Source organism: Amborella trichopoda, chromosome 3, assembly GCF_054954075.1.
Source record: "Amborella trichopoda isolate Santa Cruz 75 chromosome 3, AtrichopodaSantaCruz75HAP2 v2.0, whole genome shotgun sequence".
NCBI lineage: Eukaryota > Viridiplantae > Streptophyta > Magnoliopsida > Amborellales > Amborellaceae > Amborella > Amborella trichopoda.
The window spans coordinates 42,670,771-42,742,859 of NC_142338.1; the positions used below are offsets into that span (position 1 = coordinate 42,670,771).

General features: G+C 35.8%; 1 protein-coding gene across 2 annotated transcripts; it reads right to left on the reverse strand.

The window, feature by feature from the left end:
• Positions 1-8,150: 8,150 nt before the first annotated feature.
• XEG113 (xyloglucanase 113) lies at positions 8,151-59,119 on the reverse strand. 2 transcript variants are annotated; one of them, XM_006878562.4, is made up of 13 exons: positions 58,429-59,119; positions 57,211-57,537; positions 56,924-57,129; positions 49,082-49,187; positions 45,803-46,059; positions 45,401-45,536; positions 30,400-30,494; positions 30,232-30,285; positions 10,755-10,868; positions 10,034-10,132; positions 9,752-9,868; positions 8,709-8,795; positions 8,151-8,564 (listed from the first exon to the last, which is right to left on the reverse strand). In XM_006878562.4, exons 1-13 carry the CDS (start codon positions 58,577-58,579, stop codon positions 8,397-8,399), a joined length of 1,917 nt encoding a protein of 638 aa, XP_006878624.2. In that variant the 5' UTR covers positions 58,580-59,119; the 3' UTR covers positions 8,151-8,396. The 2 variants fall into 2 exon arrangements, with proteins under 2 accessions (XP_006878624.2, XP_011623933.2); XM_011625631.3 differs by having other exon boundaries at positions 49,082-49,190.
• Between the last annotated feature and the right edge of the window lie 12,970 nt (positions 59,120-72,089).

The following is a 72,089-nucleotide window of genomic DNA, read 5'->3' on the forward strand; positions in this document are numbered from 1 at the left end:
AATCTGGGTCATTATTGTATCATTGAAGGGGATTCTCTAAACGTCATCAACTGGTGCAACAAGAAGCAGAAGTCTCCTTGGGAGTTGAGATCGGTGTTGCTACAAATTTGGGACATTGCTAGTTCCTTTGTGTTCTCCTTTGTGCATGTTTATAGGGAAGCTAATGGGCTGGCAGATTTTCTTGCAAAAGGGGGTACGTTTTTATCTGAGAATTTGATCTCTAACTCCGTAATCTCTGTTTAGATCTTTAATATAATCTCTGATTTCTGTCAAAAAAAAAATAAAAAATAAAATAAAAAATAAAAAATAAAATATATATATATATATATATATATATAGAAAACTTTTCCCAACGCCTATATATGAAAATGAATAATGATTTCGCTTACCCTCATCACCATCAAAACTTCATCGCACGGTCACAGTTGTCAGGTAGTGTTTCAATTTTTTATTTTTTTTTTACAAATCCAAATTACTTGAAATTTTTACAAATCCAAATTACTTGAAAATTTACAGGGACATTTTGGCCAATTTATATTTTTCAAATTATTTTTTCATATTTTTTTTAGGTGTGCATCACTAAGATGTACACACGCTCCAAGGGGCTTTCCCATCCAAGACTATGATAACCCCTCTCAATGCATGCACGGCCCACTGTCTCTCTCTCTTTCTTTCTCTCTCTCTCTCTCTCTCTATTTCTCTCTCTCATTTGTTAGGGTTCTGGTATTATAGAAGCTAGAAAACCCTAAAGGGGGCATGCTTAAGCCATTTGCTCATATAAACTATTTTGGCTCCTACCTATCGTTTGTTGTCTTTTCTCTATCTTTGTTGCATAGGTCTTGCTTACTCTTGCTCGGGTTCGTGTCATATGTTTTTTCCATGGTATTAATATGTAGAAATTTAGTTATTAGTGTTTTCTCCATATCACACGATGCATTAGTTTTAGTGTGATTCTCTATTATATTTTTGTTGCATGGGATGTTTACAAAAATATAAAAATAAGTACTTCTGGCCAAAATATTTTTTAATCTTTGCCAAAATGATGAAAAAAAGAAAAAAATTACAACTAGATTTTTTATTTTTGGGATTTTTTAAATATTTTTTAAATATACCCAAATTCAGCCAAAATATTTTTCAATCTTTGCCAAAATGACAAAAAAAATAAAAAAACACATTATAAATAGATTTCTTTTTTTTTTTGGGTTTTTTTTTTTATATTTTTTAAATTTTGTTTAATATCCTTGAATAGCTTCTCGAACACATGAACCAAAATTGATAATTTCTTTGCTCTCTAAAGGTATGAGGCAATAATAATATAATAAAATAATTTTTTTGTTTTTTTTTCATTGTTTTCCATAATATTTAATAAAATTGTTGATAAAATTACTGACCAATTACTTAATTTATAATGGTCCATGCATGCACCCATAAAGCCACCAAAAATCAATGGAATTGGGCTCATGCATGCATACTAATTTTTTTCTTTTTTTTTTTTGTTGTTATCATGCATGTTGTGTTTCCATGAAATCCAATAACATATGTTCATTTTTATGTCGTAATATTTTTATACATCAATGGAAATTTCCCCATGAATGCATGCTATGTTTTTTTTTTTTCATCAAGCATGTTGCACTTTCATGAAATCAAATAATATATGTTCATTGTTATGCAGTGCAATATTTATCTGTGATAATAATTTTTTGATCTATGGTAAAAAAATGTACAAAGATTGCCTTCATGTAGAAAATCACTATTTTGAGAATTATATTTATATTCATGTAAATACCTGGCAAAATACAATAGGCCTCAAGCCACGTCATATTTGTCGCATACAATCAGCATATGTTCAAAAGTTGTAATGGTATATTGTAATAGGAAATAGATTATAACTCTAAAAGTTACTCATATCTTATTTGTTGTATGATTTACTGAATTAGTGTTCGACGCATATTCAAAATTTGCAGTGACTATGTAATAACACGAAAGGGTCATAGCCCTATAAACCACTCAATATCTCTCTCTCTCTCTCTGTTCTAGGCATAACACACGTAAAGTATATATATATATATATATATATATATATATATATCTTACAATAGTTGGGTAGCAATAATAAATAATAGCTATAATAAATAGTAATATAGGCAGAATGAGAGTCGTCAAATCTTCATCAAGTGGTTCAGAATGCATATCACTATATGAATTTTAATAGTTTTTCTAAAAATTGGATCATAATGAAATTTTAGACGTATGTACTAAAAAATACGGCACACCATTAATCAATAATTCCCAAAATATAAAATGATAAAAATACCCTTAAAAATGACATGGGTAATTTTTTTATTTTAAATTATTGAAAATAAATTTTTTATATTTTTGTATGATGCGCAATAGTGTTAGGTATATACACCCATTCATCTTAATTGGATTTATAGAAAAAAAACTTAAAATTCTACCTATATTACTATTCATTATAGCTACTCAGCTATTGTTAGCTTTTAAACACACACACACACACACACACACACACACACACACACACACATATATATATATATATATATATATATATATATATATATATATATATATATATATATATATATATATATATAGAGAGAGAGAGAGAGAGAGAGAGATATATATATATATATAGAGAGAGAGAGAGAGAGAGAGATATATATATATATATATATATATATATATATATATATATATATATATATATATATATATATATATATATATATATATATATTTTGATAGGGCTGCAACCATATCAAAATAAGTAAAGCCTCACCTCAAAAATTCACTAAAAATTGTAGTTCTAACAATCTGGAAACCTTCAAATCAATCATCTTTACCTTGACCATTATGGTTGTGAAAAAATCAAATTAGGATTTAAAGCCTAAACAAGATTACATATCATAATATATTATCTAGACCATCTATTTCTTCCTAAAAATAAGTGTTCATAGTATTGGGTGAGTGTGGCCATTAAAGGCCTTATGAGTGCTTGTAATAAACATTTTGATACGATGAAAAATGAACTTAGTGGGAGTGTGGTCATGTGTGGACCATACCAAGCAAACAATGTTTGCTGATACCAGACTGAGCATGACAAGCTATGCTAGTCGGTTGGAAAAAACCTATATTATCTGGGCATATAAAACTATCTGATAAGCGTTTTAATAGGTCATCCCTTGATGAAGTCAGAGTATGTTTGTATGAGTGGGCTGAGGGACTGTGTGACCCTTGTGTGTGATAGTGGCCTTCAGAGATGAAGGCCAAAGCCTCATCCGCGAGCCATTACACGGCGTGCATATATGATAGTTGTTTTGAAAAAGCAAACCACTTTTCAATGTGAAGGTTATACATGTACGAGAGATACCCCTATGCGTCATAGGAGCTGTGGTCTCATTAAGTCTAGGTGACTTTGGTACATCTCTAAGGGAGAACTTGAAATCCACAAACTGAGATTACGATGCCTTGGTTTATCGGTTAGACTTTGGTGACCCACTAATGAAGCCCTGCATAGATTGTGGGTCACGGAAAATGTTGAGCATGTTTAATAAAGCAAGTGTGGACCGTAGTCCACAGTTGAAGGTGGAGTGCCTCAACGTTTATTTATTTAATTACTAGACCATATGGATTTTTTTCCCATCTAATGAATTTAATTATGTTTGTTTTAATGATATATGATTTTTAGAATTATTATTTGAATTTTTCTAGATATCTGGATAATTTATTTATCCAATTTGGATTTATAAAAGCAGAGATATTGATTTTAGATTGATTTAATTATTCATATTGGATTTTATGAATTTTCAAAAATTATATAATTTTTAATTAATTTATTTTTACATGGGAGGCCGAATAAGCATATGAACCCACCATTGCAATGTGGGTTGGGCCCATGAGTGCCACCTAGGGTGGCACGCCCCACTCTAAGGAACTTTCCAATTTTGTTGGATCAAGCTTTAGCTTGAAGAAAAAGATTTGTGATGTTTTGGAAAGCTTTTGCTTTGAGGAAGCTTTGAATGGATTTTTTAGAAAGCATGATAAGGCTTATGCATAATTTTGGTAAGCACAATATTATGAATGAAATTATTTAATTTAATTTCTATTGATGGTTTAAGAATAAGGGATAAAAGTTCTAGCACCTTCCATGATGTTGATGATCCATCTATGGAACGGAAGACTCAAATCTCCCACCCCACAAGTCACTTAAGATCAATTGTTCACATTCAATCTCACAAGAAGAGGCAAGTCAAAGAAAATACTAAGAAATCTTAATTTTGTTCAAGCAGTATAAAAAAAAATTGATCTCTACCCAAATCTCTATACTTTATCTCTTACACCTAATTCTCTCTCACATCTCACAAAAGAAGCATGCCACACTCTCTCATCTTTGATGTCTCTCTCATAGTGGTTTTCTCAACTCTCTCATGATCTCTTATCTCTCATTGGCGTTTTAAACTATAGGGTTGTTGTAGAAAAGAGAAGTATCTCTTTTAAACTAGGTTGCTAAGGGATTCATCTAAGGGTTTGAGATTTGTGATAAGGGAGTTCATTGTGCCATTAGAAGGTGTGGTCTAAACTTGCTTTCCCTATTGAAATTGAAGGTTGATCGTTGATCCCACGCCATCGAATGGTGATGACTAGAAAACTAGGATGCTAAGGGGATTCACCTACGAGTTTGAGATTTGTGATAAGGGAGTTCATTGTGCCATTAGAGGGTTTGGCCTAAACTTGCTTTCCCAATTGAAATTAAATGTTGATTGTTGATCCCGCGCCATTGGATGGTGGTGACTCAATGTGGGGTATAATAAGCCCAGTTGAGATAATCGTTGTCACTATTTTTTTTGTTTCTTGTTATATTTAATTATATTGTCTTTATATTCCCAAGCATAATAATTGTGAATATTTTCTTTGTTCAAAGAATATTAGTTTAGTGGCATTAAAGTTTTTTGAAATCTTGGATGTGTTAGTTTTATTTTCTTTGAAGCAAATAAAACTACATGTAAGTGATATTTGCCAAAAGAAAAGAATCATTTTCTATTACATACTTCAGTAATATTATGTGTTTTTTAGAGTAGGATTAACCTACAAATTTTCAGTAAGAGATCCTAAGGGAATTTAGAGTTGTGGACTCATTAGTGAAGGGTATCAATTCCCCTGCAAAATCCAGGAACTATCTATTGAGTTCCGTGATTTTTCCTACTAACCACATGATTTTATTTCTAACTAAAATTATAATGTAACTCATCAAATTAAATCTACTTTCAAACAAAAATAGTTTCATCAAGAAATTACATGTGGTTTGAAAGATATGGTCTATTTTTGCAAATGCTATTTCTGCAATGGAAACTATTTTAATGACTTGAAAGTCATGATTTTATTTTTATTCTTAAGAGAATGTTTTATGGTCCACACTAAGTTTTTATAATTTTATTATGAGTCTAGTTTTTAATAAAATTTATTTGAAAAAGAACTATATATGAGAAAAGAGGAATAAAAATTTTGGATTGAAGCGAGGTCATCTAGAATTTTCTGCAATTTGGTGAATTCTTCATTTAGACATGAATAACTATATTTATCAAAGCCTACTTAACAAAGTGATATGAGGCTTGTGAAAACATATGTATTACCCTTCTGTGTCTACTTTAAAAAACAATTGGTTTAAAAGGGAAACTCCATGAGAGTAGAGAGAAAAGACAATTTTACTAAATAGTATTCATTCTAAAATTCTACAGTATGATTATTTTGTAACGTGAATGTTACTTATTTATTTCTCAAAAGTATTATTTGGGATTCATATGATTTGGTTTTGAGTCTAGTTTTCAATACACACGATTTTAGGAAGAAAGTCTTTGAGGATTGAGAAAAACAATTTTTTTATTGAGATGTGCTCAACTTGATTTTCTGCTGAGAAAATTGCATTGTGACGTAAATGTAACTAAAACGTGGACTCACTAAATCGTGTGATAGAGGGATGAAACTTAGCACTATTTTATATTTTTTAGCCTGTTTCAATACTCAAAAGGATTAGGAGATAAACTCTTTATGAGTTGAGGGATATCATATTTTTATCATGGGATGCTAATGTTTTTTCTGCAGTAAATTAAAGATGTGGCATGTTAAGACACATCTTTAGATTCCTAATTATGGAGACCTTTTTAGGGCTCATTTAAAAAAGTTTTTATAGTGTGTCATGAGTATAGTTCATTATAGTAAAACTTCAAAGAGAGGTAATACAAAGTTGGTAAGACATGACACTCTATATGAAGAGTGTTCGATCTAGGAATAGCAGAAAGAAGAAGAAACATAATACATATAAAAACATATTGGTTTCTTCGAAATGAATGAATAAAAGAGACTTGATGATAGCAAAGAAACGCTAAAGATCAGTGGACGAATCAAATTTGTGATATTTGAAATGATGGGATGAAGAAAAGTATTTCTTCACAGTATGAGAAAGAGAGACTCCAAGTACGGAAGAGATGGACACTTCGTGACATGTGAAGCCGATGACTAATATATTCTCCATCAGTTACGTGCTCTTCTAATATCACAAAAGCTTGTCAAATAAGTAAAAACAATGAATCAAGAAAGCCCAGCTACCACACTACATGGTTTTGAGGTATGAAATATATCTCACATTACATTGTAAGGTCATATAGGGAAAAATGATCCAGTAACTTATTACTTTATGTTTAAAATTTTTTGGTTATATTTTGGCTAATTGTTTTATGAATGTATGAAGTATATGAACATTAAGTGATATGTGCTAACAAATTTGAAAGAACGGATTTGTGAATGCCCTGTGCTTTAGTGCATCCTTGTGCTAGAGTGTGAACTACTTAAGGTAGTGATACACATGGATATATGATTTGTTCGAGGGCTTTGAGGCCTAAGGATGAAACACGAGAGATGGGTGTGGCTCATTCAATTATATAAGCACGAAAGGAGTGTTCTGATGGAACTTGATCTTAGTGACAATCCTCCCAACAATGTCCAGCAATATAATATATTGTATGTGAGGATGATCTATTGATAAAATCTCCATATTTGTCAAAAAGAAGTATTTTGTCAATCTTTTTATAATCATGTTTTAGTCAAGCTTTATTTTGGATAAAATTATAATATGGTCTTTATGATTTGTTTTTGTGGTCATAAACTTCAACTCGGTAAAAAATTAAAGGTGAATGTGGTAAAGTGATTTATGAAGGCTAAACATGTATTTTAAAATTAAATTAGATGATTTGAGAAAAACATAAGTCTATGAATATGGTTTTGAGAAAATCACACAATCTTACAAGGTCAACTAAGTCTTTATGGAAAATCATTCTAAACCGTCATACAATTATCTAACTATTGCTTATGTATGCATATATACCTGGTCAAATAGCTTTTTGATTAAAGAGAAAAAAATTGTCCTGAAAGTATTTATAAAATTGGGAGAAAAACTATCATGCCCTGGTTTTTAAATACCCATATGCCTTGAACTATGTTTTTAGTTATTTAGAATCCTCGATTACTTAAAATCTTGAACTATAGAGAATGTTGTAGGAATGCCATCTTGTTAGGCTTCCTTGATACATATTGTGTTGATTACATAACTTTGTTTGTATGGATTTACTACCAAGATGACTAGTCTGATTGGACCTTTGTAGTTCAGGAAGGTTTTGTGTATTATGAAACCAACGGGCATTGAATTACTTATTGTATAAGACTTGCTCATGATAGAAGCATAAGAATGCATATATTGTATGCGCAATAATTGAGTAGAAGCTGCTATAGTCCCACAGTTTTTCTTTTAACTAATTGAGTAGAAGCTGCTATAGTCCCACAGTTTTTCTTTTAACTACTTGGATATTCAGATATACAAATGCAAGGTATTTCACGGATCCAGATGATACGAAATCTACATCTAGATATGTATTCATGCTTGGAGGGGGTACAATTTCTTGGAAATAAAAAAAAACAGGATGCGATGGTAATACCCACCATGCAAGCAGAATACATGACGTGCTGTTTGACAACCAAGGACGCCGTATGGATTAATAAATTTTTTAATCGACTTAACTTTCACCCCGTGCGTTGTGAGACAGTAAGGATTTTTTACGACAATATGGTGGCAATATGTATGTCAAAAGAGCCACGATTCCATAAGAGCTTCAAGCATATAAAATTATCTATCACCTGAAGAATGATGTGAGATTGAGAGAGATCAAGATTAGCTATATATCCACAACTATATCTCAGATGGGGGCTACACCTGATCAGCGTATCCCTATCTATCTCCCTTTGACCAAGTTACATAGCTCTTGACAGGTGCGCATGGGAGAGAGAGAGAGAGAGAGAGAGAGAGAGAGAGAATTGTCCTGATAGCTCTACCAATTTGGATGGTCCTCATGTTCTGTTTCAGGGAGAACTGGTTTCCAATTGGGTTTTTCATCCCAGTACATGTCATAGTATATGTGGCCGATCCGTTTCTGATCAACACAGCACCAGATCCCCACATAGCGCTTCACACGATGCCTGAATTTCTCCTCTCTTCCCTGGCTCACAAAAACACACACCAAAAAAATGAATAGAAAGCAAAAGAAAAAGGAAATGGAAAAGAAATAAAACAATAACAAAGAATGTAGAAACCAACAATTTAGAAGAACTTGAGCGACAACAAAAGGGAAGAGCGAACATGCCTCGTCACTGAAGCCTTGAAACGCATCTTGCATGGAAGAGAACCGTATTACTTTTACATGCTTGTAGGAAGAGAATACAGCTTTGAACTGTAAAGACATAGCGATCGATCATTATGTTCCATTTGAACTTACTGATCATACATGGTTTAGGAGAAAGTTGATTTTACTAACCTTAAAGTGCAATATTTTTAAAGGGTGTGGTTTGTATAGAGCCAAGGTTCTAAACAATCAAATTAGAACCCACCTTCAAATAGTGTCGAGAAATGTGGTTTCAATATAAGAAATCTTTGACTAGCCTTAAAATATATTTTCATCGTTAATTATAAAATTTAAAGCTTAAAAAATAGTGTAGAACGAGCAGATCTATGAAAACTTGAATAACTTAAAAAATTGATGGTCCAAAAATGCATTACAAGATTCACTATTTCCAAAACTTGAAATCCATTTTTTTAATCAAGTCACATCCATATTGATGTGGAGATGATCAATTTGAGGATATTTGGGTATCAAAACAACCTCTTCTAGTGAAATTTTAGAAGTAGGCTCTAATTTGATTGTTTAGAGCCTAGGCTCTATATAAACTTTTCCCATTTTTAAATTGCTTGACATTCCATACTTTCCAAACAGATATTTTGTCCATTATTTATGTGAAAATTGATTATGATATCTCCTATAGGAGAATTTCCACTATTCAATTCGTTCAACAACTAGGTTACATAGACACAAAAGTGCATGTCAGATGTTTGGAACGAATACAAGCACAAGAAACATACTAATATCAAAATTGGTCTTTCGGACATGACAAATCTGTAAGCTATTTAAAGGAAGGGGGAGGTGGGAATTTTTTGTGATATCAAGTACTTCTATGGTGAGCTTTCAGGAAGAAATGTTAAGAACACGTCCAGGTTTATAAAGTGTCAGGCTTCTCGTCCTTGGTGTATGGACGTGCACAAAAACCAGAGATGCGTGGCCATGTAACATGTTCCATAAATAAAGATCAGTTCTCTCCTTGTAATGAAAAAGGACTCTCAAAATATAATTACCATCTCTTCATTGCTGTGCTTAGGAAATCTGAGCACACCATGTTGCTCCTTCTCATTGGCATGACAGTTGAAGGATCCCTCATCACAGAGCTCAACATCAAGCATCGACTCTTTTACCTGGTAACATTAATGGTGTAAATGACTAAGTTAAAATTGATAAACCTATATGGAACCATATATGGACACCTCTCTCTCTCTCTCTCTCTCTCTCTCTGTCTCACAGATTACAAGCCAACGATGTGTTTCCATTAATTTAGCATACAGGTGGGTCTAGGTTCGTACCTGTTTGGGCAATAAGGGATTGTCGAGGAAAGAGTACTCTCTGAAATCAATCACCGGACCAAATTCATCTTCTGGTAGTCCATGTAACATTACATTAACCTGCATAGAGACGGGATGTTTAGATCATGAGTTGGTAGACCCTTTTGAGCATTAGAAATTGATACCACCAGTACTCGGCAAAGAAGAGTAACTATATGACTTTCTGCTTAAATGGACTGAGTAATCTCTGTTTCCTTTGGGGACCCTTACTTTCTATTACCTCTTCTGACAAATTTAGCATGCATTTATCAGAAGAACAATTAATGCAGAGAAACAAGGAAAGACATGATACAGCAAGATGCATCCGGAAAGGATTGTAAAATCAAGCAAAGTTTCTAGTGCTTGTAGTTTATTACAAGGATGGGGCTAATATAATCCAGAAAAAAATAATAACTTTGAATACATAACTAGATATCTTAAAGAAACACAGTTTAAAATCCTGAAGATGGTTCTAAAGCACAAGAGGAATGAGAGATGAAAAATACCCATCCTAAACAAAGGACAACATTTTCAGTTTTCCATTGTCTAGGCATGCGAAGCATGCATAGTTGAGTAGCTGTCTTAGGTTACCAATTTTCATTTCATAACTCAAAGGTGAGCAGTGAAGTGAAAATAAGTGTCATGAGAATCACATGAATGTTGATTTCAGATCACCATTGACCAGCTCCTTGGAAAGTAATACCTCCAATACATGGTCCATGGGGCAAACAAATGGTGTTCTTGTCATTGTTCCTGGCAATATGCCAGGATGTCCAAACCAGAGCCTGTCCAATCTACACCATAATGGAGGCATGACCTGAAACCCAGGAAACATACGTTATTACAGAGACAGAAATGGATGGTGGCAAACTAAAGTGTATATGAATTATGAAATGAAGGAAACAAATGGCATCAGGGATGAGGAAAACTAACTATGAATTTGTCACAACAATTATTTACCCGTTCCTTCAATAACAAACAATTATGAAGTTAACTTTCAAGAATTTTAAACATACTTGAAAAGAAGGTTTATATAAACAATTACTATCGAGTATTGACCAACAATTAGATCCAATGTGGAGTCAGCCATATCCACTAAAGTACCTGCAAAAAGATGACTATGCCCTTCTGATTACAGAAGATTGAAGAATAGGCACGTAATAATTTATATAGGCTAAATATATCACCACTCTTCTTGAAGCTCATGAAATGCTGATAATAATTCTCAACTCCCAAGTAAATATCTGTGATTATTCTTTTTCTTACACATTGATGATTACACAGACAAGTAATTCTTAACAAAGAACATGTAGCATCATTGCTATTAATGTTGTCACATCATCCCACAAAGTGAAGGTGTGGTTCAATATGTTTTTTCATTAAAACTACAAAGGTATTCTTGGATTGTTCTGGGACTCAGCTTGATCTTGAGCTGTGTTGACTTGCCAAGCCTGGAGTTGACTATCTGCCCAGGCTAATATGTTCTTCAGATTTCACTCTTTCTTTTGACATGGAAAAGAATCAGGTTAGACCTATGAAAATCTCAGCAAATCCTTGATAGGACTCAAATTTTTCAACCCTGGGATGTATACTGCCTTTAGTATTAAGCAGTCGCTCAAGCCAAGTGGGACTTGGACGAATTCCTCAACTTAAACTCAAAAATATATATAGACAAAAAACATTAAAGGTTAATTCCCTATTATCCCAATCACCATAAAGAAAACTATACAGGTTCAAGAAATTGAGCACTAAAAACTTCTGAAAAACGTTTTAGTGATTCTTGCGCCAGTGCAATTGAGAGATCTTGATACCACTTGTTTCTTGCATTTCCATGATACCAGCCACCAATTAAAGTACAAGATAAAAAGCTGAACCTTCCATCAAAACAAGATCAGGTCACCCACCTAACGTATGTGCGTCTTATCTTCTCCAAATAAATATTATCAGCAACAATAGATTGACACGACCGAAGGTGGATGTAGATGTCGTACCCAAGGGAATCCAGCCTTTTGAGAGTCTTGGTGCCTGTTCAGCGAAAGAGATCTCACTGGAAATTGGGGGCTTGTAACTTGTTGCACCATGACAATGTGAACATTGCATTTAAAATGTTTGAAAATTGGAGCCATTAATCACATGTGATGCTTGGCTACCTCATTTATGACTCCATTGTCATTTTGCTAATAACGTTTTCTAATACATTTAATGTTTTCTTATACCTTTAAGACGCATAAAACACGTTAACTGCTTACTAACACAACGACCTCAATGTTTCTTCAGTTTCTCTCATTATTTTGTTGTCAGTTGACAGAATATCTTAAATCCTTTGCCAGATTTATCCAGAATCTGATGAAAGTGATCAAAATCAGCACCAACAGAGGGAGAGAAGCTTTCTACTTTTTGCATGACAAACATCCACATTCCGCTCATTTATGTAATGTATACTAAATTCACACAAGCATGACTAGTAATTATTCAAGGCTGTGTGGCATTGGAAAATTCAATACATTCCTGGTTCTCATCATTAGCACAAGTACAGACTTGGTCTACTCCATTTTTCACAAAACGAACGGAATGGTCTTTATTTCATGGTTTCATTTTCCATGGTTGCAATAAGCATCATAGAACATGACATGATTTTTTTGACTAGTAACAAATAAGCCATTGTAGCATTCCACAACTAAGAAGCCCGTTGGTACCATGCATATATTTTACTCTATAATAGTAGTTTGAGTATGACCTAGGCTGACAACGGGCTGAGTGGCCTGTCTTGACAAGATTAAATAGGACCCAGGTCCTTATATGTGGCCAATGTGCCAGTACTAGATTCTTATCTGGCCTGGCCGGACCTGGCAGAAAACTGCCTATAGGCAGGCCCAAGCCCAGGCTCTATGATGCTGGAATAGGCCCTGGCCAACCCTGGCCCGGCCTATTGCCGGCCCTATGACTATCACATACAGCATGTTGAATACCGTGCTTCTACAATATGCTGAGAGAAGTACACGGGGAAGAAACATATCTTGGTTCACAGCAACCATAAACTTAATCATTGAAGACAAACCAGAAAGTACCATAGTAGTGCATTTCCTGAAAAAGGATGGAGAGGTTCATCAGAACCCATCACAATTCCTAGCTTCTAGTCACAAGAGCTTTTAACAAAGTTCTGCATGTATTCCCTGGTGATATCAGGGTTGCTTCTGAAAATGTCATTCATCATTCTTACACAGTCCCTAACAGAGTGTGTTGGATCTTTTAAGAGAATGCATAGACTCGAGCCATAGCAAGGACAATGTACTTCCCAATTTGCTTGGAGTCAGAACTGATGTGATAATGTTGATATTCTTCATTGTTGGGCCATGATTTCAAAGAACATTATCCACGGATTCCATTATATTATTTTTACAATGTATGGTGTCACCTTTATCTTTACGTTATCTTTACTCCTCCATACGCATCGGTTTTGGAGTTTCCAATCAGGCCAACGAAAATGAGCTTGTCGAAGCTCTCAAGAGAATCTGAGTAGTGGGAAACACTTACACAGAGGCTGACTTTCGAAACATTGTACCATGGGAAAAAGGCACTTCACAACCTCCTTGGCGACTAAACTATACTTTTTGTTAGTGTGTTAAGCCAAGTACAAGTGACATGTTTTAAAAAAATCATCTTTATAAAACAACGAAGCTCCAAATACATAAAATTTTCATACAAATTGACAATAGTACATAAGTTCCATTCGCCAAACCTGGATTTACACTCATTTTAAAATCAAAATACAACCTTAATTGGTCCCTTGTTAAAGCCCAAATTTAAGATGCAATAAGAAGATTGAATAAATAGAAGACTATACTCAATTACTCATGTTTACAACACTATACATGTTACATTCTCAAATTTCTCATCACTTTTGAATTATATCAAACACTTCAAGACCAATGTCCTTCTCCATCAAATCACAAACTTACATATGCCTAATTGACTTGATCATGGTAGCCAATATTCGAATTCAATTTGCATAGTCTATGGCCAAGGATTTAACATGGCATTAAGGAATAGGCTGAAAGACATAAAGATAAACATGTTCCAAATATGATATGCTCAATTCCTCATAGCTCAACGTATTAAATAACTCTAAGTTACAGCAAATAAAATTACGATCAACCAATGGGAATCAATGATCGAACCCTTTGTGCCTGGGTCACATAGGAAGACCTTTAGGGGACTTAATTTTGTCTCATAATGATAGCACGGATGACTCTAATCAAAAGGGTTTTCTCACTCACACAAATGGGAAGCTAATGGTCACTGATCTACCACTTGATCATGATCAAAAAGAGAGAGAGAGAGAGAGAGAGAGAGAGAGAGAGAAAGAGAGAGGGAAACTTTTAATTCACAAAATAGTTTGGTGAAGCTAAATTAATACAGCTCACATAGATCATAAGATTATGACCAAATAATGATGTATAGTGTGGCAATTTATCAAACACTTTTGTCCAAGTCCACACTCCAATAAATGAGTCTCAAAAGGACACTAAATGGTCATTGAGTTTCATGAAAAGTATGCGCAAAATCCCAAAGAAAATTAGGTGCTCAAATCTTGAAGAAAATGGTGTCTAGTGTGGGAATTCAAAGACTACAAAATGCAGTATACATGCATAGTTCAAAAGTTCAAAAGAGTAATAAAAGATCAATGAAACTCAAGGTAATGAGGTAAAAATGTTGCTGTAATGAAAGAATTACAGCACATCAACAAAAATGGAAAGGCTAAAAAATGGAAAGAAGATGGTAGAGATGTTACCTACGAAGATATGGACTAGACACCTTGAGATTTTGTATATACCATCACCATGATCAAGGAGCTTCACCAAAGGAGAAGGGAAGAGGCTCAAGGGAGAAAGTGAATGCTGGAAAATGAGGGGCATGGAAGACAATTCTCTCTTTATTGCTCTCTCTCTACAATGGCTCACAAGTGTGCAGACAAGGGTTTATATAGACTTGTTGGGGTGTGACATTGTGAGTGAGTAAATCCTAGCCCTTGATGCTATTTATCTATGGCATATGAGAAGGCTATGATCCTAACCACACATCTATGCCTAGCCATCAATATCAATGGATGTGATTTGCACACCATTATCACTCTACAAAACCCTAGATTAGCCATTTTACAAAATTGTCCTTGTCCCATAGAAAGTTTCTTCATATGCCCTTTAATTATACCATAATTGTCCATAAAACTTTACGAAAATAAACATCATAAGGGTAGGGGGGCATGCCCTTATAGTAATTTGGAAAAACAATTCCAATTAGGATAATATCTCATGGATGAGCCAATCAAAATGCGTCATTCAATAAACTTCACATGAGCCTAGCCAATAGAATCAATCCACATCAAAAGGTGAATCAAGGGACAACTAACCTAAGGCATATACCATGAATACAAATCCATGTTATATTGCCAACTTCAAACAACAAATACTCTTCAACAACTTGCGTGTATATTCAACAATGTAATGATTACTCCATCAGTTCACAGATTTAGATTTTACCAAATACAACAAATGAAAATGCTCATTTGCAGCTCTATGCAGGTAGGCCTATACATTTGTAACGCAACACACTAAGATATTCTGGTGTTCTGGATCATTCTTGGGCAGTGTGGTTTATGTTGGGGAGAACATCATTTAAAGGGTCAAACGCCTTACACAATTATTCAGGGGGTCAAAAGATTACAAATAACATTGGAGGGTTTACTTCATAACTTTCATTCAGTGTTGAAAAAAGCGCAGGCCGGCGCCTAGGCGTTTTGGTGGCTTGGCCACTGCATGCCGATTAAGGACCCCCCACGCCCCTCTCCTCAAAAAAAAAAAAACAATATGGACTAGGGAGTTCTTAGGCAGGGTTTTAGGCCCTAAGGACTTTTAAGGCAATTCTAGAGCCCCAAACCCCCTCATGATAAAGAAAAATCAATTATTGCAGAACAAATTTAGAGATACAAAGCCTCAAAGCGATTGTAAGACACCAAATTGCTTGAAATCCCAAATGTCATTGTAGAACACTAGAAATAATACATACACAAAGTCACAAAGGGGCTACTCAGCCATGCATCAAAAGTCAACAGGCAAAAGCAAATAACAAATACATTGACGATCTTTTAATAAATCGCAAAATCGAGGTTTTTAGGGAGTTTTTCTTTATCTAGACAACACGGATTTGGTTTTTGGGGTTTCGAATGTCCCCCCAAACCCATTTCGCCCATTTTTTGGGGAAAAAAATGAAGGTTTATAGATACCAAGTTCAATTGACAACATAAAATTTCGCTTCATTTCAATACAACATAACTCAATTACATCAAATTTTATATCATATACAATTCCAGTCGCTAAACTTGGCCTCAAATACACTTCAAAATAAAATAAGACTCTAATTGGCTCCTTGCCTTAGTCCATGACACAATATACATCAAGTAGATTGATTAAGAAATTGATCGTACACATGATCTCAAAAAATACAACAATATACAAATACATTGCCAAATTACGCATAACCTTGGAATTACATCATACACTTTAAATTCAAACTCTTTTCTCCACCAAATACAAGTATTGTGTGTGCATAGAATTTGAACATGGGAAGCTGATCATAGAGCTCATTTTACCTGCTATATGGCCTTGGGGTCTTAGCTATGTAACATGGGAGGACTTCCAATGGCATAATCACGTAGGCCAATTCAAAATTGTAATTTTACTATTTTTTGAGATTTTTTAGGAAGTGCCCAGATAAAATGGGGCATGAGTTTTAGTAGGATTTTGTGCGTGACTAGTTTTGGGGATATGGTTGATTTTAATATTGGGCAAAGGATTTAGGTCTCCTATTTTGACGGATTTGGGAGATTTACATACAGATTTATAGGAGATTTAGATAGAGATGGATTTAAATATGAAAAATAGGGATGGCGTGAGCTTAACAGAGAAAAGATAAGGATAGAGGTGGGTTATCTTTTGGATGCGTATCTTTAAGACATAGAGAGAGAGAGAGAGAGAGAGAAAATAGGGAGATGAAGAGAGAAAAAATAGGGAGCTTGGAATAAAAAAATGGAAAAATAGGGCAAGACTTTTATGGATTTTATTTGTTATTTTGTATTTAAGGGAAGGAAGTCCCTCATTGTAAAGAGATTAGAGAATAAGAATTGAGTAAATTGATCTTGTGAAAAGACCACTTTTGGGTGGATTCCCTTGCAGTTTTTGGGGTGGATTCCCTTGCAGACCCTAAGAGAAGATATAATCTCTCATTGGGGGTGGATTCTCTTGCAAACCTTGAGATAGGGTATAATCTCTCCCCCATTATTTTATTTTTTCTTATAAGTATTTTTTTTCTCCCTGCATCAATTGATATCACAGCCCTAAGATCCATGCCCAGATCCGTGCTGATATGGGGAGCCTTGAAATCCGTGATCTAATCATGGAAGTTGTTTGAAACGAAGTTCATGACATCAATCAGTGGTTGCAACGATTGGATCAAAGATGTGAGAGACTCAAAGAAGACCTTGTAGAGTGCAGTACCAAAGTAGTAGAACAACGTCTACGAGATTTCTTTCATAAATTACAATCGAAACAAGAGGAAGAAAAATATGAGGAGGTAAATCTTGATACAAAAGGCGACGCCGATATGCAAGAAATTTTGAATATCAATTGTAAAGAAAAATAAGAAATTTTGAAAATTGAATATGAAGAAGAAGATATGTGTGATGCAGTATTCGAAATCCAACCAAGTGAGTCTGAAGGAGAAATCAAAATTGAGCACGAAATCACTATGTTCTACTACAAGATAAGCACGAAGCATTCGATGAATCGGCTTAATGAAGAAATTGAAGAAAAGGTGTCGAGGCGCATGGTGGCATTACATCACCAATTATTAGATGGTGATTCACTTCAAGCTCGAGGTCGAGCTTCTTCCAACCCAGGGAGAATGATGTAGATAAAATTTAGGGAAAAATTCAAAATTTTAATTTTATTATATTTTGAGATTTTTTAGGAAGTGTACATAGATAAAGTGGGGTGTGAGTTTTAGTGGGGTGTGAGTTTTAGTAAGATTTTGTGTGTAACTTGTTTTGGGGATATGGTTGATTTTAATATTGGGCAAAGAATTTAGGTCTCCTATTTTGATGGATTTGGGAGATTTACTTAGAGATTTATAGGAGATTTAGATAAAGATGGATTTAACTATGAAAAATAGGGATGGCATGAGCTTAACAAAGATAAGTTAGGCATAGAGATGGGTTATCTTTTGGAAGCATATCTTTTAAAACGTAGAGAGAGAGAAAATAACGAGATGAAGACAGAAAAAATAGGGAGCTTGGAATAAAAAAATGTGGAAAAATAGGGAGAGACTTTTATGGCTTTTATTTTTTATTTTGTATTTAAGGGAAGGAAGTCCCTCATTGTAAAGAGATCAAAGAATGATCCGAGAATGAGAATTGAGTAAATTGATATCGTGAAAAGATCGCTTTTGGGTGATTCTCTTGCAGTTTTTGGAGCGGATTCCCTTGCAGACCCTGAGAGAGGGCATGGGCATATTCTCTCATTGGGGATGGATTCTCTTGTAGACCCTTAGAGAGGGTATAATCTCTCACCCATTGTTTTATTTTTTCTTATAAGTATTTTTTCTCCCTGCATCAGGAAGTCTTTTAAGCATCATATCATCTATACTTTCATGACACATTTTAAAATGAGAAAGGGTTTAATAAATTGAATACAAAATTGAGGAAAAAGTGAGAGAAAAGAAGGTACAAATCAATCTCAATTTGGTGATAAATTCAATAGCATGAGCATGAATATTAGGACTTAAATTTTTCTTTCAAAATATTACCAAATCGATCAATTAGAGACTGAATCAATTGGCTGATTTAGATCAAATATGCACGAAAAAATTATCTAATGAAATTTCAAGAAAACACTAAAAATAATCTCTCATAACTTGGATCAATCAATTGGCAATTAAATCATCAACCTCAAGGGGCTATTTAAGCTCAAAATCTCATGAATCGAAATGAAATTAGATCATCACACCTTGCAGTAATTGTAGATTTACAGCCATCAAGAGGCTTCAAGAAAAGGCTTGATGATGACCTCTTCAAGAAATTAAACATCCATGGAGCTAGGGTCTCATCTAGGCTTGAGATCAAGCTCCAATGGAGCTTCAATGGAGGACTCTCTCACTAGATCTTCACATCTCTCTTACTTTCTCTCACAAAGTTGTTTCTTTCATGAAGAAGATGAAGATACAAAAGATAGGGTGTGCAACTCATGGGAGGAGTTTCTCTCTCTAAAACAAGGATGTAGAGAGAGAAAAAGAGAGATATGAGGGGTGTACCTCACTATGTAAGAGAGAGAGAGAGGAAAGGATGGATGAGGACATGCCACATTTATGAGGTCTTTTCTCTCTCTTGAAACTCTAATATGGAAGAGAGAGAATAAAAAAACACTAGGAGGGGCGTGCCCCTGAGAGGGAGAAAGAGGAACTTTCAATTGAATTGTAATAAGAGATTAAAGGGGTATTTATAGTATCAAGTGTAGAGATGCTTTAGATGTACTTTAATCTTGGCCATTGTAGTTCAATATCCATAGCTACAAAAAGAGGCTTGATCCTAGCCCACCATCCACCATGATGCCATCTTGAAGTGTGGTATGGATTTAAACACATTTATCCTCCTTTTTTTAATAACCATAATTCACTCCAATTTCCCTTGTATTAAAATACCCATACTCTTTTCATTTAATAAAACTAAAAACCAAGTTGGAGGGTATACCCTCTAGGTAATTTGACAAAAATTCCAGCAAAAATCAATTTTGAAACTTCCCTCTATTATATAAGAGCATGTGGAGCTAATCAAATCATGCCACACAAACTAGTTGGTGAACTGCACAATTATTGCATACCATTAGGGTTTCAATCCTAGTTTCAAACCTTATGCCCCTTCTAAAAAGGCTCACACACATGTACAAACCACTTCCTTTGAACATCTAACATGTGCCAAAACTAATTTTCTCAATATCCAAAATTGCACAAAATCCAATATTACAAAATGCCCCCATCATAATAAATTACATAATGACCAAAAAGGTCACCATGGGGAATGACACCACCCCCACATCATCACCATGTGGGGCGGATATAAAGGCCCCCATGGCCCCAAGTGGACACCCATTGGCCATTTGGCCCCCTTAATCATCTTTGAACAAAATAATTCCGAAAAAACATGTTTCCTTGCTCAAACAAATATGAAAAAATTCTCAAAAATCCACAAAAATCATTTTAATCATTTTCTATCAAAATAAATCATTTTAACACTGTCTAAAAATATTTTCAGGGGAAAATAGGATCTTATGGAGTTGAATTAGGAATCCGAGTACTCCACTGGGCTAGACAAGGAATCCAAGTCTACCTTATCGGTATGACCCAACAAACTCAAAACCTGTAATGTATAATCAGAGGCTCATGATATAGCTTATCAAAGTCAAACCAATAAGTGACCTAGAATTCTCAAGTACTAGTGGATTTCAGGTGCACCACGTAGAGGACATGCACACGCAAAATGCGGGGGTTCCACTCTTGACACATGTGCATACCTCTTCTCAGTGGATCATTGGAAGAGTCACTTTCCTACTATTTATGCATATGTTATGAGAAAGTTCTAAGAGTCAAGAATTTAGACCAATGCCCTATCTTGGCCCTAACCTTCCCATCTAGGGCTAATTATCAAGCTCATATCATCATACATATAAATCACATCGCCCTTGTCCAATCATCCAGACATTGTTGGGGTTATGTGGCCATTAAAAGGCCTTATGAGAGCATGTAAAACTATGACTATAGTGACGTGATAGCTCCAATGGGAGCGTGGTCCAGATGGACTGTGTGGCATGGTCCAAGGTGGACTGTGAGGCATCGCTAATGTCGTGACTCACCTGAGTTTTAACAGGCTATAGCTCAGACTGATGTCTAAAAACCCGTAGCCCTAGGCATTTGAGAGCATCGCCCTTGTCCAATCATCCAGACATTGTTGGGGTTATGTGGCCATTAAAAGGCCTTATGAGAGCATGTAAAACTATGACTATAGTGACGTGATAGCTCCAATGGGAGCGTGGTCCAGATGGACTGTGTGGCATGGTCCAAGGTGGACTGTGAGGCATCGCTAATGTCGTGACTCACCTGAGTTTTAACAGGCTATAGCTCAGACTGATGTCTAAAAACCCGTAGCCCTAGGCATTTGTGCACAACCAATAAAGGTTTCGATATGGGGTCATACCTTGATGAGGTCGGAGTTGTGCTCAAGGTGGTTGGCGAGGGGTTTGGGTGTGACCCCAGTGCACGATGGTTCGCTAGCGAGGACAAGGGTCAAATCCTCATCAATACCATCGCACGACATGTACACTAGATAGTCATCTCGGAAGCAGCCTTTTGGGTGAGGGTGTGTCGTGTATATGTGCCAAAGAGATCTCCTTGCAACACTGGACTGTGTTGGAAGGACCCATGAGGTATTGTACTAGAATGGGATAAGGACTTGTCCTCAGAGAGGAACCTATAATCCATGAGCTAGGATCGTGTCTCTTTCATTAATTGGCTGACTTTGATAGTCCAAGCATGAACCCCTGCGAAGGGCTGTGGGTCATGGGAACTGTTGGATTAGTTTGAGAGGATGACAATGCAATGCGGTTCCCAGAAGGGATGGAGTCCTCAGTATATTTGTGACATTCCTAACTCTTTACATCTAATTCCCATTAAATCTTCTTAATTATATTTTAATTATATTTTAGATAATTAAAATAAAATTTTTAGATCTCTCTGGATATTTTAGTTTAGTGAAAAAGGATTTTTAAATAAGAAAAAATTAATTTTCTAGATTTATTTATTTCAAAGAGAGAGAAAAATATTTATTGGTTTTCTAAATTTTTTTATTTATCCAAAATTCTTTTTGGGGTGTGGGGGCCCATTGGTAACTTGGGCCAACCACATTTGAGCCCATTAGGTGGGGAATGGGGCCCACATAGCTCACTATGTGTGGGACGCCCCACATGTTGCATTCTTTCTTTTTAATGTGTGGCTTGTGAAGGAAACCACCTACTTGTTTTGAAAATAAAAGGAAAGTTTGATGGAATAAGGTTGATTGATTTATAATAGCCAGGCATAAAGATTAATCGAAATTAGATTTGTAAATACATGGTATTTTCTCTACACAAATATTTGATGGGAATAGAATTATGAAAACTGAAGAATAATGGTTCTAGCTTATTCATTTAATCATGAAGACCGATCTAAGGAATAAAGGGTTAAGATCTCTTTACCCCACAGGTCTCCAAGATCTACGGACGATGGCAGAAACCCTAAACCCCAAAAACCTTGCCTCCTCTCTATAAATATTCTCTACACGGTGTATTTTCTACACTTGCAAAATTGGATTGACCTCTATCTGTATGAATTGTATTGTGTTGTAAATGTCACTAGTTCATGGACTCATTGAATGGTGTGATTTGGGGCCGGTACTGACTATAATTTTGTATTTTTTAGTCTATTTTTATACTAAAAAATTTGGAGAGAAACTCTTTGTGAGTTGGGAGATATTATATTTTCATAAGAGATGCTCATCTTCTGTTCTGTAGTAATAAAAAGGTGTGACATGTTAAGTCACTCTTTTGAATGGAATCCTTTTAAGCCTCATTCTAAGCGTTATAGTGTGCCATGGGTATAATTTATGACAATAGAAGGCTCAGAGACAGGTCATGAAAAGTTGGGAGATATGACACCCTATGTAAAGGGTGCTCAATCTGGGAATTGCAAAAAAGTATAAGTTACACAATACATGTTATACTTATAAAAGACATCTTCATTTCTCTTCATTTTGGGCAATGAAAGGATATGTAGAGATACTTATAGAAGCCTAGAAATCCCAAGATCAGTGGCAAAATCATAGGAGTCACCTTTGGAGTGATGACATGGAGAACAAAATTTCCTTGTTGTGGAGTGAGGAAGAATCCGAAGGGCGGACAATTAGAAGCTTCTCTGACATGTGCAGATGATGACCAAGTGATCCTCCATTCCATTGTGTGCTCTTCCAAGAACAAAAAAGCTTGTCAGCAAGCAAAAGCAAGGATCAAGGAAGGCCAGATACCAAGCTATACGGCTGGAGGTATGAAATCTATCCCGCGTTACATGGTTAGGTCATATAAGGAAAGAGAATTCAATAACTTATAGCCTTTTGAGTCTAACCTGACCTTTATACTTCCTTTTGATTATATCTTGGTCGGTTTTGTGTATAAGTATGGAAAGCAAGGACATTAGTTGATAGGTGCAAACAAGTTAGAAAGAGCCAATTTTGAATACCCTTACATACAAGTGCCTTCTTGTACTTGTGTGAACTACTTAAGGTCGTAAAACACAAGGGTTGTGGTTTTGGTGTTTTGAACAAGGTCTCAAAAAAAAAAGAACAAGGTCTATGGCCTAAGTATTAAACACTAGAGCTGGGTATGGGGTATTTAAATGTGTAGCGCAAAGGAAGTGTTTCACCCATTTTGTATGTTCCGACAGAACCCGGTTTTGTTGTTTGTCCTCCCGATAAAATGGGTTTTGATGCCAAGAAAATATATATTTTACATATTTGTCGGGTTTTGATGACCATCTTTTGTTTTGGATAAAATCACTGACGGATTTTACGACTCCTTTTGTGATTATAACATGACGTGGTAAGAATTAAAGGTGAATGCGGTAAAATCAATTTCAAAGACTAAATATGTCTTTTGAAAATTGAATTGGACCATTTTGTATGTTTTGGGAAGACCCCCTTAGTCTTGCAAGGTCCACCAAGTTTTTATGAAAATCATACCAATCCGCCGTGCAATTGTATATGTCGCTTGTGAAAATATACCGAGTCAAGAGACTTGATAAAAAGGAAAAACATTGAGTCTTGAAATTATTTTTATAAACATGGGTGAAGAGTCTTTAAACTTTGCACCGGTTTTAAATACCCATAATTCTTGATTCATGTTTTTCATAGTACTGTTTGGAATCCTCAACTACCTAAGACCTTGAACCATAGGGAATGTCTTGGGGTACAGATCTTGTCAGGCTCCCATGGCATATGTTGTGTGGATTCGCATTGATAAAAGGTCACAGTTATATGAGAAGACCAAGAATGTCAACACAGACTACTATAATGACGGGAACGAGATCTGAGCACCAGAGAAAGAGGCTTTATGTCTCCTACAGAGGCTACATTAGTGAATCCTTAATGAAAGGATGGATGGTGAAGGAGTTTGCCAAGTTATGTGTAATGTAATGGACATAAGAGAGAGCATGTGAGATATGCTTGAGAGATTATAATGGGGGATGAGAGTGTGTAAGGGAGAGTTTGCAAGGCCTTCAAAGGCCAAGTGGGAGATGTCGGGGTTATGTGGCCATTTAAAGGCTTTATGAAAGCATGTAAAACTATGGCTATAGTGATGTGATAGCTCCAGTCGGAGCGTGGTCCGGATGGACTGTGTGGCATAATCCAGGGTGGACTGTGAGCATCATCGATGCCATGACTCGCTTGAGTTTTAACAGGCCATGGCTCATGTTGATGTCTAAAAACCCGTAGCCCTGGGCATTTGTGCACAACTGATACGGATTTCAATGTGGGGTCATCCGTTGATAAGCTTGGAGTTGTGCCCAGGATGGTTGGCCAGGGGATTGGTATGACACGTGTGCAGCGGTTGGCCAGAGAGGACAAATGTCAAATCCTCATCATTACCATCGCACGACATGTACACTAAATAACCGTCTGAGAAACAGCCTTCTAGGTGAGGACGTTTCATGTACATATGCCAAAGAGATATCTCCCTGCAACATTGGATTGTGTTGGAAGGACCCATGAGGTATTGTGCTAAAAGGGAGCCTAGATTTGTCCTCAAGAAAGAACCTATAATTCATGGGCTAGAATTGTCTCCTTTATTTATTAGTTGACTTTAATAGTCCAAGCATAACTCTTGCGAAGGGTTGTGGGTCATGGGAACTTGGATCAATTTACGATGATTACAGTGAGATGCAGTTCCTAGAAGGGATGGAGTCCTCAGCATATGTGTGATATTCCTAACTCTTTGGATCTAATTCCCATCAAATATGTTAAATTATGTTTTAATTATATTTTAGATAATTAGAATGAATTTTTTAGATCCTTCTGGGTATTTTATTTTAGTAGAAAAGAATTTTTAAATAAGGAAAAATTAATTTTTTAGATTTATTTAATTCAGAGAGAAAATATATTTACTGATTTTTTAAATTCTTTTTATTTATCTAAAATTCTTTTTGGGGTGTGAGGGTCCATTCGGACTTTGGGCCCACCACATTTGAGCCCATTCGGTGGGGATGTGGGGCGTATGGGATGATGCCCCACATATTCCATTCTTTCTTTTGTGTGACTTGTCATGGAAGCTAACTACTTGTTTTGAAATTAAACAGAAGGCTTTATATATTAAAGTTAATTGATTTAAAATAAGAAGGTGTAGAGATTGATTGAAATTATATTTATAAATATATAGTATTTTCTCTACACAAATATTTAATGGGAATAGAGTTATGGAAATTGAGGGATAATGATTTTAGCTCATTCTTTTAATCATGATGGCTGATCTAAGGAATGATGGGTTAAGATCTATTCACCCCACAGGTCTCCAAGAACTACGGTCAAGATTAAATCTCATAATGATGGTAAAAACCCTAGCCTCCTCTCCATAACTGTTCTCTATGAGGGTGTATTCTCTACACTTGTGAAATTGGATTGGCCTCTGTCTCTCCCCATTGGTGTGGGGCGTACGAAGTTCTTGGGGGTTACCTGAGGTAAGGTATTAGGTAATTCTAATGACTCCATGCTTCACTATTCTTCATGCATTGTATTTTTGTTTGATTGGAAAGAATTGTAGTAGTATGCAAGAGAAGATCCTAGATTGTATTAAAGTATATTTTATGAATAAAGTTGTAATTTTGGAGCCATGTAGGTGTTCTAGCCGGTATGAATAAAAAAAATAAAAAAAAATAAAAAAATTAACTGTATATACTTGGCTAGATCACATTGTCCTACTTTCAGTCATGAGGCCTAATCGAGCTCAGTAACAATAACAATAATAATAACCGACCTGGACTAGAGGGAACTCTGAAACCTCTCGATCCTCATATATTCACCAATCCTCCCGAGTTTTTCATGACACTTGGTCCCAGTCTGCCAAGATCCTAGAGTCATATGCCACTCTTTTCACTCCCACTGTAGTCATGAGCTATAACATGTCGGTGTTACAAGGCCTTGAAAGGCCTCTAATAAAAAATGACCATTTTCACCCTAGCCGCGTTTTTCTGCCTCGGTAACTTGCATCTAGGCGGGCGCTTAGATGCAAGCCGCCTAGGAAGTTGGGCAGCGAATTTTTGAATATTGCTTTCATATCATTTAGTTACCTCAAAATATTTTAAAAAATACCTGCATTCCCCTATTCAAGATTAGGAACCCTGAAGCAGCTGACATTTTAGTAATTTTCAAAGTATTTTGATATTCGCACCATTTGCTTAGGGCCTCTTAGATGGGTCAGATTACTGAAATGCTATTGCGTGTTCAGGGTTCTCAGCTATAAACAAGAGCAATTTGGGCATTTGTTAAGACACTTTCTGAGGAGGTAAATGAGTAAAATGAAACTTAAACAATAACCCTCTCATATTAATTAGGACCTTTTGACCCCCTTGATGATTTTGTAAAAAGTTTAACTAATTATCGTCATCAGAGCCTTTTTTCAACAATTTGGGGTTGGCTGCACAAATCCTGATCTAGTATTCTGCTCTATCAAGGGCCATACACTTAGTGAGGCCATAAGTCCCCATATTTTTTGTCACTACTTCGGCGCCTTAATTGATATCTTCCCATTATGTTAATATTTAATATTACAAAACTAAGTCAAGTTTTTCTATTAAAAAATGTCATTGAGTTCACATATATCAATAACAATTTCCATTTCTCATCTTTCAAGTCCTTAGATAGTCACATGGCGGCAAGGCACTAATGAATTGCTTTTGACAAAAAGTTTAAATAGCCATTGTGCTTAAGTTTTTTGTCAAACCATCCAAAGTTCAGTAATTACCCTATTGCATGAAAAGAACCTTACAAGCCACAACTCCTCCTTGAGTGATACTATCACTTAGGATTACAGTTCTAGAGCACAACAAAGAGGACTTGTGGTTTCAAACTACCCAAAAAAACTTGTGGTTCAAATTTGCAAACTCAGGAATTCATTCCTAGTGGACATATGCAATCTTCTCTATGTTGTAAATAATGCATAATAATGGATATTGAAGTGGGGCTAGCATTATTTAACACATACATAAAAAAATACACATTAACAAAAATTAGATTTCTACAAAGAAGTATAGAATATATTGAACCATCAATTCACCAATTTAGAATTTAGATGTGTGACATTTCAAAGAACAACCATAGATAGTATAAGAGTATCAACTGGTATTTTTAACATTTTATGTAACATATTCATGATGCATCATGTGAATATGGAAGTTTTACAACCAAAATAGTTAAGTCTTGTTTGTTTTTTGGAAGCCGAGGCTTCCAGGAATTGCAATGCTCCCGCGTTTGTTATGCAGGAGTGGAAGCCACTGCTTCCAATGACCTTAAAAACAATGTCAATTGATGTTGCTCCATGGTAACCCATCGAAGCGGTGGCCTCCAAACTTTGTGGAAGAGGGGGTTTGGAAGCCCCTTCTTCTGCAAAACAAATGTGCCCTTGATGTCACATAAAATCCCCCTGCCTCCTTCAAACTCGTATGGATGTCTCATATCTTAAAGGCTAATTTTGGGATTGGCATTTCCAACCGTGCGTGACTCTAACACGTATTTGTCTATGTAAGATAGACCATACCCATAAACGTAGTATATTGATATAACAATGATACTGATTATATCATCTATGCACTTTATAATGAAAAAGTATGCACACACAAATATTCGTGTTTATACACATGCATCTATCTATTACTACAGTATATACTAACTACTACGACCACTCCTAATCCCTCTCCCTTAGGGTTTTCCCAAATTGCTGAATATCTGCTAGTGGTTGGGCATGTAATGACATTAACAAATATATATATATATATATATATATATATATATATATAATTTATTTTTATTTTTATTTTATTTTTTTTGGGGGGCAAAGAAGCAAACTTTTTTCTTTATTTTTTATATATAGTTCAGATTATTGAGTATCAACTTGTAACTTAAAGACGTAGTTTGTTGTTTACAAGCATAATTTCTTGTAAAAATAACACACATGGTGCGTTGTAAGGCCCCATTGGGTGGTAACTTCCTTTTTCCGATGGCGTTATTTTTTGTCTCAGAATAACTTTCTTTTACTAATGGATGTGGTTTCTACAAGGTTGCAACCTTAAACAATCCAATTAAGGCACACCTCTAAATTTTATCATAATATGTAATTTTGGTGTAAACAAATCTTAGGATTGTCTCAAAATCTATTTTCATATTTAATTATAAAATTTTAAACTCCAAAAATATTTAAAATCAAGTAAATCTATAAACATATGAAAATGGACGATTTAGATAATGTGTTGCAAGATGCACTATTTCTTGCACTCAAAATCTTATTTTTTTTCATATTCTTATATCTCGATATCGAGGTGATCAATTAGAATGTTTTTCAACATTAAAACAACCTTTTCCAATGGATTTTTGAGGTGCATATGTAATTCTACATTTTAAAGTTGCAACCTTATATAAACTTTTTCCTTTACTAATAGCCCTATTTTCTTTCTTACTCTAATTTTAGAGTGATAAATGTCCTAACCAAAGTTACAGGAATCAGAATTGAATCAGATCCAGGATCGGGACTGCAGGGCTGTGACACATAAGAAGCTCCTTATAGTAGGGATTGCGGTCCATTCACCATGAAATCTAGATATCTCGATCTCAATATACAGGCGAGCTCGATTCAAATTTAATAGGAAGTGAATGATAAATTATACAGAACCGAGCTCCATATGGTCAAATCAAAGTTCCTAAGAGCACTTAACCAGTATGGTACTATAGTATATACTAGTATAATATGCCACAATATTATACAATACCATACTGTTATACTATGCTACATTACTATGCTGCATTCTATATTCTACCATACTATTCTATATGCTATGTTTAAATCTTCCATATACAACTATACAATATATCCTACACTATAGTGTATACTACTGTACTATAGTGTATGCTAATGTAATATACCACATTGCTAGACTACACTGTATTGCTATGCTGTACTGTTGTACCACACTGCTATATTGTACTGCTAACTATACTATATTGCTAAGGAATTTGGATCCCATGTAACTCAGGACCTCAATCCCTAATAGGAATGATCTAGATTCCAAAGTTTAAGAATCGTAGAGGAGCAAGATCCCCCTTCCCAGCGTGCAGGATCGGATTTTCGGTGTGAGATCAACCCCTTGGTTGGCAGATCCCAGTAACCATGGTCCCAACCTGGTCCACTATGACTGACAGGGGAGCCCACGTTTTGCATACCCACTTATTCCCAAAATGCCACCAAAAAATCTATAAGAATAAACAAAAGACTAGCTTTCAACTATTTCCAGTTCTGTGACTATGACGACATTAAGAGACTAGTTTTCAGAACTTCCCATCAATGTAACTGGGGCTATTATTACTTTGATATGACTGCTAAGACATGCAAAGGGCCCAGGGTTCTACTTGAACTTTTATGTTCCATGATTAACCTTCTCATAAAATTCAAGTCCTATAGGGCAGAACTTAGAAACATAATATGTGATTCAATTAAGTGGGCAGCCTGCGTAAATCTTTGCCACATCTTTTCATGAATCATGAACCAATAATGATGATAATATGTGATTCTAAATTATAAAAAAAGAGTTACATTCACAACAACTTAAGCAAAGGTACAATATATCATTAAGTACAAAAGGGATCATATAATTGGAAGCTAGACTTTCATCACACTATAATACAGGCAGTGTTTGAGACCTAAAAATCCCTTTATATGGCTATGGCAAGTGCGGCCCTTACTTGCTTTACAATGACCTAAAAAGTCAATTTTGAGTTTCGGCGAACTTACCAGTGTTCGATTCAACAATGAAGCAATGGCAAGTGCGGTCCTTACTTGCTTTATCTGAAAATAGAAATATAACAAACAAAGCAGTGAGTTACAGAAAAAGGAAACCCCAAAGAGTTAGATTCAGAGTTGGGATGAAAACAAGGATGACAGATGAAACACAAGTCGTACTTGGTAGTTAACAAGAGAGAAGTGTGATTTAAGTGTAGGCGCACCACCTAGCAACAGGCTCTTAGGAATAGATGGTTTGAATGACAAAAAGCCTCCTGTAGAGAGTTCCAGAACTTGTGAGCATTTGGAAGTTAGCAAGAGAGAAGTGTATTTATAATTTTATGTGCACCATCTTAAGTATAGATAACTTTTATAACAAAAAACCCCTTTTAGCAAATGCACTAATTCAGTAAGCATGTTGCATATATCCAATAGTCCAACACTGGAAGAAGTACTGAGGCTCTGGAGTATGAGATAAGATGTTGCATTGGAAATGAAACTTATAGAAAGGAAAAGCCTGAAAATTTTGATTACTATTGTAACAAAAATCCAGCAAGAAACCTGTGAATAGTAGTAGGACATTCTGAATATCAAACTATTGCAGATAAAGAATTGCAGAAATCCTTGAATAAATGCGCAATAAATTTAGCTTGTATAACTACAAGCATGGAATTAAGCCGACTAGTGTCAAACCATTATAATCAGTTGCACTATATCTTTTCTTGGATATCATAAGTTCATAACAACCAATAATGTTTAATAAAACAGTATCATAGTGCTGTGGATGGGGAGAGAGCTGTGGATGTGAAAGTTGATTAGTAGATGACCATTGGAACCTTTCTAATGGACATCACACTCAGGAGCATAGTTTCTGGAATCTCTCACTCCAAGTGTCGATTCCGCTTTGGAATCCCGATTTGGTGATTCCTTGAAGGAATCTTTATGGAACCCATTCCTATGAAATTAGAAATCTCAATCCTACAGCTATTGAATCTCAGTTCAATTTTTTTTGGAATAGTTAGGGTATTGAAGAAGAATAAGAAGCAAAGATAAGAGCAAAGAAATTAAGAGATTATGAGTGTCTTGATTATGCTGAGAAGATCCTTGATTCTTGCTTGATCATCATCACCATCATCATCCAAGCCTTTTCCAACTATTTTGGGTCAACTACACAAATCATGTTCTGTCATTCTGCTCTATCAAGGGTCATACCCCTTAGTCAGACCATAAGTTACCATAACTTTTGTCACTACTTCATTCATGTCCTTTTGGCCCTTCTCCTTGCCCTTTTAGAGACTTCCACAAACCAAATCACCCACATAATTGGTAATGTTCTAGGTCGACACTGCACATAGCGTAAGTCTACTATCCCTCAGTTCCCTAGGATGTATTTATTCCAAATCATATCATTTCTTGTCTTGTCAGCTGTTACTTATTCATCTCAACATCATCATCTCAACTACACTTATTCTATGGATATGTTGTTTCTTGACTGACCAACATTCCATACCATGCTGGTCTCATATCCCTCCAATAAAACTTCCCCTTCATTTCATGGTATGTAAAGATCACATAAAACTCCGAAGGCACATCTCCACTTCACCCATCCACCTTTAGTTCTATGTGCGACATCTTCCCCGATCTCTCCATTCTCATGGATTATTAATCCTAGATATTGAAAATAATCTCGTTTAGGTACTTCTTGGCCATCAATCTTTAACTACTACCTCGTTTCTACTCCTATTATTACTAAACAGGCATTCCATATATTGTCTTAGTTTGGTTAATTTTAAATCCTTTAGACTCCAGAGCATCCCTCTAAAATTTTATGTTGATGTTGTCTCTAGTCACATCAATCAAAACTATGTCATCATGGTTCTTCATCCTGTAGATGCTAATTAACTCATCCATAACCAAAACAAAGAGACACGAGTTCAACACTGACCCTTGATGTGGGTCTATTGTCACTTAAAACTCACTTGTCTCTCCACTAGTTGTCCTTACACTAGTCAGCACTCCCATGTATCTTTCTTACCATGTATATTTCTTACCATGTCAATATATCCTCTAGAGACTCCTTTCTTTTCCAACATCCACCAAATTAATTACCCAAGAAAAACATCCACCAAATTAACTCTCTAGGAACCCTATCACATGCTAGATGCTTTGATCCTTGTTCTGATACTATGTGAAAAATGAGATATGAAGAAAGAGAGAGGGAAGGGTTGCAGATCGTTCTACACCTTTTCAAAGTGGAAGAACAATCTACTCATTTCACTTTATATTATAACTTTAGAGTACAATATCACGATATCCTTTACAAATATAATATATTACATTTATACACCTTTGCAATTATAAACTACAACATTGTCCCCACACTGCTAATGCACAACAAAATTACAATTCTGCCCCTTCGCTGCTCCTAAACATCACATCCTAACAGTGATTTGGGTTCTCTTTAGAGAGAGGGCCTGTCTTCATAAGTTATGCTCTTCGGGATTTGAGCTAAAAGGAGAGGTCTCAAACCAGTATAGTTCTTCTCTCTATGCTTGACCACAACGGTTCTGGTTCTCGCACCATAGAGAAACAGGGCTATGAAGGACGTAATATGGGCATTTTGTTAAGCAAACCTGGACTCAGTTTGGGCAGAAGATGCCGAATTCTTAGAGAGAGAACCAGAAAAAAATTTGCAGCTGATTTCTGTTGTTATATAACGGTGGAGAAAAGCACGCCCAGTTCTGTTTAAGAGAAGTTTGTAGGTGGTGATAAGTCCTGCAACAAAAAATACTACATTTTCTAATTACAGATGGCCTATTTCAATTGCCAATATCCTTTATTTGAAAGTCCTGTTTTGTTCAAACAAAGGTGAGCTACACTCCAAGAATCCATGCGGCATTGGCTGTAAATGGGCTGATACCCTTGCTCGTTCTAAGACTTGTATTTTGAGACCCCATTGCATGCCTCACAACCTTCTAGAGCTCAAGGCTATTTCTGGGAGTTATCTGCCATACAACTCAGACTTTGGTTGAAGAATGCCGAGATGGAGAATGATATGTTGGGTTTTGTGGCCTTTAAAGGCTAAGAGAGCTTGTAAACATGATATTTTATAGTGGACTATGTACTTCAATAAGAGTGTATGTGTTGACTGACGAAGGGTTGGGTAGTTTATAGCCCTCGTCATGTCCAAAACCCTTACCCCTGGGTATGTGGCACTACTAAGAAGGGTTTGCAGTGGATCATCCCTTGTTGAAATTAGAAAAATGCCCAAGTATGATATTTATAAGCCAGGAGAACTGTGTAGTCTCCTGTATTCGGTTGTAGGCTTGTGAGAGAGCAAGGGCCAAAGTCTCAACAAACTTTCACACAACATGTACATATAACAGCCGCATTATTGGTAAGCAACCTTATAGAGCGACACATAAATATGTGTATGGAGAGAACCCCGTTTGCACTGTGGTGACAAGTGCAAGACTTGGCCTTAAAAGGGAAAATTGAAATCCACATTCTAGGATCATGGTCCCACTATTTATTATTCAACTTTGACAAGCCAATCATGAGCCCCTGCAATGAAACTGTGAGTCATAGGTCTTTGTTGGGTTGGATAAGAAAATAGTTGTGGATCATATAGTTTTCTGGGGCGCGTGGAGTGCTCTTATTGTCGTTAATTTTGACCTATTACTACCAGTCCACTCTTAGTATATTTTATTTTCGTATTAAAAAAAAAATTTATTTTTTAAATATTTTTTTTAAAATTTAAAATATTATTTCTGCTGTAATTTTCATCAATAGGATATTTCTGACATTTTCAGAACTTAAAATAATACATGTGGGACTAAGGATCCAGCCCCACATGTGTGTGTGTGTGTGTGTTTTTTAAAAGGGGACCACATGCCACCCCTAGGTGGTCACATCCAATTTTTTTTTTAAGTAAGTGGCACGCCACTTATTTAGGAAATAAGGGGGCAAGGCACTTATTTAGAAGTGGGGGCCCCACTTTCTTATTGTTGTTTAAAATTTAAAATTAGTTAAGATAGGAAATATCTTTAATTAATTAGATTTGGTTTCTTATCTTATAGGAGATCTAGATAATGATAGAGTTTGATGATATTTCAAACTCAAAAAGGAGTTGGATTTGGGTCAAAATCTAAAAGGGTAAGGTTTCTATTTTCCACTCAAAATCATGATGGCTGATTTGTGGGATAGATGGCTCTGATTAAATCTCTCAGCCCACAGATTGTCTAATTATTTTAAGGTCAAGCTGGAAATTGGAAAAAGGCATACTTAGATTGGAATCCTATTCAAAATAGGAAATAGATCTTGTTTTTATTTAAACAAGATTTGAACCCCCTCTCTCTACACAACAAGATCTCTCTCATGCCCCAAGTCCTCTCTCTCCATCACGCAAAGTTCTCTCTTTCCCTCATGCCAAATTTCTCTCTCTCTCTCTCTCTCTCTCTCTCTCTCTCTCTCTCTCACACACACACACACACACACACAAATTTAAAACCACATGACCCCCTGTTCTTGCCTAAGAGAGTCATGCCACCCACTCTCTTCTCTTATTTGAGGGACTTCTATCAAAGAAAATAAAAAGACAAAGATGGGACTTTCAAACCCTAAGTGAGGTTTGCTGATTTTTGAAGAAGAAGAAAGGTATTGTCAGCTAAGAAAGAAATAAACCCTCAAGCCTTACCGTAGTTTGTTTCCATAAGGTTTCTACAAACCCTAGTTGATTTTTTACCTCTCTATAACAATAGAAAAAAAAAAAGTATTGCCTACCAAGCTTCCCTATCTTAGAATTTCCAACAACACCTAAATGAGTAAAAATGTGCCATCGGCCAGGGAATCCGGTGTAGGGTATACCAAGGCCTGTGAGGGCAACTCTAGGTATATTCCTGTAAATCTTCCCAATAGTTTTGATTAATTTTTAGTATTATTACTTTTATTTTCTATAAATTTCCCGAAACATGTATTGTACTAAAAACATTCTAGCAAAGTATGTGTTACTTATGGCCATGGATGATCCCCCTACTCTCGAATATGAGCACCTGAAGACTGAAAAGGAGATTCATGAACGACTTGAGACCGATTATGCCTCATCTTCTCTCACAAGAAAAACAATGGCTATAAAACAATATTCATATTTGAAGATGAAGGAAGGAGACAAGTTAACCGAGCATATACAGCAGTTCAGAGCTTTAGTTCGTGAACTCGAGGCTGCACAAGTTAAGCCGGATAAAAACATACAAATATGCCAGTTGCTGAATTCTATGCAGAGCTCATGGGAAAGCTTCATTTCAGGCAGAGAGCATGCTGAAGTTGGACGAGATCATCACCAAACTTAAAACCGAAGAAGAAAGGAGATTGTCTTGCGATACTGCAGCCTTGAATGACTCCGTAAATCTGATAAACCTTAAACCCAACTCTGACTAATTCAAGAAGAAGAAAGGCAAAGGCAAGAATAAGAACAAAACTAATGAGAATCAAAAGGAGAATAATGGGCCTAAGAAGAAAAAGGATTTTAAGAATGCCCAGTGCTATAACTACAAGAAATTTGGGCTTATTGCGAAGTATTGTAAAACACCCAAGAATACAAATCTCAAGGGTGATATGGAGAATGCTTGTGTGGTCCTTAAGACCATGCTAGCTGACCCTAAAATGGGGTCATGGTGTTTTGACTCTGTGTCCACTGCCCATGTGTCAAACATGAATGATGGGTATAGCAATTTTAATCCTGTTGTCCCAAGGGATCAGTATATCTATATAGGTGGGAATCAAAAGACTGAAATTCTGGGTATTGGAGACTTCGTCTTTCAACTTGAGAATGGCAAAAGCATAGTCCTAAAGCAAACTCTTTATGCTCCTGAGATGAGTAAGAGTTTAATAAGGTGGAAGTGAAATATGAAAATGAATTAGTCACGAATGGTCACCTTGTAGATGGTTTCTTTTCAGTTGCAATAAAGAATTCAATTTCGTATGTCTCATGTTACAATGATAACAATGATAATGCATTTATATGGCACATGAGACTAGTGCACGTAAATCTTAAAAGGATGGAGAGATGAAAGAGAGGGATTATATAATCAAAAAAGATACCTAACCAAAGCCTGTGAATCGTGTGTTCAAGGAAAGCTGGTTAAGAAATCATTTGCAAAAGCTCGGAGAGCTACTGACATATTAGAAGTTGTCTATAATGATATTTGTGGACCTATGAATGTAGCCACTAAGGGTGCAAGAGGTACTTTATCACTTTCATTAATGATCACTCTCGTTTCGGCCATGTCTATCTGTTAAGTGAAAGTCTGAAGCCCTAGACCGGTTCAAAGAGTATAAAGCCAAGGTAGAAAACCAAACAAACCAAAAAATTAAAGTCCATAGATATGATAGAGGTGGATAATATTCCAAACGACTATTTAAAGAATTATGTACTGAGCATGGTATTATACATCAATATACTATGTCGTACACTACTCAGCAAAAATGGGGTAGCTAAGAGACGGAATGGAACCCTGATGGAAATGATGAGGAGCATGATAGGACATGTTAAACTCTACGTAAATTTTTGGGGAGAAGCTGCTTTGACAGCCAACTATATCCTTAATCGGACTCCCACAAAAGCTGTCCCACTAACTCCTCATGAGATTTTCACTGGTCGTGCTCCGTTCTTTGATCACCTCAGAGTGTGGGGATGCTCTACCCATATCCTAATACCCCATTACAATACGACAAAATTAGATCCTAAAACTGTTAAGTTCATCTTCATAGGATACCCACCGCATGGTAAGGGATACCGTTTTTATAATCCTGACATAGGGGTTGTCCTCAAGAGTTGGGACGCTCATTTCCCTGAAACTAGCCGAGTTTCACAAGATAGAAAATGACACAAGTCAAGCCTTGGATCCCGAACCACCTCGTCCTAGGAGAAGGTACTGAATTAGGAGAAAACCTGAGTTCTTTACCTACCTATGAGAATATTATGAGAGAATTGAAGAAGCATCCCTACATGAATCATGTTCCTACCAAGAAGTCATAACGTGTCATGAAAAGGCACAATGGGAATCCTAATAGCCATAATAGCCCATTTCCACTTCGAACTCCACCAGATGGATGTTAAGACTAAATTTCTGAATGGGGAGTTAGAAGAAGAAATTTATATGAGACAACCAAAGGGCTTCATAAAAAAAGAAAAGAAAACCTAGTGTGCAAACTCAATAAGTCCCCTTATGGCCGTAAGCAACCTCAAGGCAGTGGTACATTAAGTTCGAGGAGACCTTGTCATCTGCTAGTTTTACGCCTAACCAGGAGGACTACAGTATATATGTCAAGGTTAGTAGGAGTGAGTTGGTTTTCATCTCTCGACATGTTAGTTGCCAGTAGTTCGATGCGTCTCATATTGGAGACAAAAGCTTTCTTGTCACAGCATTTTGATATAAAGGATCTTGGAGAAGCATCATATGTTTTGGGAATCCAATACTCGAAACAGAATAGACAAAACTACTCAATTATCTCAACAGACATATTGTAAGAAAATTCTTAAAAGATTTGAAATGAAAAATTGCCGGCCCATATTAAGCCCCACTGATAAAAAGACAAAGCTTAACCTAACCATGTGTCCAACTACTCCAGAAGGAAAGGAAGTCATGCAGAGAATTCCATACAGAAGTGCAGTTGGGTTTTTTTATATGTCAGGGACAAGACTGGATTAATATTTTTCCATGAGTTTGATTAGCAGATTCTAGAGTAATCTAGGCATGTTGCACTCGAAGGCCATCAAAAGAGTACTGTGATATGTGAAGGGAACCATTAATCACACACTCACTTATGGAGGAGGCTCGAATATATAAAGATATTTAGATGCGGACTATCTAGGCGATCCAAATGAGATGAAGTCCACATCTATATATATCTTCACGCTTGCAGGTGGAGTGCTCAAAGAAACAAGATGTTGTTGCACTATGAACTATGGAATCAAAATATGAGGCTTGCTATCTTGCGACTAAAGAAGTAGTTCGGTTCAAGAAGTTCCTTTATCAACTCAGATCTTCTGCAACAACAAGGCAGTTATTTATGTCACAAAAGAGCCAAGGTTTCACAAGAAATCCAGGCACATAAAGCCCTGCTACTACCACATTTGCAAGAAGATCCAAGCAGGAGAGATCAGATTGAATATCTCCCAACAAAGGCTATGTTAGCAAATCCTTTGACAAAAGGATTAGTGGCAAATGCTTTTACCAAACACGTACATGGGATGGGCTTGAGAGAAATTGAGAGGGAGTGATTGTATAGCCTTTAAAGGCCTAGAAAGCTTGAAAATATGATATTTTATAGCGAAATATGCATTTCAATAGATGTATGTGTGCTAACTGACCAAGGGTTGGGCGGTTTATGGCTCTGGTCATGTCCAAAACCCTTACCCCTAGGCATGTGGCACTATCGAGAAAGGTTTGCAGTGGGCCATCCATGTTGAGGACAGAGAGATGCCCAAGGATGATGTTTGTAGGACAGGAGAACTGCGTGGTCTCACGTATGCGGTTATAGGCCAGTAAAAAAAAAGGCCAAAGCCTCCACAAACTTCTGCAAGGCATGTACATGTAACAACCGCATTATTGAGAAGCAGCCCTATAGAGGGACACGTATACATGTGCATAGAGAGACCCCTTTTGCACCGTGATGACAAGTGCAAGACTTGCTATTAAAGGGGGAACTGAAATCCACATTACAGTATTATTATCCCATTGTTTAATGTCCAACTTTGACAAGCCAATCAAGAGCCCCTGCAATGAAACTATGGGTCATGGGTCTTTGTTGGATTGCATAAGAAAATAGTAGTGAATCATGATTTTCACGGGAGAATGGAGTGCCCTTATTGTTGCCAATTTTGATTAGTATCAGTCCACTCTTAGTATATTTTATTTTCTTATTAAAAATGTTTTTATAATATCTTATATCTTTTTTCAACATTTTAAAATATTATTTTTCTGTAATTTTCATCAAAATGGTATCTCTGAAATTTTTAGGACTTAAAATAACAAAAGTGGGACCAAGGATCCAGCCTCACCTGTGTGTGTGGTTTTAAGAGTGGGGACCACATGTTACCCTCAGAGGGGTATTTTTTAGGAAGTGGGGGATGCCCCACTTTCTTATTATTGTTTACAATTTAAAATTAGTTAAGATATGAAATCTTTTAATTTAAATTAGATTGGATTTCCTATCGTATGGGAGATCTACATAATAATAAAGTTTGGTAATATTTCAAATTTAAAAAAGAGTTGGATTTGCGTCAAAATCTAAAAGGATAAGGTTAATATTTTACACCTAAAATCATGACGACTGATTTGTAGGATGGATGACTCTAATTAAATCTCTCACTCCATATATTTCCTAAAGGTCAAGCTGGAAATTGGATAAGGCATAGTTAGATTGGAATCCTATTCAAAATAGGAAATAGATCTTGTTTCTATTTAAACAAGATTTGAACCACCTCTCTCTACACAACAAGATCTCTCACGCCCCAAGTCCTCTCTCTCCATCACAAAAATTTGCTCTCTCTCACGCCATATTTTTCTCTCTCCCTCTCTCTTTCTCAAATTTAAAACCATGTGACCCCCTCTTCGTGCCACAGAGAACGTCATGTTACCCTCTCTCTTCTCTTATTTGAGGGACATATATTAAAGAAAAAAAAAAAAAAAAAGTGGGACTTTCAAACCCTAAGTGAAATTTGCTGGTTTTTATGAAGAAGAGAGGTACTGCCAGCCGAGAGAGAAATAAAACCTCAAGTCTTACCCTAGTGTATTTCCTTAGGGTTTCTACAAACCCTAGTGGATTTTTTAGCTCTTTAGCACCCTTAAAAAGAAATACTGCCTACAAAGCAGTGTTTTAAAATGTGGGATGCGACCGTACGCATTGGGGGCGCCGATGCTGCTCGATGCAATCCGGATTCGGGTGCATCGCCATAATGCATTCAATAAATATAAAAAAAATTCTAAAAAATCTAAAAAAATAGGTTAATACTTATTAAAAAATATAGAGGTGATATATGTGATAGTAAGTATTTAGTTTATTCATTAGCTCAAAAAGTATTAGCTATCGGAGTTCTGTATCCAATATCCCCTAATAGAAACTAGAAACTTGAAACTCGCTTCATAAAATATTTAACAATCAACAACATAAGCATAAATTTGCAACCACAAACTTAAAGTTACAAAATACTATAGACTAAAGGTCTATGAAGTTTAAAGAGGTCAAAAGTCAAGCTCAAGAAGAGTCAATACAATCATCATCATTTCTCAAATCTTGAGAGTGAGATTCTAAATTTCAATTTTTCAAAACCTAAACCCTCAATTTGTTGTCAGAAGTTCGCCTAAACTTCCTCAAATCAACATCCAGAAGATATAAATCAACAACCAAGCATCAACCAATACACAAATCAAAGAACTTCACAAAATAAAATTTCCGCCAATTTTAGTTTTTTTTTATTTATTCAATCCAAAAAAAGCAACGGATGTGGCTGAAAAATGATGTTTGGGGGGTTTAAAGCCCCCAAACCCTTTCCCCCTTTTTTTGGGGGTAAAAAGTCCTAAATACCCATGCTCGAAGGGTTTACTTTCGTAAAAATTGGCGTACCGTATATGCGGGATTATGCGCCCTATGTGGGATGCAGCCACATATGAGGAGAGATGCGGAGCTTATGCAGGCACATCTCTCCATAGCACATATGCGGGCGCATCTCTCTAGAGTACATATGCAAGCATTTTCCATGCACTAACTAGCACATAACACCTGATGCGACCGCATTTTAAAACACTGCTACAAAGCCTCCTATCTTAGAATTTTCAGCAACATCTAAAGGAGTAAAAGTGCGCCATCGGTAAAGGAATCAGGTGTGGGGTGTACCAAGACTTGTGAGGATAACTCTAGATATCTTCCAGTAAGTCTTCCCAATAGTTTTGATTAATTTTCCGCATTATTTCTTATTTTTTGTGAATTTTCAGGAACATGTATTGTACTAAAAAGTATGTGGAGAGATGCGGCGCATAGGCAAGCGCATCTCTCTAGAGCACATATGTGAGCATTTTCGATGCACTATCCAGCGTATAACGCCTGATGCGGCTGCATATGCGTGATGCGGCCACATTTTAAAACACTGCTACAAAGTTCCATATCTCAGAATTTCCGCAACATCTAAAGGAGTAAAAATGCGTTATCAGTCAAGGAATCAGGTGCGGGGTGTACCAAAACTTGTGAGGGTAACTCCAGGCATCTTTCAGTAAGTCTTCCCGGTAGTTTTGATTAATTTTCAGCATTATTTCTTATTTTCTGTGAATTTTCAAGAACACGTGTTGTACTAAAAATTATAGTGGAAATTTGTTTAAAGCTCCTGGATAGTTTCCATTGCTTTTGGCAATGAAAATAAAGATCTTAGGTTGTATCTAGGGTATTATCTTTTATTTACAATAATATTTAGTGGCCTTTGTAAGTAGAATTCAGGTATATTAAATAAAAGAAAAATAATTTTTAAAAAATTTAATACCTTGAGTTCCACATAGCCACTTCTTTCATGATTTGGGGCCTAGCCCTAGAACATGTCATGCTGTAGATCAAGGTGTTTCTATCTCTACTTCGTCTTCTTGTTGCTTTTGGGGATATCGTCTCTCTAGAGTTCCCACCACCAAGGAAGGGGGGAAAGAGAGAGAGAGAGAGAGAGAGAGAGAGGGGGCAGTTATTTTCTGGCAGAGTCACAGTGGTTTGGGCTTGAAGCTGGTTTCAGCGGGATTGTATACTATGAGACCATTTAGTTTTAGTACAAGGAGGTCACAGTCACTTTTAATAATTGGATGGGAAATTCAATAGATGAAAATGTGTCAATATTCGAGAAATTTTATTTCGAATGTTGTACCCAAACAATGACACATCCTCAACCACCCGATTTCAATTTAAAAATCAATGATGATTGTGACCTCCTTATATCAAAAGTAAATGGTCTCACTGTATGCATTTCCGGTTTCAGTAGCCTTGTAGCTTTGATAGTTCCACCTACAACAAGCTTCACAAAAAACTGTTGCCCAAAAAACCAAGCCCATTCTTATCCAAAAGTGACCATTTCTTTTTTAGGAGATTTAGAACTGCTAAAAAGTCTTGGTTCTTCAAAAGAGAAAACTCTACCAACTTTCTGAAACAAGTCTCAAGCTTTTTTGGTGAGATTTTGATGCTGAGGTCACCGAAAACTAGTCTCGGGTTTTCCTAGGGAGATTTTGTCTATAAGGTTGGAGGGACATTGAAGAGAGAGAGAGAGAGAGAGAGAGAGAGCTCTTTGCTCAAAATGGTAAGTTATTCTAAGTAAACTAAGCAACAGCTTTTTAAAAAGATCAAGTAATATGGAAAACTAACTCAAAGTCAACCTTAAATATAAAAGACACTGCCAAACAACAAATAATTTAATACTCATGAGTATTTCTATCCTAAGAGTGAATAATCAGTGATAATAGGCACATCCAAACATGCACTTGAAAGGATGAGATGAAATTTTGTAAACGTTCTAAAAAACGTCATTAATTTCTCTGCAAAAGAGTATCAACGATTAGAATCTGCACTCGTCACATCTTATTACTGCACCTGGTTATAATGGTATTAGAGATGTGTCAAACTTAGGCTCCAATATCGATCATCATGGAACAAGTTCATTTGGACCATTTATCAATTTGCGGTCATTTGGATCTTCTATCAGTTTGCATAGCAGAGGTTATTAGTTTTGCTCTTAGTTGAAATATTAGGTCATACCCCTCGCTGGTAGGGTAATTGCACACACTTCTCACAATGAAGAAGTTATATGGGCCAAATATTGGAACACTCCGAAATTTGAAGACTCAATTCTCTGATTTTCGGGATGGGTTTTTACCAGGCCTCAACCAATTAAAAAAATGCCTAGTGTGAGACATGGCTGATCAATATAAAGATCATAGCTTCTGGTCTATTAATACCCGATAGTAACACAAAAAGTTCTGGTTGAGCAACCTTTTTTTATGTTTTAATCCAACATTTACTCCGATGCTTTATACCGTATTAGCTTTATCACACCAGTCATACATGTAAGCTCCATCAAATATATTGCTGCTGCCATTTGCTGTTAATTAAAGAAGATATTCCTCAAGTTGTTGATTGAAACTTAACAGAAAATGATGGCAATGCATGGTTCCATGATATGCAAAACTGTACCCAAGAAAGCCTACATTCATAGACTGATTTCAACCTACAATCCTCTAGCGATCCATATTTGTCACAAATTAAGTGCGATTCATTCCTACTCTTTTCCTTATATCTTGAATCCCGAAACTTATGGAAATAGATATTCTTGACCACACTAATAAAATCCATATATAAGTGCAGACACCCCCCTATAATCTCTAGCTAAGGGAAGTCATAGAAAACTCAAATTCTGAGTCCCAAGGACCATAGTGAGCCTAGACCCCTTAGAATTGTTCCAAAGTCACCTAGAACCTATCCTAGTACCCCAAGATTGTTATCTTAGATACCCTGGAACCTTATGAACATAGAATACTAACCCGAACACCAATTCGACACCTAGAAACAGGAAACTGAGATTCTAAAGTCGTAGCCATGTAGACCCCTAAAAAATAACTCAAATTTGACCAAATTTGGTTCCACAATATACAAGAGGTCACAAGTTTTCCAACTGTTCAAGAATCTCCTGAATCCAACTTACGGTTAGATAGTTATGACCCGAACAAAATTGTTTAGAAAAATGACAATTGGTCCTTGGCACGAGCCTCAACCACTCGCTTAGCGCGAGTTGCTGTGACTAGTGCACTTTTCAAGCTGTATTTTATCGGGCCGCGCGAGTCTCCGCAACTCTCGCAGGCCCAACAGGCCCAAAGTCGGTTCCAGGTCCTCTAGAAACTCCCTTGAGGCGGTTTTTGGACGGGATAAGCCTGAAAAATGATCAAATTACCCCTTTCCCAGTTGGATTAGGACACAAACTTTAGATCCATAAATTTCAACGATACCCCTAGGCTAGGTCTACATAAACCCCTCTTAATAATTCTAAAAAATTATCTGGAAAATCCTCAAAATTTCCCCTAGAGCCTAGAAAATCCCAGAAATTAGAAAAATACCTAGAAAATTAGGAAAAATACTTAGAAAATTAGGAAAAATCTTAGAAAACTTAGAAATATTAGGAAATTCGTCTAAAAATCCCTAGGAAAATAGGAAACCCTAGAAAATTAGGGAAATTCCTATAAAACCTTAGGCTAGAGATCCTATGCCGAAATACTCTCAAAGCTCCTGTACAAAACAAAATACTAAAAACAAGTTCTCTTAGACTCAAACCCTAAAGAGACATGCTTCAAGAACAGAGAAGGCATCAAACGATATAAATCCACCTGCGGTCTTGATACAGGCGCCAACTCTGGGTTTCTCAGGTATGTAATTTTCCTTTCTCCTTTTATTTATTTTATTTATTTATTTTCTCTGTTTTACTTTTATTTTTTTATTATTTCTTTGTTTCGTATTTAAGTTAGACATTTAAGTTAGAATTTTCAAGCTTTTTAATGATCTAGTAAGCGGAATCTATAACTGGCGCTACCAATAAATCTTGGAAAGGATCGGATCTGCAAGATCTGTGGTAATTCTAGATCTAGAATTTGAGCGATCCCCACTTCTCTATCGATTTACAAAATTTAACTTGTTTTGCAAGAATTTGAGTTGGTCTCACATCAGAGATTGGTGCAGATTCGCACGTAAACAATAAGCAATACTCAAAAAGATCAACTGAGTTCATGCTAAATGACCATTGCCTTACTAAATACTGATACACAAAATTTGCTTCTTAGACATGACGCAGCACAAATTCACATGACATAGCAGTTTCCGATTTGTTATACATTATTTTTCTATCATTATGAGTTTCCCACACATGCACTATTACACAAATGAAAATATATAAAAAAGCATAGTTCAACAAAATTCAGAATGTGAGACACGTTTCCAAGGGTCCAATTGTGAAACATGATATCCTGTTCAAGTAGGATCAACATAAGATGCAAAGTGCATAACACAGTCAAGCCAGAGATAAGCAACAAAATATTTTATTTAGAAAAATGCAAATTTGCAAAAACAATACGATACAAAAACTGCATTATGGTTGGCCTATGGAACTGCCTACCCGGTGTATCATAATACTCTGGTTGGTCATAGAAAAGCATAGCTTCACGTAATCGGTGGCGTTTCCCTTCAGTTCCTGCAAACTGGAAAGTGGTGTGCACTGCATATGGTTCAAGTTTCAGTTGCTGGTACATTGCCTGCCCGTGATATTCATGTCCATGTAAATATTCCAATAAATTAATGAGTTAATCAAAGTTCTAAGGAAAAAAAGTTAGTGTTATAGAATTTCAACTTCACACTAACATAAAGATGGAACTGAGAGAGATCAATAGCAGTGAGGAGTTCATGACGATACAAATGCTCCCACACTCTTTTTATCTTCTCAATGGAAACAAATGGAATGCTGAAATTGCTGCCATCATTCTTTAATTACTCAAAGCACACTCTAGTTTGTTAATTCTACCTGAACAAAGTAAGTATGTCCGCTGCAAAATATACTTGCAGGAAGTATCCCAAGTTTAAGTGTTCCATCATAAGCATACACAAGCCCACTTTCTTTGTCTACAGGTGGGCCTAAAGTTTTATGCAGAAGCTCATTGAAACCATTCTGATCCCATACGTTATCATCTGCTAGAAGCATATGTAACCATTCTTTTGCCAGCTTTTTGTTAACATCTGTAGGTCTCCAGTGGAAGATTCCAATATTGTAGGCAGCATTTACTGGAGCAGAAAGATCAAGGGCACTAAATACGTGAATGAAATACTATAAAAGAGAGGCAATAATCTACAGAGAACAACTCTCTCAAAAACAAAAATCTCTGAAAAAAAAAATAATCTACAGCGAACAATTCATAATCGTGAGCTCCAATCTATCTAAGAAATGCTATATGCAATGGAGACTTATGCAAAAGAATGACATATAGTAATAATCTATTTATCAAAAATAAATACATATTTTTCTTTATTGTATTAAACCAATCTAGTTGGTTGGCACATAAAAACTTTATTACAGAAGACCAGCTAGACAATTGTGGTAGAGCACACTATCTACAGAATAAGCCACATCATTATATTTTTAACAATTCAATCTAACTCAGCAGATATACAAAATTCTGCTCCAAACTACAATACATGCATACTTGAAAATGAGTGTTGTACATGTGTCAGGTACTTCACAAACAAATTACCAAAAAGGGCACAGTTTACAGTCATATCCAGGCATCAGAGATTCCAAATTTATGAGTTCTTTAAAGCCTCATATTTATGCATTATTTTTCGTTTTTATGACAACAAAAACTTTCTTAAAATTTAAAATAACAAACAATTAAAAGAAAAAAGAAACTAAGAGGATGACAAGGCATTACCTCAATGGCTATGAAAGCCCTTCTATACTAGGGGCTCTCCTAGGGTATCATTCAAATAACTATGCGGTCCCTCAAAAAAGAGAACCTCCCATGGACACCCTCTTTGCTTCTTTATCTATGTCATCCCAGCCCTTCAAAAAAAAAAAAATCACTAATGTCTACAAATCGAATAAACTGATCCATGGATAGAACAGTTCATTCAACTTATAGATTTCTTGATTTGAGATAGAAGAATCCCTGAGATGTCACTAGACTTTCAACATTGAATATGGTGTATGCAGAGTAGGGCCTCTTTAGGCAGCCCATGTTGTTTATTATTGTTGCAAAAGAAAAATATTTCTTTTCTTGAAGAACAGAAGAAAAGGAGGATATTTCACACACCAGATATTTAAATTCCAGGTGTAATCTAATGCTTTTCTTGAAGAACAGAAGAAAAGGAGGATATTTCACACACCAGATAGTTAAATTCCAGGTGTAATCTAATGCTTTTTGCATCTTTTTTCTTCTATTTCTCTGTCCTTTTTTTTCCCATTCACGTACTAGCTTTGTAGAAATATATTGTGCAGTAACGAAATGCGAAATACTTGATGTTCTCCTTCACTCACAAATCAACTGTGGATTTCCTAATCTTTTTAACTTTATTATTTACCATTTTTTATCATTGACTGATTTTTTTTTAATTAAGTTTCTGAGAAGTGGAATATTGGTACATGTAGGGCAAGTTATCAGGTCAGCAACTCGACCCAACGTGACCCAGATATAATTATAAAATATATAGATATAATTGCACAACATGTGAAATGGAGTATTGGGTAGGTGTTCTGGCCCTTTCCCAAGAGGTCTTGGGATCAAACTCCCTCACGTGCATATTTTACCCTTAAACTCTACCATGGCCAGTCCCGAGCCCAAATAAGAGAGAAGGGTTATGTTAGGTTGGCAGCTAGTATTAAACTTTTGCCACATTTCTACTAGAATCTTGATCCAATGTTATGTCCTCATTCTAGGGCGTTCCCTGTAAGCAACATATTGTACCAGCACCTGGATGCAGAGAGAACTAAGTAAGGGTTAGCTAGGGCCCAAGTCTCCTTGGGGTCCCAATTCCAATAGGATCCCCATGCCTCATTAGCCCATACTGCCCCTGAAAGAATACCTAAAGTTAAAAGGGTAAATCCTATACCAATAACACGATAACTCCAATGATCTAATTGCTGAGTAAGTTGTATCTCGACCCTTAACTACTAAAGAGTTGTAAATATTGGGAATCTTGCCAGGGGGAAAAGCTACATCCAGTACCGGACCAATGATTTGAGCGATACGTCCCATGCTTTTTTCGGCAAGTGTAGAAGCCCCGGAACCCTTAAACTCTACCATGGCCAGTCCCAAGCCTGAATAAGAGAGGAGAGTTATGTTAGGTTGGCAGCCAGTATTAAACTTTTGCCACAATACTACAAGAATCTTGATCCAATGTTACATGCTCATTCTAGGGCGTTCCCTGTAAGCAACATATTGTACCAGCACCTGGGTGCAGAGAGAACTAAGTAAGGGTTAGCTAGGGTATCCCCTGGAGCAATGTGCAACAATGCCCAATTGTGCTGATAAATGCGCAAAGGTTCCTAAGTCATTTTGGACGAGCACGGGTAAAGAAGCTAAAAACATTTGGGTCCTCTGGGTCCGCCAAAGGTCAAAAGCAGACTCGACTGAGCCTGGATCTACGTCTAGTCTCCCCCAAACCAACCCCTATTGCCCAGGCAGGATGTACCATTCATGTCAGGGTCGACCTGATCCATTTGCACCCCTAATTACATGGATTCAAAACATTATTCAATTTTCAGAGAAGTGGCATGTTGCTATGTTATTCCAAATATTGTTATGTCCATTTTTCTTGACACAAATATCTGCCCATTTTTTAATTTAAAAAGTAATGTGTTTGTTGTGCCATGTCTCATATCCATTCTTTGATGGTTATAGAGCCTCATTCAAGCCTTCAAGGAAAAGACTTCAGTCATTTACAATACATTCTTTAATTTCTGTTTGGACTATTGCATCGATCAATGAAAGGCGCCACTACAAGCACATGAAATGCCTTGGAGTGATGGACTCAACCACTAGACATATTACAAGCGTCCGAGTTCATCTCCCTATGCAACTGGGATATCTGAAATGCATAAATTCTTGGTATTAAATCCAATAAAAACATTAAAGAATATAACAATGGTGAAAAATGCTGCTCATGAATTTCTTCTAATTCCTGGAGGCACGATACAAGATTCAGCTTCCCTAAAAATAAAATGATATGAGTTCTGTTGGGACTTTGCTACATTGACCAGACTAAAGCAGATATACCAGAAACCAAATGCACGAGAAATCATGATTTTCACCTTGTTCCCAATCAGCCAATTTGTCATCCACAACAGTAGGAATCACTTGATCACTGGATGTCAAGATATCTGCTCCAGGAAAACGAGCAAAATATGGAAGTGGGTTCTGCTAAACAAAAAATAAGAAATGAACCATGATTCATTACCACAAAAAGGAAATGAAATGAACCGTAACCCTTCAATATGGACCAATGTTTATATATAAATCCAAAGGTTTATAACAGACATAAATTTAATGCTATTATTCATAAACCATAGCGAACTCAAATTTCTTTTTAAAATTATACTGCGGGAGAAAAGAGAATACATTAAATGCATACTCCAACAATTCTGATGTTGTCTCTTGGACAAGTTAATATATGACCTACAAATAACAGATAAATTTTAGCAGGAAACAAAAACTTTACCGGTCAACAATTTTTTTGTGGATTTTACTCATCCATAACTAACACGAACAAACTACCAAAAGAGCCCAAGAAGTCATTCCTGACCTATAGCAAGAAGCCTGACATTGAAGGTTCAATTTGGTCATATTATATTATCCAAAAGTAGACTTAGCAAAGACCGAATAGGATCAACTCGACTGATATGATGGTTATGTTTCTCTATGTTGAGAAAATTCAAATATTGTTGGATCATGATATGCATCAAATAGTCCACACTTGGGCTTGATGAGTGGATGGACTTTCACTATTTTCCATAACAATTTCAATCTATTTCAGTATTTTAATTCATTATACCATTATGATTGGGAGAAAATCAATAGAAAGTTGATCTTTTGCAAAATATTCATAATCAGTCAGTGTGGAGAAATTAAATCTAGGCAAGGTGTGCAATGTCTAGAATCTCTTGACAGTCTGGCTGGCTCTTTGTGTTGGTTTGCCAAGCAAGCAGAACTCATTATGTCCATTTGCCAACACAATGCATTTAGTTGTTTTGCAAAGCAAGCAGAATCATTTTTCAAGTTGGAAGGGTAATATTTTATGATTTGGATGCCGAATCATATCAATCAAACAAGGCTTTCTAAGCCTCTTTCCTACCCCATGTCCAATTTTAAATTGCTCTAAACACTTTCACAATTTCCCCACCATCCCTTGCATGCCGTGTCTCACACAATAACTTCATGAACTTTCCCCAATTTTCCATTTTTTCTCCCTATGCTTTCCAAGATCTCCAAACCTCTTGGCCTAATAAATGTTGGAAATATGGCCTTTCAAGGCCTAAATTCCAGTAGTCTCTCATTCAATGGAAGCGATTGAGGGATTGAAATTCGGGTGCCTTACAAAATGTGCCCAGATTCTTTTATCCCAAGTACGCATGAGGCATCAAGAGTTCACGTGTTGAGAAAGCAATTTCTCAAGGAGGTGTGAGGGTCACCCCCTAGTCAGGATTTTATAGGTTAGCCTCATGTTTAGCTGCGATTGGCCACGGCTTGGATAATCCAAACGAGAAAAATAGAAACCGAGTACTTATTGAGTATTTACCCTGTATGGAATGGTCAAGACTTATGGGACATAAGCCCGTATCCTGACACGAAACCATTCCATGGCATGTGCATTTCATTTCGTACGGGAAGCCACTCTTCCAGATACATTATCCGAGTTTGGAAGAGGCAGTGCACATATGCTTTGAGAGGACCCTTGTAACTGAGTTAGATCATGTCCCACAGGGGATAATCCATTAAGAGCCGAATGATCATAAGTTATGGCTCAACGGCTTTGATGTGGTCAAATATGTGTCCATGCTTTAGTTTGTGGAACATAGGTCCATTGGGTTGATCTGAGACTCGGCAATGGAGTACTCTGATATCTATAATTATAAGCCTGAGATCTCACTATAACATTTTTTCTATTTTTATAATGATGAGAAAAACCTAATAATTGCTCACAAATACTTTAAATATTTTTTGTGAATTTTAGAGAATTTTTTGGAATTTTTATTTGCTCAAAAATGAGGTTTTTCGAATTGTTTGGCTCAAATTCCACTTTAATCCTAACATGGTAGTGCCACGTGGCATCCGAGTGACCATAGGACTGCCACGTGGCACCCCACGCCCAACCGTAGGATCACTGCCCAACTGGGTGCTGATCCCTAGGCAGGGGGAACCAGTTTGGCATTTGGTTGTTTGTTTTATAAAGGGTTGTGTAATGGTGTCTTGTTAATTTGTTATATATGGTTATATTTTGTTATATAGTGTTATAACTTAAAGGCCCATTTTTATTACATGTTTTAATTAACTCACCCATGGGCTATGCATGGCATGTGTGAAGTTTAATTCAATTGTTTAATAATATTAAAGAGAATTTTGATTTTCAAATTTGAGTCGAAAAATATCTTCAAAATATCTTTACACACATGTGTGAAGGGGATATTATCTTTGAATTGATTGGTTTGAAATTTTAGATCTATACAGTGATTGGCTTTGATAAATTAGAATCTTCTCACATGTGTGAGCTTTACCAATTACTTCTTAGCCCATTACCCTTGGCAGTTGTCTACTCTAATATATTATTTAAAAACTAAAGGCGATTTTGTAAGAGCATATTGGATTCAGTTCAAGGACAAAATGGTAAAGTGGCATAACTTAGAGTTAGTGTGAATGATAATTGTGTGAAATCCCATCCTTTCATCCTAGTAGTTGGATGGGGATGGGTGGCTAGGTACATTAGCCTTTAATATGCCTTTGGATTAATGCATTAAGGGTGTTGATTGAATCCAAGGTTACACCCATGTAATAAAAGTACATCTTTAGATCTCAAACCCTAACTATCTCAACACTTGAACCAATTTGGAAAATTTAAGCCTCTTTTTTCTAGAGCTTTGTAAGAGAAAATTGAAGAGAGAGAGAGACCTTATGTTTTTCACAAAAGCTTTTAGAGTTCCATTGATGAATTTGGTGATCTTGATGGTAGTCCTCCTTTATTATATTTGAGTCCATGGTGTGCAGTCATCAAGGTAAACTCCATTGAACTTCTTCCTCTCAAAAGTTCATGTTCTTAGCATCTACAGTTGCTGAAGTATGAAATTTACAGAAATTTTATTGAACTTAGAATCTCCTGTTGATCATCTTTTCATCATACTTATTCATAGTGTGGTCCTTCATGAGTTGTAGCCAATATAAATGAGAATCTATGATCATGTTGGAACTATGGCCTATCAAGGCCTAAATTCCGGTAGCATCTCATTTAGTGGAAGCGATTCAGAGATTGGCATCTTACGAAATGGAGCCCAGATTCTTTTACCCCGAGTACGCATGAAGCATCGAGAGTTCACGTGTTGAGAAAGCAATTTCTCAAGGAGTGAAGGTCACCTCCTAATCAGGATTTTATAGGTTAGCCTCATGTTTAGCTGCAATCGGCCAGGGCTTGGAGAATCTAAACGAGAAAAATAGAACCTGAGTACTTATTGAGTATTCGCCCTGTATGGAATGATCAAGACTTATGGGACATCAGTCCGTATCCTAACACGAGACCATTACATGGCATGTGCATTTTCATTTCGTACGGGAAACCACTCTTCCAAATGTATTATCCAAAGATCTAGTGCACATGTGCTTTGAAAGGACCCCTGTAATTGAGTTAGATCATGTCCCACAAGGACACACCTGTAATCCATTGAGAGCTGGATGATTGGAAGTTCTGGCTCAGCGGCTTTGATATGGCCAATTATGTGTCCCTGTTTTAGACTGTGGAACATAGGTCTATTGGGTCGATCTGAGACTCGGCAGAACATCATTCGGGACTAGCCCAATGGAGTACTCCGATACCTATAGTTATTAGCCTGAGATCTCACCATACCTATAGTTCGATTTATAATGATGAGAAAACATAATAATTGCTCAAAATACTTTAAATATTTATTGTGAATTTCAAAGATTTATTTTGGAATTTTATTTGCTAAAAAAATGAGGGTTTCAAATTGTTTGACTCAAATTTCAGTTTATTCCTAACCTAGTAGTGCCATGTGGCGTCCGAGTGGCCATAAGGTTGCCACGTGGCACCCCACGCCTCACTCTAGGATCACCGTCCAGCTGGGCATTAATCCCTAGGCGGGGGACTAGATTGGCATTTAGTTGCTTGTTTTATAAAGGGTTGTGTTATGGTGTCTTGTTATTTATTGTTATATTTTGTTATATAATGTTATAACTTAAAGTCCCCCTTTTTATCACATGTCTTAATTAACTCACACATGGGTTATGCATGGCATGTGTGAAGTGATTTTAAGGTGTGTAATTGCTTCCTATTTGGATTAGACACTCTTGTGAGATTGAACCACTATTGTATAATTTGAAGGGAAAAAATTAAGTCCTTATAAGGCCCGATTGCGTGCCCCGGAACAAGGGATTCGAAACATGGCTTCCCTATTTTAATTTGGCATTCTAATTCCCTGTTTAGTTGATTTTATCCCTTAGAATTTTGTTTAGATTAGTTGCATGTTGTATTTAAGCTTTGGGACATAGTTTATGTAATTCGTGCTATAAAAGTGTAATTCACAAGCCAGCTTTTCTCTATATGTAATTGCCCCATAAGGGGTTGGTATTTGAGTTTATTTGCAGTGGTGTTACAAGGCTAGAAATTGTTGTAATTGTTATTTAAAGAATTGTAACTTATTCACTTAGCTTGGCTTTAAGCAAGTGGCTTGTCCAACGTGTCCATTTTGCCTTGTTTTTTGGTTGAAAAATTTGCACTAGTCTTTGTATCCAGTATCAGATCATGCTTAGTATCTTTTGATTATTTTACTAAAAATCCATCAAATATCTTAGTCTCAGTGTGTCACTACATTTCCAAAAGTTTTTCATCACGTTTTTACTTATGGGGGTTCATAAGCTTTGCATACAAGTTTGCTTTGATGGTCCGAGAGACCACCGTGTGTAGTTTGGTCATAACTCTCTTGATTTTGATCCGATTTGATTCAAACCTTTTACATTATGTTTTGGATGATAATATCAATGTGTTGAGAACTTAAGGAGTGATTTTAAAGTGTGCAATTGCTTCTATTTGGATTAGACACTCTTGTAAGATTAAATCACTTTTGCACGATCCGAATAGACAAAATTAAATCCTTTTAAGGCCCAATTGCATGGCTTCGGCACAAGGGGTTCGACACATGGCTTCCTGATCTTAATTTGCCATTCTAATTCCCTGATTAGTTGGTTTTATTCCCTGAAATTTTGTCTAGAGCAGCTATATGTTGTATGTAAGCTTTGGGATAGTTTATGTAATTTGTGCTATGAAAGTATAATTCATAAGCTAGTCTTGCTTCATATGTAATTGCCCCATAAGGGGTTGGTATTTGAGTCTATTTATAGTGGTTTTACAAGGCTAGAAATGGCTGTAATTGTCATTTAAAGGACTGTAACTTATTCACTTGGCTTGGTTTTAAGCAAGTGGCTTGTTGAAGGTGTCCATTTTGACTTGTTTTTCAGCTGGGAAATTTGCTCTAGTCTTTATCCCCACTCTCAATAAATCTCTCCCATATTATCTCTATTCACATTGCATTTCCTGGTTTTTTCTGTAGTTTTTACAAATATTTCATGTCACAAATCATGTCTTTTTTGACACCTTGTTTTGTGCATATGGTTATATGTATTGTCTAAAGAACTTATGCTTTTCTCAGCATTTTGAAACTCGTCCGAGTTGACTCGGATTCGACCAAGTTATTCGGCCTTGGTACCCCACAGAGGTGAGTATTGGCACCTGAACAGAAGTTTGGGCGGGTACAATATGGAATCACCCAAGTGGTATAGAACTCAGGCAGACTGAGTTCTAAAGTACTCAAACGAGTCTGTGGCACTCCCCAAGTACTGTTACTAAATAGAAAAAGGAAAAAGGAAAAAGGGGGGAAAGGGGGGGCAAAAATCAGCCGCCCTTTTTAATCTCTTTGATTTCTGCCCCCTTTCTCTCTTTTTCTTTTGTAACTGCTGCGTTTGATGATTTGGTCATAAATAGCAAAGCAAAGCCTCCTCTGCTTCAAAATACAAGATTTTGATATATTTAGAGGAACAATACATGAGAAACCCAATTTATTTTGATGCAAAAGTTTGGTTTTGGGCACGGGAATAAAAGAGCAGCAACTGCCATTGATTGTTACAAAGGTAATTTCTTTCTATACACCCACTCTAATTATATACTCTATACTTTTCTCTCTCTCCCTAGAAAGCTCTCTCTCTCTCTCTCTCTCTAGCCCAGGCTAAAAAGTTTTCTCTCTCCATATCACAGCTATCTATTGTTGTTAAGCTCAATGCCCTCCCAATAATATATCTCCTTCATTCTCTTTAAAAAACTTATCACTTTCTCTCTAAACTAGACTCTATCATTTCTCTCTTTACACACTGTCTCTATATACTCTGTCTCTTTCACTCTCTAAGAAAGTTACCTCCAAGACTCTCTCTAAACTATACAAAAACTTCTTTCCATCCATATGACCCCCATTGTTTGTTGCTAAGCTCCTCTCTCTCTACATACTCTCTCTGTTATCTCCAAAAAAAATCTCTTCTCTCTCTTCCCATTTTCTCTTCCCATTTTCTCTTTCTCCTCCAAAAACTCTCTATTTCTCCCTCTTCCCAAATTTTCTCTCTACATTCCCCTCTCTTATCCAAGAATTCTATCTGCTTTTTCTCTTCCCAAATGCTCTTTCTCCCTCTTAGCCACGTGCCCATACTATATCTCACTCTCACCACTTGCCCCACGCTTTCTTTATCACCTGGCCACGTGCCCATCCTCTCTCTCTCTCTCTCTCTCTCTCGCTCTCTCTCTCTCTCTCTCCACATACTTCATGCTCCCCCCCCTCCCCCTGGGCAGGGAAAAGTGTTTTCAAGGATTTCTTTGTTTGTACTACTCAAACGAGTCAGATCCTGAGCCCGACCTGAGTAATTTAACAATGCTTTTTCTAGCTACTTTGATTTGATTCACCATAAGGAAAGAGAAGAACGTCCATTAACATTCACCAAATCATAATGGCTACAATTGCATGTATGTGCAAGAAAACCCTAACATTAGGGATCCCAAGCAAGTCTTTAACTCATACAAGTCTATCTAAAACCTCCTCGTGGCCAAAATTTGATATTAGGAATTTAGAAGGTTTTAAAAGTAATTCATTGAAATTGCCACTAAATGGAATCGATTGTACAGAACATCATTTCACCATTATGACAACAGGTGCACTTATTATATCTACAAGCACCCCGCCAATAGCTATGACATGCTCCAACAACAATACCATCCAAATACAGATAAGAAAAAGAAAGTTGTATGACTTCAGTGTTAATGAAGGCCCCCATCTACAACAGGTGCACTTATTATATCTACAAGCACCCCGCCAATAGCTATGACATGCTCCAACAACAATACCATCCAAATGCAGATAAGAAAAAGAAAGTTGTATGACTTCAGTGTTAATGAAGGCCCCCATCTAAGGAATATATGTGTGCATGCATGAATTTATGTTTCTAAATTTCAAATAATGCATAATTATGGAATGGTAAATTCAATTTTTGTCACGTGAATAAACATTATAGAACATCATTTTCATTTCATTTGATATAGAAATCATACTTGCACAAAATCATTTTCTTATCAACTGTACTTGGTCAAAAATTAAAAATGAAGAATTATCATTAATCAAAAAAATGAAATATGAATACATCCATGTAATCCTCATAAATGCTAATAAATGCATTGGATGATCATAATTTCTTGTGTGTGTTGTGTTTATAATGAGTAGAAACCACAAATATAAATGTATTGCAAAACACCTAACCGAGCACATTCTTGACAGCATCTATAAGAAAGTGATTTGAGCTAAATTGAAATGACCAGCACCTCTCAGTGGAGAAAGGCATACCTTTAACCAAACCATGTCTGTGTCACACATCAATAGTTCATATCCAAAGGGAAGAATGGCGTTTATTAGCAAAACCTTCTCCCTTCCCATTTTGTGAAATGTCTTTGACCCCCAACCAACATCAACTGTACTCATGTTACTGCCCATATTAAAAACTGGAATGCCCCTCCAATGTAGAGCCTCTAATAGTTGAACATCCATTGCACCTATAACAAAATTTAAACCTCACATGAGAATATATAATATTCCAGCTGCATAGGGGATAAAGTTCAACTCATGATCGTTACCAACAAGAAGATTGTAAACTCCAAGATCTGTAAGGTGCTTGACCCAAGTCAGTATGAAGTCCATGAATGCATGGTTCCCAAAAGTTACAATGATGACATTGTCCTTTGCTCGATCAGCAACCATCTGTTTAGTCAGTTGAAATTCATTTAGGTCTGGCATTTTTGACCCAGCAGGGGGGGATTCCCATATGGCCTTCTCCCAAATATTTTGAAACTTTGAAGAGCTTGGTATAGTCTCAGTTCCTCTATCAGAGAAATTATCTATTGTTTCATTTCCTCCTGTTTGAGAGATATTTGACACATGCTCCACGTGTGTCACTCCAGCATCTGTTTTAGATGTTGACAATAAAAGCATTGGATATAAGCAAGCAAGAAACAAATGAAAGACAACACAGAAAGAACATTCGAGTGGAATACACCTAGCATAGTTACCACAAATGAAGGGGGAGCATAAGTCCATCAATTGCTACAGCGCTTTATAGATTAAGAAAATAAAACGACCTTATGCATTTACAGATGAAGTATAATTTCCGCAGAACGATAATGCTACAACTATCCAATAATCAGGAGTCAGTAAATTGTAATTTTACTATAGGATCTTAGAAGCCACCCAAGCCTACCATAACAAAGCACCTATCTGTTCAAATCCCCTGGGCCCGTGAACTAGGACGAACAAAAATTACAAAGTATGCATAAATTAGCTTCTTTTGAAACTAATAATTTGGACAGGAAAGAGAGACTATTGTGCATAACTTAGCTGTATTTCAGACAAATTACTTTAAAGAAGCAATGAAAAATAAGAACCATAAGTACCACCTAATACACATAAATTAGCTTCTACTTGGAAAGATGATTCAAATTAGAAACAAAAAAAAAAAAACACACCCAATAAAAGACTTGAAATCGCTTTAGCTGCTCAATTAGCTAGCTCCATAAAGAAATGATTTAAGCTAGAAACATTTGCAGAGTCCCATTATAAACTCCAAACTTACTTTACATCTACTACCAGCTTCCAACAAATAATCCAAACAAGAAACAGAGAAAACTCTATTAAAATAAGTTCAAATTGCCTAATCCACAAAGTGGAAGAACCTCTACATTAACTGAAATGCATAAATTTAAGCTGATTTGTTGACAAATAATCTAAAGCAGAGACAATCAAAAGTCTACAAGAAATCAAAACCAAATATGAAAACAAAATAACAGATCAGGAATTACCAGTAGAAGAGGGGGTACCAGACCAAATCCCTGAATAAATAGGCCTCCCAATAAACACCGTGGTGAGGAGTATAGCAGCGAGAACAGTCGCCTGGATCCCTATAAAGAGCGGCTTCATGTTAGCCAGCTCCTGGAAAGGATACCAGGCCATTGAAATTAGAGGAAACGCCTTTTACGCTGTCACGCGTGGTTAGAGAGAAGATTCACAGTCCACAAAATCATGGTAAAATAACTGCTCTTAATCATCAGAGTCTCTGATTCCCCTCTATGAATCATGCCCAATCTTTTGAACTGACTCTTAAGAGAGAAGGTTTCAATTCAATGAAAATTAGGGCAAAATTCTGTTAAAATTCATGAGCAGTTGCAAAAAAATTCCCGGCAAAGTATCTCTGATAAGAATTCAACAGCTGATCGGACAATCCTGAAAGAAGACGGCCACAGACATTGACAACTTCAAATCAAGACTCGAGAAATTTGCTCAAATTATTTAAAAATTGGTTGGAAAATTGTGGTATTTAAATAAGGCTGCTTCCTCTAAGATTCCGTGCTGCCCTCCCCATTGTCAACGATGACTGGAGCAAATTTTTTACAGTAGAATTTAGGGTTTTCTTTGTCTATAATAGTACTCCGTTTTCTTATTTTATTGTCTGAAGGGCACTCGACAGCTATTACATTTCGGCTTCTTCAGTATGCAAGACGATGGGACTGAACTGAACTGAAAGGTTCAACTGATGTAAAAATAGCCCTCGTGCGTAAATTAAGAGAAAATTGTGACCACTGGTGCATGTGCATTGAATGTATCTTTCATTCACGAAATTAATGTTTTATCGTTTAGTTGTAGCTTTCATTTACGAAATTAATGCTTTATTTTTTAGTTTTTTACTTCTAGTTTTATTTGTGTTTGTATTTGTCCTGTTTTATGTTAGGATGGGTGGCCCGCTCATTCTGTGTTTTATGTTAGGACGGGGTTTCTATGAGTCGGCAGACTCATGCTCTACTTTTAATCTAAAATTTAGGTATTCATGATATAGGTAAAGATGAATGATAAATGTGAAATAAAATAAAATTTTAAATATCTAAAATATTAATTTTTTAAAAAAAATTTATGTAAATAGGCCCATGAGTTTTTTTTTACGTTCGGCTTAAAGATGGACGTTGGTGAGTCAATGGGCTCTTGCATCAGCTTACTCACATATAACTTTTCTTACGAAAAATCATTTGGATATTTTAAATGTTTTAATTATTCGTAGAGATTTATAAGTTTCAAATTTCAATTCTCGGATGATAAATACAAAATTAAAATGAAAGATTTAAATTTTTGGGAAAGACATGAGATAGGTGTCCCACTTTCTTATACTTTTCAAGAAAGAATCTAGCAATTGGTTGCATCACTTAAAGAGATCAATTGATTGGAGATGCTTAAATATAATGATTGAGAATGGAAAGTATTGACGAGATTTTCAGAGCTTATTCTAACTAATGAACTAAAAGACCTGCTTTTTGTGGGGGCTCAACTTACATGATCTAGTAACTGTTCACTGAATCCTATTTTGTTAAGACTAAGATTGAATCTTAATTGTCACATTGTAGAATGAATTGTTTCTAGGAAAGGGGCAAGTCCTGGTGGTAGCACCCCATACTTAATTATCATATTGTGGTTTTCAATCTTGTTGACACCACCCATGACACCTTAAAAAAACTAACTACCTAATCCATAGGAAAAATGGGTAGAGCCTATCTTCCTCACTTAATTACCTAAAAACAGGAATGAATTGCTCCCAATAGCACCAATGAGGCCATTACCATAATACCATTGGTGTTGGAAAGTGGGATGAATAAGTTTGGCAAGTCTTGAGTTTGAAATGTGTAGGATTAATGAAATCTTCATGAATGAATGGTTAAATAGACATCGAAGTCCTGTGTGATTATTGGCTAGAATAGATACCATAGTTAGCAAGTCGGAAACTAAAACATCGATAATAAATGGGTTTTATTTAAAAAAATAAGAGGAAAAAAATCTGGTAAACAATATTGATCATCCAAAAATAAGGCAAGTTATAAAATCATTAACATTTCGGACTTGGCTAAAAAAAAACATGTCTGGGATCAAAGCTAAAATCCCATATGTATAGTGAGGCCCATGTTCCCCATGAGCCACCCCTATATAAAATCTTGTCAAGAATGGCCCTCATTCAAAGACTAAATCCTAGCCATGAAAAAAGGCAATCATAGATATACGTCATGTAGGATCACGCGTGGGATATAGATAAAATAACCAATCCTTCATATGTTGGGTCATGGCACCTAGCTTCTGCGCACCTTGGACAGGGGCACCTACCATCTCAATCGGGCCATATGCCATATCATATAGGCTATGCACATATCGGTCTGGCCATGTAGGCTCTAGGGGAGCTCACCTATCCAGCTCCGCCCCTCTTCCTTTTTTTTTCGCCTCCCTTTCTCCTCTACCCTCCTACCTGCCTTCTTCTCTTCTTTCCCTTTAGCGATCTTGCGGTTTGAGACAACATCCAAGCACTGCGAAAAAATCAAATGTGTAAAAATGGCACAATATAGATTTTATGTTTTGCAGCTATTGTTTAAATACAATAAAGCCATTGAACAATAACTTTATGGCCTTACCTAGTGTTATTAGAGTAATACTAGATAAATTTTAGTCTAAACTCTCAATAAATCTAACAACAATGCTCACTTTTTGTCATAGCATAAAACATGTAATAGATTTATTGGGACATAAAATGAAACAACAACAACAATACTAAACATAAAGAACTATATTAGTAAATAACAAAAATTCTAAACTAAGGAATAGAATTATTGTTCCCAGAACAAAAGAAAAAAGACCTTGAGCATAGGATTGTAATTAACTAAAATAAAATACAAAGGTCCAAATATGTAAAATAGTAATCCATTCAAAATGTTATATTGTATACACCAATGGAATAAAAAATAAAAATAAAAATATAAAATTAATCAAACTTTTCTATGCATAAAACAAGCAACAAAATCCTTAAGCAAATTCAAATTGACATTAAATCCCTAGCTACCTAAATATAGTAAACAACCAAAGGTGGTAGTCAAGCAATAACTTCGATGTTTAAAGCTTCGGCAACTACATTACTATTGCCCAATGGAATGTGGATATAGTAATACAGGAGAATAGCTCAAAAGGTGTTTTCATTGTTAGCACTACATTTATATAATTGTTCTATGATAAACAAGATGAAGCAAGCCATGTTTTGTTAGAATGTGGAAATTACATGTGGAAATTACATGTCATAAACAATGCGAGATGTTTCATATGGTTGTTGAAAATGAGAAAGTTGTTGACAATTGATGAAGTAGTGAAAAGAGGAAAAATTATCATAGAAACAATAAACCATTTGTTGTTATATTGTATATACATGAAATATATGCAGGGTTGGGTTTTGAATGAATTGTGCCTTCAATTATCCTTGTCATCGCGAGCCAATGATGGGCATATTAAAATTTTAGATAAAAAAATTACATAAAAATTTTAGAGAAAGACACTAACTCAAAACTAAAGTTTTAGAGAGAGAAAGAATCATAAAATTTTAGAGAGAATAACTATATCAAATTTTAAAGTGAGAAATTATCTAAAATTTTTTAGAGAGAGAAACTATCTCAAATTTTTTGGAAAGAAACTATCTCAAATTTTAAGTTTTAGATAGAGAAAGTACCTAAAATTTTTAGAGATAGAAACTTCTTGAAATTGTTTAGAAAGCAAAAGTATCTCAAAATTTTTATAGAGAGCAATTTTAAGTTTTAGAGAGAGAAAGTATCTCAAAATTTTAGAGAGAGAAACTATATCAAATTTTAGAGAGAGAAAGTAACTAAAGATTTTAGAGAGAGAAACTATCTCAAAATTTGTAGAGAAAAAAACTATTTCAAATTTCAAGTTTTTGAAAGATAGTGTAGTAAAATTTTAGAATAAAAACCATATCAAATTTGGAGAGAGAATATTAGATTTAGAAAACATGAGGAGCTTAGAAGTTGTTTAAGAGAGAAACAATCGCTATCGATTATTATTAATCAGGAATGAAATACTAAAAGGGTTTATATACAAATACATATTTAGTGTGAGCTCAAGAGCCATCTAGAGAGAGAAACAATCTCTATTGATTCTCATTAATCAGAATGAAATAAAAGGATTTATATACAAATACATATTTAGTATAGACCACATTATCCCTACACAAATATACAATGACAATAAAGAACAACTGAGAATTATGTACACACATTATTACCCCCCTCAAGCTGATGCGGACCTAAGTAAAGCATTAGCTTGTCCACTAGAAAATTATGGTGTTTCTGAGTAACAGATTTGGTGAAAATATTATTCTTTTACTCAATAGAAAAAACATAAGGAGAGATAATGTACTATCAAGATAGCGATCACGAACATAATGGCAATCTGCAATAATATGTTTTGTTCTCTCATGAAAAACTGGATTAGATGCAATCTTAATTGGGCTTTGGTTATCTGCATATAAAAGCGTGGGATTTAAAATAAAGATACCAAATTCATTGAGAAAAGCACGAACCCAAACAATCTCACTAGCAACATATGAAATAGCACAATACTCAACTTCAATTCTTGACTTAGAAATAGTGTCATATTTTTAGCTCTTCCATGATATTAATGATGATCCAAGAAACACACAATCTCCTGTAGTTGAGCGGCAAGTGTCAGGATCACCTGCTCAATTTGCATCTGCATCTGCATATGCATTAAGATCTAAAGAGGATGTGGAGTCAAATAATAATCTATGATTAGAAGTACCTCGAACATAGCGCAAAATTCGGTAAACTGCCAATAGATGTGGTCGTTGAGGATCTAAAACAATCTGATTCACAACATGAACAGCATATGCAATATTTGAGTGAGTCATAGTGAGATAGATAAGAGAGTTTGCGAGTTTATGATACATTGTAGGCTTAAGAAGAGGATCTCCAACATGTGCAGAAGTTTAACATTAAGTTTCATAGATATATCAATAACATTCGCATCATTCAATTAGGCACTGGAAACAAGATATCAATAACATTCACATCATTCAATTGAGCACTGGAAACAAGATCATGTGCATACTTCTGTTGATAGATATAAATACCACATTTAAACCGAGAGATCTCAAGTGTAAGGAAATAAAATACTTCCCCAAGGTCCTTCATTTCAAGAATCTTCAAGCAATCCCAAGTTTTAAGAATATAACAATGTTTTCTTTCAGCAATTCCATTCTGCTCAAGGGTATGACGACATGAACGTTGATAGATAATGTAATTTGTATGATGCTTCATTGGATAAATACTCCACCCCCTTAGAATCGGGCTTAAAAACTTTAATTTTTCCTCAAATTGATTTTGTTATCATATTGTGGAAGTCTTTAAACACATTTGACTTGTGTTTGAGAAAATAAACCCAAGTATATTTCCAAAAATCATCTATAAATACCACATAATTAGAAAAACCACTAATTGAAGGAACATGAGTAGGGCCCTAAACATCAGAGTGCACTAAAGAGAAAGGCTGAACACTTTTAGTATTGCTATGAGGAAAAGGTTGCCAAGTGTTTTCCAACTTGCAACTCTTAAAACCAATATTCTTATTAAATTTTCTATGAGTGAAGACAACATTTAAAAAAGAGAGTATTTTTTGAGTGTGTGGGTGTTCTAACCTGCAATATCAAACATACCAAAGAGAGTTTGATTGATTTATTTCATGAAGATAAGGGGAAAGATGACAAACTAGCAGAGCTTGTGAAAGGTGGGAAGGAGCTTTAGTGAAACTAACTATGAACGCCGACCTTGCTTAATGCCTATCCTAATCACTTTCCCGATTGCTAGATCATGCACTGCATAACCTTTACTAGAGAAAGAAACAAGACACTTGTTATCAACTAACTGGCCAACAAATATTAGATTAAGTAGAAGATTGGGAACATGATGGACATCTTTCAGTACGAAGGAGTTACCAGATGGACTGGGGACACTGTTATTACCATTGTGGGTAACATGAAATTGAGACCCATTAGCAGTAAAATAAGTTATATTTTCATAATGGGGTTTTACAGAGGATAATTGAGAAAGTTGTCCTATCAAATAATTGGAGGCTCTTGAGTCTATGATCCAAGTGTTTGATAAAAAAATTGAGTTACTTGAAAAACCCATTGCAGCTAAAACCTGAACAAGTTGTTGGAGTGTAGTTGAATCGAGTGAAGATCTGGCATGGATGTAGGGGGAATAGATGTGGAGGCAGAATGGAAGTGAATAGAAGTGGCATCCTCCAAGTTGATGGGACTAGGAATAGAGGCAACTGCAGCCCATGGACTCTGATTAGGTACAGGAGGCTTCCCATGTGCCTGAGGGCTTTTTTTACAATCATTAATTACGTACGCTGGCTTCTTGCAATAATTGCAAAAAATCACTTCTTGCACCGATCAATCGTGTAGCCTTTTTGTTTGCATATCTGACATTACAGTAGACATAGTTGGTATTCTTGCTAGGGAAATTGGTAATGGCGAAGGCCATATCAGTGACATCTTGTGAGGTAGATTTGCAAACCCCAAGAGAGCTTAAGCGAGTTTCTTCGACAAAAATATTTGAGAGGAAATCATCCAATAGTGGAGTGAGAGTACGATGAAGGATTGATGCTCTCAAACTGCAATCACAACCTCATAAAGAAGTGAAATAAACGAGATTGATTTCATGTTTTAGTAACAGCTTCAATGGGTAGTTATGTCTCCATTAAGTTCATCTCATTCCATATACATCAGAGAGTGTTAAAATAATCTTGAATTGATGAATCCCCCTGTTGTGTCTTCATGCTCTCTCGTTCAATGGTATACATATGAGCATTATTTACTTGAGAATAAATCTTTTGTAAAGAATCTCACATGGCTTTGATACTAGGTTGATATGTGAGGTTGCGCCCAATTTTGAGCTCAACTAAGTTCATAATTCATGTTACAATAAAGCTATCTATGACAAACCAATCACTACGCCCGTTTTCATCCTTATGCTGGGAAACAAAACCATCAATATATCCGCATAACTTTATTTCCATAAGAAAACATCGTATTTAGAAAAACCACAAAACTGTAGTTCTTTCCATCAAGATGAAGAGAGATAGTTGCACTCTCTGTAATACTTTAGGACTCCATAGATGGGTAATTTTTTTTTTTTGAGAAAAAATCTCTTTTGAAAACTGAGGTTTTCAATGGTATATGGCAAGTTAGGGATTTGAGATAAAATTCCAGAGAAGAAAAAAAAAAGGAATGCTCCTAAGATCGAAGGTGTCTAATGATATAGAGAAAGAGATGATGTCTCAATATGAAGAGAATCTAGGAGAGATGAGAGAGAGCACGACTGATGCCATGTGTTTCAAATCACTAAGCAGTGTTTGTAAAAACAAAAGAGAAAGAAAAGAGTCAAATCCAATGATGGCAAAAAGACAAGATAGAAGAGGACAAAGTAAAGGGAAGGAAAAGAACAATACAAAAAACAAAAAAATAAAGGAAAATGAAACAATTTCAATAAAGAGAAAAAATACTTTAGAGAGAAAATGGTTTACAAGTAAATATAGATAAAAGAGAAGATGGAAACCCAATGCTAGTATCTAACAAGAGATGATAATGGGCTGGCCTTCATAGATTAGTCACGCTGTCATCAGCGAGCAGCAAAGGCAAAGTAAACGAAAGATGGAGGTTAAGATGTCATAGAGATAAAAAAATTTATCTAATTATTGACGTTCACAAAAAGAACGATTTGTGAGCAACAACAGAGAACAAATGATCAGATCTTTGAGGCTCTGATACCATATTGGATTTAGAAAACATGAGGAGCTCATGAGCCATCTAGAGAGAGAAGCAATCTCTATCAATTCTCATTAATCAGGAATGAAACCCTGAAAATGTTTATATACAAATACATATATAGTGTAAACCACATTATTCCAATACAAATATACAATGACGATAAAGACAACTGAGAATTATATACACACATTATTAGAGAAACACTCTCAAAATTTTTAGAGAGAGAGGATTTACATTTTAAAACAAAAGATATTCTAGGCAATCCAAACAGTGAATTTGCATTTTCTTGGTTTCTACCGGATGTATTCCAAAAGTATACACCATATTCCAAAAAATGCCAATTTCAATAAGTACCAATCCCAAGATACACTTTTCCACAAGTTTGAAAAATCCAAGGAACTAAACGAGCCCTAAGTGAGCCCATTTACTTAAAATAAAAGTTTTTTTTTCAAAAAATGGCTAATCTGTACTTAAAGAATTGAGTCTATGCTTAAAAAACTTGAGTTGCTTTTAGGCAAATTTGACTTATTAGAAGCTTGGCCTTGGAAGATAAAGATTCATTTTAGAAAGATAATGATAGGAGGTGAGAGAAACAAAGATAAAAGGTCCCATTGTAATGGGGATTGATTTTGGTGAATAAAAAAATAAAATGATCTTTGCAGATCGGATATATATAGAGATAGAGAGGCCCTTTGTGGTTATTTCTTTTTTTCTTCTTCTTGTACCTGTGGGCGCATAGCAGATGACTTGGATCCATACATTTTGCTATCGGCTTGATGATTTTTTCTCTGATTTGTTTTTCTTTCTTTAAAATATAGTTTTTTTTGCCAATTGTGATATCGGTTAATTTCAACTGTGTCAGGTGGTATCAAAGCGTCAATTGATTCTTGTGAATCACAATGTTTGTTGATAGGCATCATGGTTCATAGATATGATCTATGGTCGGGTATCGAAAATGAGCCCATCCAATGAGAACGAGACTTCCGATATATAAAGATCAAATATTTGAAAAGGCAAGTACGGGAGCTGACCCACTCTTAGTGCAAAATTAGGCCCCAACACATTATGATGACGATAGTGAGTTGAAAGCTACTTTCGAGAACACGTTCCATGCGCATGCTCTGCGTCAGGAGCCTCATGGTTAAGAGAGTGATCTAGTTAAGTTTGACAAAAAATCAATAGGTTTGGATCTTCAATTAGAATTATCATTCCAAAGTGATCTCATCTTTGATGAAAGTCCTATATTTGATGAAGAGCAAGACTAAGGGGAGAGGTTGGCCTTGAGGCAGCAAGGAATCTAATGTTTTCATCAATGATAAGATTAAAGAACTAATATATTGTCTTGAACCTAGAGGAGCTCGAATCTCTGAAAATATCTGACGAAGACATAAATGATAGACTTGAGGAGAATCGATAAGTGAAATTGGTTCAATCATCGATGCCATCATCTCGAAAATGATCCCTTAGTATGTTTTAGGGTTGAGAATAAACAATTCCTATAGATATACGATGACCCATTCCTCGAGGGCTTTTTAATTTCATCGCATAATCGTTATGTTTTGATTAGTGCATTAACCCAAATGTTGCAAGAACGTGTTTTCAATATTCCAGTTAGAGAAAGCTGCGGCATTAATACAAATTTCATCTTCACGCATTTTAAAACTCGATGATGAATTGATGAGTTTTCTCCAACCAGGGGAGAATGATGCAGATCAGATGCATTCAACATTTTTTTTTTTTCTCAAATTTTTGAGGAATTAATTATTTCTTTATTTTTATGGGTGCATTTTTTATCTTTATTTTTATTAGGATTAATTTGTTAGAGATAGAATTAGGCTAAGATTATATGGCGGAATTTGATAAGTTTGGTTTCTTTTAAGTGAGTCTATTTATTTAAAATAAGTGTTTTTTTTAAAAGAGTTGATCCGTAAAAGGGTTATTTTTTGTAGGATTTTTTTTTTTTTTTGGAAGTCTAAACCTTCTCTTGGTAGATCCATACTTTCACTTTTGTGTTGAGTTTGCATTTTGACAAGTTTGGCTTATTGAAAGCTTGGCCTTGGAAGATAAAAATTCCTTTTAGAAAAGTAATAATAGGATGTAAGAGAAACAAAGATAAAACAGGGGTGGATGTCCCATTACAATGGGGATTGATTTTGGTGAATAAAGAACAAGTGATCTTTGCATATTGGTTAGAGACAGAGATAGAAAGTGGCCCTTTATAGGTTTTTTTTTTTTCCTCTTGTACTTGTGGTCGCATCGCGGAGGATTCGGATCTTCACGTTTTGCTATTCTCTAGCTTATTTTTCTCTAATTTTTTTTTCTCTCTCTAAAGCGCAGTTGTTTTTGCCGGCCGTGATATAGGTAAATTTTCAACTGCATCAACTCTCTGTAAGTGCATGAAAAAAATCATGCCCACGGTTGAATCCAAACTATCTACTATTTGAATGATGTAATTACTTTTTTTTTTTTTGGAATTTCTCATCTAACGACTCTAAAGGGGATCGAAAATTTCATATTGAGAAAAATATCAAAAGTAGGCTTTTTTCCGAGAAAGCAAATGTAAAATTTTCTCCAATGGTAAACAGTCCTCTAGGGTTATATGTTGTAGTCCTTAACTCATGATGGATTGGAAAGGTATATTTTAAGGTGCTTTTATATATATATATATATATATATATATATATATATATATATATATATATATATAAAGGTGATTTTATCTCATTTACTGCACATGAAGCAATTAGAGAAAAGGGGAAAGAAACAATGCCCACGCAGCCATAAGAATAGGGGTGGCAACGGGTCGGGTACAGGGCGGATCCGGCTGGAACCAAATAGTATTTGGATCCAAAATTTGAATCTGTTGCCACCCTATGACTATGAGTTTTTTTTTGAAAAAAAATTTTCTCCTTTTTTACCATCATATCCCCTATGATTATGAGCTACTTCTTTTTTTGCTAATAATATGTAAATGTTGCTAATATTGCGACACTATAAATACCTAGCACGTGCCTAAAGACACATGATTGCCATCATATACCCCATGACTATGGGGTCGTGTACAGGCCGGGTCTGGCTAGACGCGAACCCGAATAGTATTTGGGTCCAGAATTTATACCCATATCTGCACCCGAGGTCGGATATACCCATATCCGCACCCGAGGTCGGATATACCCATCGAGTCCCAAGTCTAGTCGGGTCCATTGCCACGCCTACATAAGAATAAACCGATGCACCCTTGGGCCTCTTTGTTTCCATGGTTAGCTTCCAAACACATGTTAGTTACAATAGATACAATGCAAAGTTGAGGCTCCGTTGAGCAATATATGTCACATGTGTAAGGGCGATAATAAGACCCACCAACACCTATTCATCTCAAGCAAATTTATGACATTTACCCAATTTATATTAGGAAAAAAATTATATAAGGGTGAGGCCCTAAACAATAAATTAAGGGACACCTCAAAAAGTCATTAGAAGAGGTTGTTTTGATGCTGAAAAATCCTCAAATCGATCATCTCGACTTCAATACGTATGGACATGAGAAAAAATAGATTTCAAGTCTTGAATATAGTACATCTTGTAATGTATTATCTAGACCGTCAATTTTCAAGATTTTCAAATATTTATAAATCTAATCGATCTACACTATATAAATTCTATAATTAGATATGAAAATAAATTTTCAGACATTTAACAGCCTTATACAAACCACACCCTTTATATTATGGAGATTCAATACTAATGCAATAGCTAGTCCAAGCATCCCAAGTACCAAAGGAAACTGATTTAAAAAAAAAATCTCAACCAAATTTCTTATCAAACTTTGGAAAGTACTCCCTCTTATTTTATAGGTCATTTGGCAATAAAGAAATCGAAGACTGAGAGAAGATCACAATCAATCATTGAGAGAACTTCAAGATAAAAAAAATTAGCACCCCCGATACCCTATTTGTTCTAAGAAATGGTGAACCCTCCCTCCTCCCACAAAAAAAAAAAAAAAAAAGCAAAAAAGAAGAAGAAGAAAACAAAAGAAAAGAAAGAAAAATCCATTTACAGAAGATGGAGGATCAAATTCCCCAACATATTCGAGTGTCTCGGGTGTATGTTGTACAAATTTATGTACATAGAGGGCTTACAAAAAGGCCACTATGTCCCTCTCATTGTAGTTACCGCCCTTTGTACATGATTCAAGCATCAAAACTAAATCAACTTATTGAAAAAGTTCAAAAATTCTCTTAATTTCGACTTTAATTCATAGGTATTTTGGAGCTTGAAACTAAATCGAAATTATTGAGAAAGTATGAAAAAGTTTTGGAGCTTTCGCGCCTCAAAAGTGGTTTTCACAGTAGGTACACCACCAAATTGGGTGCACCTAAATAAACATATTAACATATCTCATTTCTATATTCCTAGGGCCCTCTTCTCCCCTTAATATAGATAACTTCATCATTTGCTTTATTTTTTTTGCTTTTATTTTTGACCTAGAATCCCAAGTTCAATTGCTGCATATGAACTGCCGAAAAAAAAGGTCATTTTTCCCTGTTCTATCCACGGACAATAAATCTTTTATATGCATCCAAAATTGAGAGAGAGAGAGAGAGAGAGAGGATATTCAAGTTCTTGATTAGATTCCCACATTTCCGAATCATTTCTTCATATAAAATAGTAGTAATGAATACATGCATGTAACCGTTGTTCTTAAAAGATCTTGAAATTTGGCATCCCACATTTCCAAATCATGACTGCATAATAATGAATACATGTATATAGCGGCTGTTGTTCTTGAAAGATCTTGAAACTGATGAATGTTTCCACTTATGACCATCTTAAAGTCATTTGGAAGAGGCCTGTTGTATCTAGGAATGATAAATTCTTTCACTTCTTTTCCTATCAAGTAGGCACTAAGAAACTGGTGAGCCTACTGGGAACGGTGTTAACAAATTCGAATCGAAACGGTTAACCAGACATGGGGCCATAAGCGGTTTAACCGGCCTAACACGTAAACCGGCCGATTCAACCATTCTAATCGGGCAAGTCCCGGACGGCCAAAAAATTGTTGAAAAAAAAAAAAAGATGCAAAAAAAAAATCTACTAAAACATGAAAAGCATATAAAGAATGATTAGAACAAAACAAATTCAAATGAAGTTGAAAATTTATGAAAAAATTGATTTTAAAAGTGTGTATTCATGGCCAAAATAATTTTTAATATTTACCATAATGTAAAAATATTAAAAAATATATTACAAATCTATTCTTTATTTTTTAGATTTTATAGACATTTGGCAAAAAACTGGTTCCGATCTAACCGATCAGTTATTGATTAGATCGGACGGTTTTTCAAACAATGACTCGAAACTAGTTAAAGTCGACTTGGGACCTCTGCTCGGGAACTTTGGACTTGGGCGAGTTGCCCGGTACTTGGGCGAGTTGCCCAATACCTTTTGAACAATGCTATCAAGTCTATAGACTAGTCCATTGTGACATATGCAAACTACCATGATGAGGACATTGATCCATATGATCATCGTAACCATGATTGTAAGGCTATCACCATCAAATCAATCAGTTTGGATAGGGCTGAGAATTTACCTAGTTTGGATTTGAAGCCCAACTTTCAAACCCTATTTGGATTCAGGATTTGGATATGATGGGTCGTATCTGGAACCGAATAGTAATTATTTTTAATCGGATTCGATCCGAGTTATTAAAATATTATATATTCTTTTATAGATATACATACATGTTATATATTATTTTTTTTGTTATATATATATATATAGAAAAAACTAATATAGATC

Excerpts from the sequence above, each read along its gene's own strand:
- XEG113 (XM_011625631.3), bottom strand. The coding sequence starts at position 58,579 with ATGGCCTGGTATCCTTTCCAGGAGCTGGCTAACATGAAGCCGCTCTTT. Across the intron at positions 30,495-45,400 it reads AGAGTATTATGATACACCGG|GAGGCTTTTTGTCATTCAAA; the intron begins GTAGGCAGTTCC and ends AACTCTCTACAG. Across the intron at positions 8,796-9,751 it reads AGCACAGCAATGAAGAGATG|TTCAAAGCTGTATTCTCTTC; the intron begins GTAATTATATTT and ends ATGTCTTTACAG.